Source organism: Nicotiana sylvestris, chromosome 2 (genome assembly GCF_000393655.2).
Source record: "Nicotiana sylvestris chromosome 2, ASM39365v2, whole genome shotgun sequence".
Lineage (NCBI taxonomy): Eukaryota > Viridiplantae > Streptophyta > Magnoliopsida > Solanales > Solanaceae > Nicotiana > Nicotiana sylvestris.
The window spans coordinates 15,078,467-15,149,504 of record NC_091058.1 but is presented as its reverse complement, the minus strand read 5'-3'; the positions used below and the strand labels follow the sequence as shown (position 1 = coordinate 15,149,504).

The 71,038-nt window shown below is 39.3% G+C and overlaps 4 protein-coding genes and 1 non-coding gene across 8 annotated transcripts; 4 read left to right on the top strand and 1 right to left on the bottom strand.

Moving 5' to 3' along the window:
* The first annotated feature begins 1,210 nt into the window (after positions 1-1,210).
* On the top strand, positions 1,211-1,313 carry LOC138886676 (U6 spliceosomal RNA). The gene has a single exon (XR_011405721.1). It is a non-coding gene; the product is annotated as a U6 spliceosomal RNA (small nuclear RNA).
* Positions 1,314-26,028: 24,715 nt separating this feature from the next.
* Positions 26,029-29,247, top strand: LOC104222098 (cyclin-B1-2-like). Its single transcript, XM_009773278.2, has 4 exons — positions 26,029-26,245; positions 26,342-26,442; positions 27,822-27,919; positions 29,031-29,247. The coding sequence occupies exons 1-4, from the start codon at positions 26,120-26,122 to the stop codon at positions 29,129-29,131; spliced, it is 426 nt and encodes a 141-aa protein (XP_009771580.1). The 5' UTR covers positions 26,029-26,119; the 3' UTR covers positions 29,132-29,247.
* Positions 29,248-30,616: 1,369 nt separating this feature from the next.
* On the top strand, positions 30,617-35,440 carry LOC104222097 (uncharacterized). Of its 2 annotated transcripts, XM_009773276.2 has the most exons (7): positions 30,617-31,184; positions 31,285-31,407; positions 33,017-33,381; positions 33,806-34,550; positions 34,699-34,795; positions 34,885-34,939; positions 35,054-35,440. In XM_009773276.2, exons 1-7 carry the CDS (start codon positions 30,710-30,712, stop codon positions 35,114-35,116), a joined length of 1,923 nt encoding a protein of 640 aa, XP_009771578.1. In that variant the 5' UTR covers positions 30,617-30,709; the 3' UTR covers positions 35,117-35,440. The 2 variants fall into 2 exon arrangements, with proteins under 2 accessions (XP_009771578.1, XP_009771579.1); XM_009773277.2 differs by lacking the exon at positions 30,617-31,184 and having other exon boundaries at positions 32,973-33,381.
* A 2,323-nt stretch (positions 35,441-37,763) lies between these two features.
* Positions 37,764-44,793, top strand: LOC104222096 (nuclear matrix constituent protein 1-like). Its single transcript, XM_009773275.2, has 8 exons — positions 37,764-38,225; positions 39,209-39,418; positions 40,197-40,450; positions 40,598-40,868; positions 40,941-41,024; positions 41,413-43,445; positions 43,707-43,875; positions 44,199-44,793. Exons 1-8 carry the CDS (start codon positions 38,046-38,048, stop codon positions 44,436-44,438), a joined length of 3,441 nt encoding a protein of 1,146 aa, XP_009771577.1. The 5' UTR covers positions 37,764-38,045; the 3' UTR covers positions 44,439-44,793.
* Positions 44,794-45,107: 314 nt separating this feature from the next.
* On the bottom strand, positions 45,108-57,739 carry LOC104222095 (probable histone acetyltransferase HAC-like 1). Of its 3 annotated transcripts, none has more exons than XM_070167723.1 (17): positions 57,694-57,739; positions 56,353-56,570; positions 56,131-56,230; positions 55,648-55,885; positions 55,355-55,573; positions 52,981-53,996; positions 51,907-52,194; positions 51,532-51,816; positions 51,235-51,363; positions 50,764-50,964; positions 50,513-50,655; positions 49,066-49,369; positions 47,961-48,100; positions 46,829-46,907; positions 46,328-46,570; positions 45,853-46,076; positions 45,108-45,770 (listed from the first exon to the last, which is right to left on the bottom strand). In XM_070167723.1, the coding sequence occupies exons 1-17, from the start codon at positions 57,697-57,699 to the stop codon at positions 45,701-45,703; spliced, it is 3,903 nt and encodes a 1,300-aa protein (XP_070023824.1). In that variant the 5' UTR covers positions 57,700-57,739; the 3' UTR covers positions 45,108-45,700. The 3 variants fall into 3 exon arrangements, with proteins under 3 accessions (XP_070023824.1, XP_070023825.1, XP_070023826.1); XM_070167724.1 differs by having other exon boundaries at positions 55,648-55,882; XM_070167725.1 differs by lacking the exons at positions 56,353-56,570; positions 57,694-57,739 and having other exon boundaries at positions 55,648-55,889; positions 56,131-56,224.
* Between the last annotated feature and the right edge of the window lie 13,299 nt (positions 57,740-71,038).

The window sequence follows — 71,038 nt, the reverse complement described above, 5'->3', positions numbered from 1 at the left end:
CACCAACAATGCCGAAACCTATTAAATCACCTCCGAATGACCTAAAATTTTGCACACACGTCTGATATGATATTACGGACCTACTCCAATTTTCGGAATTCCATTCCGACTCCTATATCAAGATTTCCACTGCCAACCAGAAACTCCAAATTTCCAACTTCGCCAAATCAAGCCTAATTCTACCACGAATCTCCAAATTACATTCCAAACACGCTCCTAAGCCCAAAATCACCTAACGGAGCTAACCAAATCATAAAATTTAAATCCGAGATCGAATACTAAAAAGTCCAAACTTGGTCAAACCTTTCAAATTTAAAGCTTCAAGCTGAGAATCATTCTTCCATATCTATTCCGATTGACCTAAAACCCAAGACCGACGACTCACATAAGTTACAATACATCATACGGGGCCAGTCATTGCTCAAGAACTGACGAGCGAAGTGCAAATGCTCAAAACGACCGATCGGGTCGTTATAAACAAAAAAATAAATCCGTTGTTTGCATGTCATTTTTCATCTCTTCTCATTGTTTGATGTTTTATGATCTTTGTATGTGTCAATAGACTCAGCACTATGAAATGGCTATTTGAAAGTTACTGCATATAACGACTCGATTGATCATTTTGACAATTCGAAAGCTTTAAGTTGGAAGAGTTGACCTAAGTTTGACTTTTAAGAAGAGTTATGTTAAAGATATGGATTTATGGGTGCATTTTGCGACTAAAGTTGTTAATGTTGAAAAATTTTCATTTGGATTTTTGTCTAGAGATCAACGGATATATGATTTTCCTTAGTTTGCCTATAAGAACGCATCGTTGAGGGATTTGGATTTAAAAGGCTGCAAATTGAACCCTTCTGGCAGTGTTAATTGGAGTAGTCTCGTTTATCTTTCAATTGGGCTCCTAAACTTGGACCACAAGTGTCATGGAAATGTTCATTTGAAGACCATCAAGTTTATTAACTTTGATGGGCCATTATTGTCAGAGTACAGAAATGAGGATGAACAGAGCAAGAGGTTTGAGACACATAATTTCAACTGTTTCATCGCTACATCTGAAGACCATCATGTTCATTAAATTTGATGGGCCACTAACCGGAAATAAATCGGTACTGGAGTTTGTAAAACATTTGCTCAATAATGCAATAGTGTTATTATTATTAATAAAACTAGTCACTAGGCAGCCTGCCTACTGGTAAAAAAAACTAAACATGTCCATTCAAGGACATCCGATAAAATTGGAGCGATACAGAGAATATTAGTATAGCCCCTGTGCAAGGATAACATGCATAAATCGAGAAATGATCCAAATTTAAAATTAATATTATATCTTATACAAAACTAATATATTAATCCTCTCCCCTTCTTACATCGGGATCTCTATGTTCTGTCCTAAACCACCGGGTTTTTGATGTTCTATCTTTGCTTGCTGACAAGATGTCCCAAACATCGAAGTTTGCAACACTATAAAGGTTGTTTCATATATTTGAGACGATGTTCCACACATCCTGATAAAAGTTTAAATATCTTTCACGATGCTCCCGACATCTGCATATAAGTTTAAACTTCTTTAGGATGTTCCAAATCAATGTGCAGGTGATACAATACACAAGGTCACAACAAGCAGTAGCAGGGTTTATCATAGCATGAAGGCTAATGAAAATAGATGAAATATTATAAAACTAATGCTCCGGGTTTACTGGTGGGTCCTCGTAGTTTACTGAAATCATTAAAACAATCTCTCGTATAGATTTAATAATTAGACATCATTTCCAGCATAGAATGGTAAGGTCTTAAATAGCTAAGAAAGAAAAACACAATAATCTACTCTGGTTAGGGGACAAAAAATGTGTAAATGGAGTAGACACTTACATAGTTTACGAAAATACTATGTCTAGGCTTTCCAAATGTAATTGTTCTGATAGCTTAGCATAGGAATACACTAGGATCTGGTTCCATAGTCCAAAATGAACCGGTTGTGTATAAGCACTCGATACTTGGTTGAATAAAATTTTCGATTTGACCAAAAAAAAATTAACATAAACCAAAACATCCTGTGAGATGTCGCAAACATCTTGTACCAAATTCAAGTTTTAACACTACAGAAATGCTGACGAAGTACAAAATAAGGTAAGCTTCAAAAACTGTCATAACTCCCATCCTGCCTCTTCTTCTTCTGAACCCAAAAAACTGTCAAAATTCAAAAGCAGATGGGTCATTGAAAGCTTTTGTATATCAACAAAGGAAGTCCAATTAACATAATTACATAAATAAACATCATGTCATTAGGTAAAAAAGAATACGAAAAAAATAGTGAAGAATTAACTTAACTAGCCTACTACAACGATGGATGACTAGTGTTAATGTGGCCGATGGAATCTAAGAAATTGGCTGTTACAGTTATTGCTATCGATAGAATGACTAGTCACCTTTCACTTTAGATTTAACAAAAAAAATCCAGCTAACTCTTGGTTAACAGTCGCATGAGTTGAGACGAGAAGGGAGTACTTGTTGAAGTTTGGCAAAATGCCAAAGTCCCACATTGGTTGGGAGTTAAGTTTGGAGGGGATTTTTCCCCTATAAAAGAAGGCCTAATGTTTAGGATTGAAACACACCTCTCATTTGCCTTCTCATCTGTTTAAGGCATTTGTATCTTCTCTCTTTAGTATTATTTCACTTGTATTTTTGGAGTGGAATAAAATATTTGGTTGTGTCCGAGGAGTAGGCAAAATTAGCCGAACCTCGTAAATTCTGGTGTTCCCTTTATTGTTGTTTTATTGTCTTATTTATTATTTGGTGGCTGTCATAATTTTTGGTATAGTAGTTGTGACTTATTCACACTATATACATTTGGCTTCCGCAACAATTGGTATCAGAGCCAAGGTACTGTCTAAGTATGCTCTGTGGTTGCAGCATAGTCTGATCTTCCACATCAGAAAAGATTTATCTTGGTAACTGAGTCAAGGTTCTGTCTGAGTATGCTCTGTGGTTGCAGCTTAGTCTGATCTTCCACACCAGAAAGGAAATAATCTTGATTTGTGTCGTCAGCTATTAAATAATATTTGTGTCAAAGATGGGAGACAATAAACAAGAAGAATCTACATCAAGTGTCAACAATACGTCATCATTGGCATCTTCGCTTATGACAAGAATTGTGTCAAATGCGAAATTTGCGGTCGAAATATTTGACGGGTCCGGACATTTTGGGATGTGGCAAGGCGAGGTTCTAGATGTCCTTTTTCAACAAGGGCTAGATCTGGCCATTGAAGAAAAGAAACCAGATGTTATTGGAGAAGAAGATTGGAGAATTATCAACCGTGTTGCTTGCGGTACCATTCGATCCTACCTTGCTAGAGAGCAGAAATATCCATACACAAAGGAAACTTCTGCAAGTAAATTATGGAAAGCACTGGAGGATAAATTTTTGAAGAAAAACAGTCAAAATAAATTGTACATGAAGAAGAGACTGTTTCACTTCACCTATGTTCCTGGTACCACGATGAATGAACATATCACCAGTTTCAATAAGTTGGTTACAGATTTGCAAAATATGGATACAACTTATGATGATGGTGACTTGGCCTTGATGTTGTTGGCGTCACTTCCTGATGAGTACGAGCACCTTGAAACTACTCTACTCCATGGAAATGACGAAGTTTCTCTCAGAGAAGTTTGTTCGGCTTTGTACAGCTATGAACAAAGAAAGCGAGAAAAACAGAAGGGCGGAGAAGGAGAAGCACTATTTGTGAGGGGTCGTCCTCAAAATCAAACGAGGACAAAGAAGGGAAGATCCAAGTCAAGATCCAGACCCAGCAAAGATGAATGTGCCTTTTGTCGAGAAAAAGGGCACTGGAAGAAAGACTGTCCGAAGTTGAAGAATAAGGCCAAACATAACAATGGAAAGGCCATTATGGATTCAAATGTAGCTGATTGTGATGATTCAGACTTCTCATTAGTTACAACAGAGTCATCAACATCATCAGACATATGGTTGATGGACTCGGCTTGTAGCTATCATATGTGTCCCAACAGGGACTGGTTCGTGGAATTTCAAGAAGGAGAATATGGAGTCGTCCACACAGCGGATAACAGCCCTCTTACCTCATATGGCATTGGTTCAATACGATTAAGGAACCATGATGGAATGATCAGAACATTGATAGATGTTCGATATGTACCGGATTTGAAGAAGAATCTCATCTCTGTGGGAGCCCTAGAATCAAAAGGGTTCAAAATCATTGCAGAAAATGGAGTGATGAGAGTATGCTCCGGTGCACTAGTGGTAATGAAGGCTAATCGGAAGAATAATAATATGTACCGCTATCGTGGCAGTACAGTTATTGGGACAGCGACAGTGACATCCAGTGACGACAAAGAGGCAGAAGCAACCAAGCTATGGCACATGCGCTTGGGACATGCTGGAGGAAAATCCTTGAAAACTCTATCAGATCAAGGATTGTTAAAAGGAGTAAAGGCTTGCAACTTGGAGTTTTGTGAGCATTGTGTTAAAGGGAAACAGACAAGGGTTAAATTTGGTACAGCGATCCATAATACTAAAGGCATTTTGGATTATGTACACTCTGATGTTTGGGGTCCTTCCAAAACACCTTCATTGGGTGGGAAGCACTATTTTGTAACCTTTGTTGATGATTTTTCCCGAAGAGTATGGGTGTATACAATGAAGAGCAAAGATGAAGTGTTGGGAATTTTTCTCAAATGGAAGACGATGGTGGAAAATCAGACAGGCAGGAGAATCAAGTGTATTCGCACAGACAATGGAGGTGAATACAAAAATGATCATTTCAATAAGGTCTGTGAAAATGATGGCATCATCCGACACTTCACTGTTAGACATACACCACAACAGAATGGAGTGGCAGAACGTATGAACCGGACCTTGCTGGAGAAGGTACGGTGTATGTTGTCCAATGCTGGCTTGGGCAAAGAATTTTGGGCTGAGGCAATTACATATGCATGCCACCTCATTAATCGTCTACCATCTGCTGCTATTGATGGCAAAACACCATTTGAAAAATGGTACGGAAAACCTGCTGTAGATTATAACTCTTTGCACGTGTTTGGCTCAACTGCATATTATCATGTGACGGAGTCAAAATTGGATCCAAGGGCAAAGAAGGCTATTTTTATGGGAATTACTTCTGGAGTCAAAGGATATCGCTTATGGTGTCCTATGACAAAGAAAGTAATATTCAGCAGAGATGTTACCTTTGATGAATTTGCTATGGTAAATAAGGTAACAGAAGATACCAAACAAAATGAAGGTGCTTCTAAGCAGGTGGAGTTTGAGGGAAAATTTATTTTTCCTACACAAGAAGCAGAGGAGGAAACAAATGAAGATTACCCTCTGGAAGGAGAGCCAGTAGAGGAGATTCCAACTCAGGAATCTCAACAACAACTTGAATCAATAGCAACCAGCAGGCCAAAAAGAACAATAACGAAACCTGTTCGTCTCATAGAGACGGTTGCTTGTGCAACCTCAATTGTAGCTGATGATGTTCCTACTACTTATAAAGACGCTGTTCAAAGTTCAGAAGAAGATAAGTGGAGGATTGCCATGAATGATGAGATACAGTCCCTTCATCAGAATCATACATGGAGATTGGCCAATCTCCCGAAGGGAAAGAAAGCAATTGGGTGCAAATGGGTATTTGCAAAGAAGGAAGGATTTCCTAACCAAGTAGATGTTCGCTACAAAGCAAGATTGGTGGCCAAAGGATATGCTCAAAAGGAGGGAATTGATTACAATGAAGTGTTTTCTCCAGTTGTAAAACATTCCTCCATTAGAATTATGTTGGCTTTGGTAGCACAATTGGATTTGGAACTAGTTCAGATGGATGTAAAAACTGCGTTTTTACATGGAAACTTGGAGGAGGAAATCTACATGACTCAGCCAGAAGGATTCAAAGTTGCTGGAAAAGAAAATATGGTGTGCAAACTTGAAAAATCGTTGTACGGATTGAAACAATCTTCTAGACAATGGTACAAGCGATTTGACGAGTTTATGTTGCGGCAAGGGTACAAGAGAAGCAAATACGATCATTGTGTGTATTTGCACAAGCTTAAAGATGGTTCCTTTGTATATCTTCTCCTATATGTTGATGATATGTTGATAGCTTCCAAGAATTTGGAAGAAATTGATAAGTTGAAGATTCAACTGAAGAAGGAGTTCGAGATGAAGGATTTGGGTGAGGCAAAGAAAATTCTTGGCATGGAGATAATTAGAGATAGACGTTCAAAGAAACTCTGTTTATCTCAAAAGGAATATTTGAAGAGAGTACTTCAACGTTTTGGCATAGATGACAAGACTAAGCCAGTTAGTACTCCACTTGCTTCCCATTTTAAGCTAAGTACTACTATGTCGCCAATGGATGAAGCTGAACGAGAGTATATGTCAAAGGTACCATACGCAAATGTTGTTGGTAGCTTGATGTATGCAATGGTTTGCACAAGGCCTGACATTTCACAAGCTGTTGGAGTTATTAGCAGATATATGCACAATCCAGGGAAGGAGCATTGGCAAGCTGTGAAGTGGATTCTACGGTATATTCATAATACTGTAGATGTCGGGTTAGTTTTTGAGCAGGAAGACAATCAGTCTGTAGTTGGATATTGTGACTCAGATTTTGCGGGTGATATGGACAAACGAAGATCAACTACTGGTTATGTGTTTACTTTTGCAAAGGCACCAGTTAGTTGGAAGTCTACTTTGCAGTCAACAGTTGCTTTGTCTACAACAGAGGCAGAGTACATGGCTATTACAGATGCTGTGAAAGAGGCAATTTGGCTTCAAGGATTGCTAAAGGAGCTTGGTGTTGAACAAAAAGGTATCACAATTTTTTGTGATAGTCAAAGTGCTATTCAATTAGCGAAGAACCAAGTTTATCATGCAAGGACGAAGCACATTGATGTTCGGTATCATTTCGTACGAGAAATCATAGAAGAAGGTGGAGTCACGGTGAAGAAAATTCATACTACAGAGAATCCTGCTGATATGCTGACAAAGGTGGTGACTGCGGTCAAGTTTCAACATTGTTTGGATTTGATCAACATTGTTGAACACTGAAGATTGAAGATGAAGACACAACCAAAATTTGTTATTGAGAGAGAATTGAAAATGTGGAATTTTGCCAAGGTGGAGATTTGTTGAAGTTTGGCAAAATGCCAAAGTCCCACATTGGTTGGGAGTTAAGTTTGGAGGGGATTTTTCCCCTATAAAAGAAGGCCTAATGTTTAGGATTGAAACACACCTCTCATTTGCCTTCTCATCTGTTTAAGGCATTTGTATCTTCTCTCTTTAGTATTATTTCACTTGTATTTTTGGAGTGGAATAAAATATTTGGTTGTGTCCGAGGAGTAGGCAAAATTAGCCGAACCTCGTAAATTCTGGTGTTCCCTTTATTGTTGTTTTATTGTCTTATTTATTATTTGGTGGCTGTCATAATTTTTGGTATAGTAGTTGTGACTTATTCACACTATATACATTTGGCTTCCGCAACAGTACTTACCATTATTTTTTCCTTTTGTTCTTTGTTTTCTTCCCACTCATTTCGTTGTGCCAGTTTTCTTTGGTCTTTACATTTCTCTTTAGTCTATCTGGTTTCTCTTTGGCATACGGTTGCTCATATTCCATACGAATAGTATCAGCATCAACGAGCAGCGTTTGCTCATTTTTCCCCATGGCATGCATTTGCCCATCTTCAATAATTTCAGCATCAGCGAGCTGCGTTTGCTCACTTTCCCCCATGGCATGAATTTGCCCATCTTCCAGAGGGATGCTGAGGAGGGGAGGAAGGGGTACCACCAGTGTGATCATCCAGAGGAGTGAAGCCGGAAGTCGTACCACCATGCATTTGCGCATCTTCGTACGAATAATATCAGCATCAACGAGCTGATCGTCTTTAATAGCATTCGAAATACCATCAAGATGAGAAGCATTGCCTTTTGTGTGATTAAGTGAAGCAGAGGATTCCGCCAAGGTATGCAGCGGAGAGGAGGAAGGGGTACCACCTATGTCATCATCCAGATGCAGAGGAGGGCATCGTCCAGATGCAGATGAGGGGAGGAAGGGGCATCATCCAGATGCAGAGAAGGGGAGGGAAGGGTGCCACCTATGCGATCATCTAAGGAGTGAAGACCGAAGTGACACCACCTATGTCACCATCCAGAGGAGAGGACGAAGGAGTACTACCTGGGTGATCATCCATAGTGTAAGGAGGCTGGATGGTTGAGGAAAGAACCACTGGCCTCTTATTTATCTGCTCAGTCAGTTCACCAATTAGCTTCTTCATATATTCTCGATCCTTCCTGTTGTCACTCACTTCTTTCTCGAGTTTATCTATCAACCCTAATTACTTTTCTTGCGTTTGTTCATATTTGGAGCAAATGCAAGGATAGTGGACACTAGAAGCATCCACAACACTCTTTCTTTTTCAGTAACTTCTTTTTCAATAGAAGTTGTTGCTCTAACAACTCCTCTTTCAATTTCTCTTTTTCTTTTTCCAGTAACTTCTTTTTCAATAGAAGTTATTGATCTAACAACTCCTCTTTCAATTTCTGAGGCTCGCATATCACCTTTATGACCATCTAATTCATCACCAATGTGTCTCAAAACTGCAACTCCTTTCAACTCTACATTTAGACTATCCATCAAAATGTCTTTTTTGTCATCAAAATGACAAATATTTTGCAAGCAAGACGACCGATTCTCTTCTGTTGTAGGGAAAAGTAAGGGGTGAACCACCTAAGTAAAAGAGAATATCAACTACATCAGAAATTATCACACATCTTCCAGATATTTTGTAACATCTATCAGGATATTTGAAACATCAAACAGGACGTTTCTAACATCTTTCAGGAAATATCAAACATCAACCAAGAATTTTCATTAACACGGTAAGACTTACCATATCAACTTTGATTTCAAAAGGATTACCCTTCGCTGGTTTCACAGATAACCACTTCATCATCCTCGGGCTAATTGTCCTCTCTGGTGTAAAGTTATTTGGCCGCAGTGAAGGTATCGCTTCATATGCCCAAGCCTACATGGTGTGATGATTAGTAAGTCAACAAAGTAAATTATAGAAAGGAGACGAAAAATATAAATACTGAAATTATAGTTACTATGAATGCCCAAGGAAAGCCATAGAGGTTATAGGAACCAAGTCGTTGACGTATTTTCATATCAATAGAAAGATACTCCAAAGTCAAACCAAAACAACGTCTTCCCCATGGATATTTGTAGAAATCATCTTTATTGCACGCCAACTTGAGTATGACTTTACCAATACCACAACTTCTATCCCTTGCTAGCAAAATGCAGTGCACAAACCACGCCAATGTGAGAGCAAATTTGTGATCTTTCTGTTTTGTAGATTTTATAAGATTTATCAGCTTTTCCCCAGTCATCCTCTTCCTGTCCGTTGTAATGATCTTCCACAATTGTTTACCAGGGCGAATTAACTTATTTAAAGCTTCTTTTGTTGGAAAATCTTTACAGTTCAGTCCAATCATAATTGCAAATTCATTGAGGCCAAAGCGGACTGACATGTTATAGAAATCGAACCAGAGTTCATTTGTCTTCTCACCATATATTCTACGAAGTAGAAGACCATGCACAACTTTTGTTGAAAATTTTGGGTTGTTAGGCAATTCCAAGAAGTGCCCAAATGGACTATCCTTAAACTCCCTCGTAAGTTTCTCTTTCTCCAGTACGTCTTTGAACCTTTTCATACTTATACCTAATGAGGATTTCACTGTAATCTTGGAGCTGAAACTCTGATTCTCATCCAAGAAAGTCCTAATTAATTGTTTCAAATAGTTCGAGATAACCTTCATGTGTACAAAAGTGGGACAGTCAGCCTCATCATTATCTTACAAATTATTTACAAAATGTTGATTAAAAGAAAAGAGTCACCAGGATAATCAAATTAAAAAACCATTTCAATTTTTCAAGCATCGTATAGGAAATAGTGCAATAACATTATAATAAATGTTCTCTGAAAAAATGATTCTACCTTATTAGAGCTTTCCTTAACAGATTGGGAAGCACCGTCCTTTTCTCTCAACTCTTCTGTGGCTTCCACTACAGTGATTTCTTTATCAGAAATTTGTTCTTCTCACTTGTTCTTCTTTTTGTGTATTGGGTTATGAGAACCCTTTCTCTTTCTCTTTTTGAATTAGCTGCCTCAGGTGTCTTATCCATCTTACCTATATCCGCAAACAAGTAAAAATCATCAGAAAAATGAAAACAATACATATTCAATTTTTATGTAGTCAAACATCCTTTGACATATCTCGAACACCCCATTAGATGTTCGGGACATCTCATGAGATGTTTGTAAATAAGTCCATAAGGTGAAACCAAAGAATTTAGAACATAAGATCAACTTAAAAAATAGCATCTTTCAGTACTAAATTATCATTAGTCCAAGCACAACATAACAAAATAGAGGAAATCCACTTGAGAAAATTACAAATAACAAGGGATCAAACTAATAGGATGATCAAATATTTTCGGCACAAGAATAATTACACAACAAAACCCTCTTTTAGGCACTACATGACATTAATGGATAAATAAAAAAATCGAGTGAAGAGAAAGATATAGTTTAACAATTGGATATTTCAAACATCTATAAGGAAGTCTTAAACTCCTTGATCTAGCTTAGTAGCTAACTTGACCCAACTTTACAGAACACTCTAATTGAAAACATATACTTGCATATGGGAATTTGTGTCTTTTGCTCTAGTAGAATAAATGAAAGAATTACTACGGTTATCCGAGTAGTAGATACCATCAAACAAACTATAACTGATTTAATGAGCCATTCGCAGTTTCACAGTCTGAATTTGTTCATACTTACTGTTACGCAACGCCTTCCTGATGATCTTTGGAAGGGCAACGTAAGGCTAAGCAACCGATGTCAGTGCGGTTGCTGTCCGCCAATGAGGTCCTCGCCGCACGCTAGACTAGATTGTCAGTGCCGTGCGGGAAAACCAATGTCGTAAGCAAATTGCGGAAGCTGAGAGAGAATTGGGTTTTGAATGATGATGATGATTTTATTGCTGAATGAAAATGATGATTACAATGATGTGGTGTCGAGGGGGAGAGACACCAGAAAATGCTGATTGAAATGTTTGATTGTTTGGTCCCCCTTAATAATGCTTAAAAAAAATAAACCAACATTACAAGACTAGTCCTAATAAAGCTGTAGAAGCACACTGAAATGAAAATGATGAAAACTAGTCTATGATTACAATGAAAAGGACTTAGATTATTACAAGGAAAAACTAAGTCCGATGGCAGCATCTTTGTCTTGCGGGTCTGCGCGCGCGTTGCTGTGGGCGCGCGCGACACTTGATGTGCTGGCCTGAGGCTGGGCACTGGTGCTTGGCATCAGGGTCTGTGCGCGAGGCGCTGATGGAATGGGCCTGCAGCTGGGCGCTGGCGAGGCATCAGGATCTGCGCGCGCGGCATTGTCAGGGCGCGCGGCGCTGTTGTCATTGGCCAGCCCTTGGGCGCTGGCGAGAGGCATCGGTGGGGCGACAGAGGCACATGCGCGCTTGTCACTTGGCGCAGCCAAGACCACGGGGCCGACCATGGCGCTAGGCATTGTGAGGCTTGCTAGGCCGCCATGGGGCGCGGCCAAGGGGTCATGGGGCATGTCTGGAAAGCAGCCCATGACATTCTCCCCCACCTGAGTTGGCGCCGTCCTCGGAGCCTTATGATGATGATGATGATGATGATGATTCTGATGGTTGTTGGATGGGAGGTCTGCGCCCCTCTGTTGTTTGAGCTTGCTGTTGTAGCGAAGCAATGATTGCATGCGGCTGACATGGAAGACTGGATGGATCTTCCACCAGGATGGAGTTTTGACCTGGTATGTGGACTTCCCAATGCGTTTTTCAATGGGCAGGGGCCCGATGTATTTTTGTTGCAGCCGAGGGTCATGGGTCCTTTCTGCAAACAAGTACCGCTTTGGGATGCATAGCATTACTTTGTCCCCTGGTTGATGTTGGGCAAAGCAAAGATTTTGTTCGGTGAACCTTTTTGCCCGCTCTTGGGCCCTGATGAGATAGCTTCGCACTATCTCCATGTTGCGCTCCCATTCGCTCGAGAAGTTGGCAGCTCGAGGAGATTTCGGCATGGTTGATGTATTCACCGTCTGCGGGAGAAGCGGTTGCTGTCCGGTAACAATTTCAAAAGGGCTCTTGTTTGTATGATGGCTCTTTTGAGAATTGAAACACAGTTGAGCAGCATCCAGGAGCTTCACCCAATGTTTCTGTGATCCGGTTGCGAAGTTGCGGAGATATTCCTCCAGCATGTCATCGAACCGGTCTGTCTGGCCATCCGATGGTGGATGGATGTCTGAGTTGTGACTCAATGTTGACCCAAAGCACCTGAAGAGATGGGTCCAAAAGTTGCTAGTGAAGCGTGAGTCGCGCCTACTAACAATGTGTTTGGGCAGGCCCCAATGTTTGACAATGTGCGAGAAGAAGAGTCGAGCTGTATCTTCTGCTGAGATGTTTTGCGGGGCTGCTATGAAAGTTGCATAGTCTGAGAACTGATCTATGACAACCATGATGGATGCAAGATTGCCGACTTGGGGCAATCCCGTGATGAATCTGAGGGAAACACTTTCCCATGGTCTCTGAGGGACATGTGATGGCTGCGAGGGTCCCGGCTGTGATGAGTGATCCGACTTGTCCTTGTGGCATGGCTGACAAGTCTTCACACGATGATGAGCGTCACCAGTCTTTTGAGGCCGATGACATGATGGCTGATTGTTGCTGCGAAGGGTAGCCTGACCCTGAGGTTCATGTCTGTTGACTACCTTCTCCAATTGCATGGCCGAGATGTTTTCAGCGGCCATCTTTATGGGGAAGCATGGTATGGTGCAGGGCTTGGCCCCTTTTTCTCCCATCATCAGGAGCATGTTGGCAAATGGTACCGGAATGGTGTTGGTTTGCCTCATGAACTCTAAACCCACTATGATGTCGAAGTCATCTATGATTGCGATGCGCAGGTCGATGCTTCCTTTGTATGGGCCAAGTTTCACTGGGACATTTGTAGTTGTTCCACCCAATGTCTGAGGTGGTGAGTTGATAGCCTTGACGCGGCCTTTGCTCTTTTGTACCACAAGACCTAGGCGCTCTACTTGCGTTGATGACAAGTAGTTATGGGTGGCACCCGTGTCTATCAATGCGTGAAGGGGCTTGCCGTTCACTTTCAATTCGACGAACATTAGGGTCCTCGCTTGCTTAGGAGGTCCTTCGTCCATCTTTTCTTTCCCTTTCCTGGTGATCGGGACTGATGTTTTCTTAGGAGGACATGCACTGGTCCCCGCTAAGGCATGAGGGATAGAGCCAACAATTGCATTGAAGGCGCCTACCTGGTTGTCTTCAGATGTGTCTGATGCATCTGTCTCATCCTCGACAGTCTGATGAGCATTGACCTTGATGTTTGGGCATTCATTGTTCCAATGTGCCCCGCCGCAATGACGGCATTCTGAGGGAGGCTTTCTCCCCTGATTGTTGTTGATGGATGCAGCACTGTTGCTGTTGGAGGGAGGAGTCTTAGTTTTGGATGCACTCCGATCTCCCCCACTTTTGCTTGGGCCACCATTGCTGGGATGGTGCCCGTTGAATCCCCCTCGGACAGACGGCTGGGGCCTGTCGTTCTGAGTTCCCAAATGATAATCGCCAAGGCATTCTGCAGCTTGAATGGCCTTGGGCAGGGTGTCTACCCGTTGTCGCTGTAGTTCCATACGGGCATGAGGTTTCAAACCTTCTATGAATGCGAAGAGTTTGTCTTTGTCCCCCATGTCGCGTATGTTTAGCATGAGTGCGGAGAATTCGCGCACGTACTCCCTCACTGATCTGGTGTGGCGGAGGTCCCGTAGCTTTCTCCTTGCATTGTATTCCACGTTTTCGGGAAAGAATTGCAGGCGTATGGCTACCTTCAATTCGTCCCATGTCTGAAGAGTATCTTCACCGGCCTTGATGGCTTCGTATTTGACCCGCCACCAAAGTTTGGCATCGCCCTGAAGATACATGGCAGCAGTCGCTACCTTTTTGGATTCCTCCAAATGGCCCACGGCATCGAAGTATTGTTCGATGTCGAAGATGAAGTTTTCCACTTCTTTAGCATCCCGGGATCCGTCGTATGGCTTTGGCTCCGGTATCTTAAGCTTTTGTGGAATGGGGGTGAGGTCTGCTGCACCCCTGATGTGATGGTTGCCTTCTCGAAGTAGGCTCTGTAAGGCAGCATTGACAACGTTGAGCTTGTCAGTCAAGTCGTTTATGGTTTGCTGCATGGCAGTTAGTCTGTCTGCCTCATGTTGCTGATGGGCTAAATCGTCGGCACGCTCCTGTTGGAGGTCCTCAAATTTGCCATGAATATTGGCAGTTTCGATGGCTGCCGTTTGTCGGTCCTCGTCGGAGTCACGACTGATGTTTGCAATGTCATTTTCGGCCTGCCGCATTCGGCGGTCCAGGTCGTCCAACCTTTGCACTAGGTTGTTGCTTTGATCAGGCACCGTTTCTACGATGGGTCGTAATCGGTCAACCGTCTCTTCTAGGGATGCTAGACGCTCCCCATGATTCACCATGGTCAGAAATGGTGATGATGGCAAATGTTCCCTCGTCCGATGTCGAGCCTAGGCTCTGATACCAACTGTTACGCAACGCCTTCCTGATGATCTTTGGAAGGGCAACGTAAGGCTAAGCAACCGATGTCAGTGCGGTTGCTGTCCGCCAATGAGGTCCTCGCCGCACGCTAGACTAGATTGTCAGTGCCGTGCGGGAAAACCAATGTCGTAAGCAAATTGCGGAAGCTGAGAGAGAATTGGGTTTTGAATGATGATGATGATTTTATTGCTGAATGAAAATGATGATTACAATGATGTGGTGTCGAGGGGGAGAGACACCAGAAAATGCTGATTGAAATGTTTGATTGTTTGGTCCCCCTTAATAATGCTTAAAAAAAATAAACCAACATTACAAGACTAGTCCTAATAAAGCTGTAGAAGCACACTGAAATGAAAATGATGAAAACTAGTCTATGATTACAATGAAAAGGACTTAGATTATTACAAGGAAAAACTAAGTCCGATGGCAGCATCTTTGTCTTGCGGGTCTGCGCGCGCGTTGCTGTGGGCGCGCGCGACACTTGATGTGCTGGCCTGAGGCTGGGCACTGGTGCTTGGCATCAGGGTCTGTGCGCGAGGCGCTGATGGAATGGGCCTGCAGCTGGGCGCTGGCGAGGCATCAAGGATCTGCGCGCGCGGCATTGTCAGGGCGCGCGGCGCTGTTGTCATTGGCCAGCCCTTGGGCGCTGGCGAGAGGCATCGGTGGGGCGACAGAGGCACATGCGCGCTTGTCACTTGGCGCAGCCAAGACCACGGGGCCGACCATGGCGCTAGGCATTGTGAGGCTTGCTAGGCCGCCATGGGGCGCGGCCAAGGGGTCATGGGGCATGTCTGGAAAGCAGCCCATGACAGTAAGTATGAACAAATTCAGACTGTGAAACTGCGAATGGCTCATTAAATCAGTTATAGTTTGTTTGATGGTATCTACTACTCGGATAACCGTAGTAATTCTAGAGCTAATACGTGCAACAAACCCCGACTTCTGGAAGGGATGCATTTATTAGATAAAAGGTCGACGCGGGCTTTGCCCGTTGCTGCGATGATTCATGATAACTCGACGGATCGCACGGCCATCGTGCCGGCGACGCATCATTCAAATTTCTGCCCTATCAACTTTCGATGGTAGGATAGTGGCCTACTGTTAGGGCCTGACTTTTTGTCATCGGGCGTGGCACGGTTGTGGCAAGGATTTGGGCGTGATGGCCTTGTCATTGGCCTATGTGCGGGCAAAACGATCATGCGGATGAATGACAAGACAGTGTCATTATGGGCTGTCAGGAACAAGTATTGGCCGAGATCTTTGGAACGACAAGATATGCTTGGCAAAGGCTTGAGAAGGCAGCAAGGACTAATTGGGGCGGCATGGCATGGCATGCGCGCCAAAGTCAGTAAAACAAAAATCAGAAAACTGTTAGAAGAATAAAGAAATGTATAAAATAGTAAAGAATCAGAAATATTCCGAGTCCACAATTTTTCTGTGCGTCCTTAAGGAATTTTAACCCCCTCACACGTTGCCAAGGTAATGGATTAAATCCTCCCAGGATAAAACGGAATAAACCTTCCTGCAACAGTGGCAATACAAACTGCAGGATACCAACGAACTCAAAGAACGAAGCAAAATCACACTTACGAATTTGAGAGAGAGAGACTGCGAATTAGGATGCAGTATATTCAGAAAGAAAGAAGTTCTGGAGTGTTTTTCATCTCTAGAAGATGCGGCCTTGCCTCAGAATTTATAGGCAAATATTAGAAGAGGTGTCTGGAAAGGTGCCTTTTTAGAAAATATGCGGTCTGCCGCGGTTCTACCGCGATCGCGGCAGAACCGCGGCCATAGAGGATCTCTGAAACTGACTATCGCTATTCTACCGCAGTCGCGGCAGAACCGCGGCCAGCGAGGCCCTCTGAACTTTCAGCAGGGTTTTGGCGTAGTTTCAGCAGTGATTTGGCATATTAAATAATTAAATAAATTTTGTCCAAAAAATAATCTTATCGATCATTTGACAAATCCAAAGCCGAAGCCGAAGCCGAGCGAGCGACGACGACGGCGCGAGGGTTCATTCTCTTCAACTCCTTTTAAGAGCTTTAAGAAGTGAATCTATATATAAGCACACAAATGTGATTGTCCCTCACCAATGAGGGACAAAGTGCAAGACAAAAGTTCACTTCTTCAAATTTTTATTTTTCCTCCATTTTATTTCCCTCCATTTCCAATTCACACTTCTTCTACTTTAAAGCCCAATGGCTTAAAGTCCAACAATCCCCCACATGAATGGGAATGGCTGTATCAAGAAAGATCATAGATGAAAGCTATGTGATTTTGCAAGTAAGGATTAATTGCATCTGGATAAGTAGGTTTCCCTTTGAACTTTCCGTAGTGAACATATGTCGGATATACTCGGTCAATCGGTAGATTTGATATCTTTGAACCGTCGAACTTTAGTGTATACCTAGACAACCATATGTCACACAACCAACCCTTAACCGTCTTTTGGTTCTCATTGTTGTGTTCGTTTTAGCCATGAACACCGCCTGGTCTCATAAGTGCGTAGAGAATTGGCCTTACAGAATTCTCCTTGAAGCGGCTTACACTTCACACTTACGTAGGTGATTCCTAAACGTGTAATCCTTTAGATTGACACTATTTGATAGATACCTCATCAAACTTTGGTAATCATTAAAGAACGTGTAAAGTTCTATCCTTGTTACTGAACATTGTCTTCATCACGAGAATGGACCAAAGATTTTATTTTGACAATGTTGAACCGGTCAATCACAACTTTGTTTGAGCTCCTTGAACCTAGATCTCGGAACATCCAAAATTCTAGGTAGAGTTACCGCCATGTTGACTTGTCCTCGGCCATAGTCCCATTCCCTTAGATGATTTCTCAACTCCCTCTCTAGTTAAGCCTTTTGTAAGTGGATCCGCAACATTATCCTTTGATCTTACATAATCAATAGTGATAATTCCACTAGAAAGTAGTTGTCTAACGGTATTATGTCTTCGTCGTATATGACGAGACTTTCCGTTATACATAACGCTCCCTGCCCGTCCTATTGCAGCCTCACTATCGCAATGTATGCAAATAGGAGCCAAAGGTTTTGGCCAGAACGGAATGTCTTCTAAAAAATTCCGAAGCCATTCAGCTTCTTCACCGGCTTTATCCAATGCTATAAACTCTGATTCCATTGTAGAGCGAGCGATACATGTCTGTTTGGAAGACTTCCAAGATACTGCTCCTCCACCAACAGTAAACACATATCCACTTGTCGACTTTGTTTCTGATGAGTCGGTTATCCAATTAGCATCATTATATCCTTCAATAACCACAGGATATTTATTGTAGTGCAAAGCGTAGTCTTGGGTATACTCCAAATATCCCAAAACTCGTTTCATAGCCACCCAGTGATGCTTGTTGGGATTACTTGTGAATCGACTAAGTTTACTTATTGCACAAGCTATATCGGGTCGTGTACAGTTCATGATGTACATTAGACTTCCCAACACACGAGCATACTCCAATTGAGACGTACTTTCGCCTTTATTCTTCATAAGATGATGGTTTAAGTCAATTGGAGTCCTTGCACTTCTAAATTCCAAGTGTTTGAATTTTTCAAGTACCATTTTCACGTAATGTGATTGAGACAAAGCTAGACCTTGAGGAGTCCTCTGGATTTTAATTCCTAGAATTACATCGGCAACTCCTAAGTCTTTCATATCAAACTTACTAGCAAGCATACGCTTAGTAGCTTGAATGTCGGCAATGTCTTTGCTCATTATTAGCATATCATCAACATATAAGCAAACAATGACTACATGATTTTGAACGTTCTTAATGTAAACACATTTATCACATTCATTAATCTTAAAACCATTTGACAACATTGTTTGGTCAAATTTCGCATGCCATTGTTTGGGTGCTTGTTTTAGTCCATAAAGAGACTTAACAAGTCTACACACCTTCTTTTCTTTTCCCGGAACCACAAACCCTTCAGGTTGGTTCATGTAAATTTCTTCCTCAAGATCACCATTTAAGAAGGCTGTTTTTACATCCATTTGATGGATTTGAAGACCATACAAGGCGGCTAACGCTATTAGCATCCGAATAGATGTAATTCTTGTTACCGGCGAGTATGTGTCAAAATAGTCAAGACCTTCTCGTTGTCTAAATCCTTTGACAACAAGTCTTGCCTTGTATTTGTCAATAGTACCATCGTCTTTCATTTTCTTCTTGAAAATCCATTTAGAACCCAACGTTTTGTTACCCGGAGGAAGATCAACCAATTCCCAAGTATGGTTGCTCAATATGGATTCTATTTCACTATTGACAGCTTCTTTCCAATATTGCCTTTGAGGAAGACATTGCTTCCTTGAAGGTACGAGGCTCATTTTCTAACAGGAAAGTCAGAAAATCTGGACCGAATGAAGTAGATGTCCTTTGACGTTTACTTCTTCTCGGATTTTCCTCATTAGGCATACCATCTGTTGTTTCCTCCCGAGGTCGTTTTGACTTTTGGCAGGTCACTTCACTTTCCTTTTTATACGGATAAATAGTTTCAAAGAATTCAGCATTATCTGATTCTATTATCGTATTAATGTGAATCTCAGGATTTTCTGATTTATGAACCAGAAAACGATATGCCTTGCTATTGGTTACATATCCAATAAACACACAATCAACCGTTTTTGGACCTATCTTAACCCTTTTAGGTTTAGGAACTTGTACCTTAGCTAAACACCCCCACACTTTGAAGTATTTCAAGCTAGGCTTCCTTCCTTTCCACTTTTCATAAGGAATGGACTGTGTTTTACTATGAGGTACACGATTGATTATCCGGTTAGCTGTAAGTATAGCTTCCCCCCACAAGTTCGGTGGTAAGCCAGAACTTATTAGCAATGCATTCATCATCTCCTTCAACGTTCGATTCTTCCTCTCCGCAATTTCGTTAGATTGTGGAGAGTAAGGGGCAGTTGTTTGGTGAATAATGCCATTTTCCAAACAAATTTCTTTAAAAGGAAATTCATATTCGCTACCCCTATCACTTCTTATCATTTTGATCTTTTTGTTTAGTTGCGTTTCAACTTCACTCTTGTATTCCTTGAAAGCATTAATTACCTCATCTTTACTATTAAGTAAATAAACATAACAGTATCTCGTGCTATCGTCAATAAAAGTAATAAAATACTTTTTCCCATCGCGAGATGGTGTTGACTTCATGTCGCAAATATCTGTGTGAATTAAGTCTAAAGGACTTGAATTCCTTTCAACGGACTTATAAGGATGCTTAACATACTTTGATTCCACACATATTTGACATTTGGAATTAATGCAATCAAATTTTGGCAATACTTCTAGATTTATCATCTTCCGCAATGTTTTGAAGTTTACGTGACCTAAACGCGAATGCCATAAAGTGTTTGACTCAAGTAAGTAAGAAGAAACATTCACTTTATTGATAGGAACTGCTATTACATTTAGCTTAAAAAGGCCCTCATTTAGGTAACCTTTTCCTACATATACATCGTTCTTACTAAGTACAACACTATTAGAAACAAAAATACATTTGAATCCATTCTTGACAAGAAGTGAGGTAGACACAAGATTCTTGCGAATTTCTGGAACATGGAGGACTTGATTTAGAGTCACTATTTTTCCCGACGTCATCTTCAACGCAATCTTGCCAACTCCTTCAATTTTGGCCGTAGATGAATTTCCCATGAAGATTGTCTCGCCGGGACCTGCGGGGGCATAAGAAGAAAATAACTCCTTGTTAGCACACACATGGCGGGTGGCTCCAGAATCTATCCACCATTCTTTCAGATTTCCTACCAAGTTGCATTCAGACAACATGGCACACAAGTCTTCTATTTCATCTTCAACCATGTTGGCTTGATTCTTTTTCTTCTTATCAGTCTTTGGCGCACGACAATCCACTGCCTTATGCCCAATTTTTCCACAATTATGGCAATTACCCTTGAACTTCTTCTTGCTTGGGTAATTCTTTGGTCCAGAAGCCTTCTTCCTTTTCTTATTTTGTGGTGCCTCCTCAACAATGTTTGCCCCCACAATTGTTGAGTTTCCACGTGACTTCTTTTCAGCATTTTTGTTATCTTCTTCTATCTTCAGACGAACAATCAAGTCTTCTAGTGTCATTTCCTTCCGCTTATGTTTAAGATAGTTCTTAAAATCCTTCCACAACGGAGGTAATTTCTCAATGAAAGCAGCGACTTGAAAGGCCTCATTTATGACCATACCTTCAATAACAAACTCATAATTAGTAATAAGATAAATCTTATTAATAAAATTATTGACTCGGGTCATACCTTCAGCCAGGAGGTCATGCACAATGACTTGTAATTCTTGGACTTGAGTTATGACTGACCTAGTGTCAATCATCTTGAAATCCAAAAACCTTGCAGCCACGAACTTCTTAAGTCCGGCATCCTCAGCCTTGTACTTCTTCTCAAGTGCATTCCAAACGCTTTTGAAGTTTCCATGACACTATAGACATTGTACAAGCCATCTTCCAAACAACTCAATATGTAGTTTTTGCACAAGAAATCAGAATGTTTCCATGCTTCAGTTACAACAAGTCGTTCATCATCCGGAGTATTCTCAGCCATGACCGGAGGATCCTCCTTGATGAAACGTTACAAACTCAACGTAGTAAGATAGAAGAGCATCTTCATTTGCCAGCGTTTGAAGTCAATACCGGAAAACTTTTCTGGTTTTTCTGCCGGTGCCATAACATGAGCAGGAGTAGAACGGCTTGACGAGGCAGCAACACTCGTAACAGTAGCATCCGTTCCTGCAACACTTCCATTAGTTTGGTTTTCATTCGTCATATTTCTGTAAAGTTGAAAACAATACAGAACTTGTTAAATCAGTGAAGTTTTGATATCTTCAAACTGAATACCAAACCAAACATAGAACACGTAACAATGGTGAAGTTTTTATATACTTCAAATCCGTACGTTTATTATTCCGGCAAAGTTTTTATGAACTTTAAACCGGACAGAAACTATTATAGGAGTAGAAAGCAACAAGGCTTTAGTCTCCAACAAAGTATATAGAAAACAGTTTAATAATCAACACAGAAACGTTAGTAATATTATAAAATTCCTTAAGCTTGTGAGCGTAACTGTGTTAAAATAAAAATCAGAAAACTGTTAGAAGAATAAAGAAATGTATAAAATAGTAAAGAATCAGAAATATTCCGAGTCCACAATTTTTCTTGTGCGTCCTTAAGGAATTTTAACCCCCTCACACGTTGCCAAGGTAATGGATTAAATCCTCTCAGGATAAAACGGAATAAACCTTCCTGCAACAGTGGCAATACAAACTGCAGGATACCAACGAACTCAAAGAACGGAGCAAAATCACACTTACGAATTTGAGAGAGAGGGACTGCGAATTAGGATGCAGTATATTCAGAAAGAAAGAAGTTCTGGAGTATTTTTCATCTCTAGAAGATGCAGCCCTGCCTCAGAATTTATAGGCAAATATCAGAAGAGGTGTCTGGAAAGGTGCCTTTTCAGAAAATACGCGGCCAGAGAGGCTCTATGAAACTGACTGCCGCGATTCTACCGCGGTCGCGGCAGAACCGCGGCCAGCGAGGCCCTCTGAACTTTCAGCAGGGTTTTGGCGTAGTTTCAGCAGTGATTTGGCATTTAATTAATTATTAAATAATTAAATAAATTTTGTCCAAAAAATAATCTTATCGATCATTTGCCGAAGCCGAAGCCGAAGCGACGACGACAGCGCGAGGGTTCATTCTCTTCAACTCCTTTTAAGAGCTTTAAGAAGTGAATCTATATATAAGCACACAAATGTGATTGTCCCTCACCAATGAGGGACAAAGTGCAAGACAAAAGTTCACTTCTTCAAATTTTTATTTTCCCTCCATTTTATTTCCCTCCATTTCCAATTCACACTTCTTCTACTTTAAAGCCCAATGTCTTAGAGTCCAACAAGAAATACGCAAGAATGGTTGAATACAATGTCTACTCGCACTTTAATTTCTTCTGTAATAAAGGTCGACCCAATAGAAAGAGATGAATGAAAAAACTCGGCCAAATAATTTAAGAAGCATGGTGAGTCGGCAAAGTTGACAGAAAGATGTTTTTGGATACTAATAATAGTTTTGTTTCATTTTACACATTGACAGCAAGAGACACACATTAAATAGGCAAAGTTTCTTTTTTCCTTCAAGACAACGGTTGATTAAGATTTTTCAAAGCCACCGATTAAGATTAATTAAAAAACCTTAGTTGTTAATGAGAATAAACACAATTTTTAGAAAAGTCACTTAAATCATATCAGTTTTTTCCTTTTATTTAAATGTTATTTTTAATATATTAGGGTATTTAACTTAAACATTCTACTAACAAATATAAATATATTAAAAATTCTACTATTTTTCCCTTCTCTTATCATAAGAACCACCACGTCCTTAGAGAAAAAAAATGAACCGTAGCCTTTTTGAAACGTTACCTTCTTAAAAGGTCATTATTTTAACGTTCGAAGAAAGGTTCCTTCTTCAATATTGTTCGTTCATCTACATTTTATTGTTGGTTTTCCTACACTAATTTTCGATTACTGCTAATATAATGTAGAATGTTTAATATAATATAGATAAGAGGGGTATTTTTATAATTTGACTTTTAAGTTATGAGCTTCCCACTTTTAATATAAATAACTAGTCTCAAGGTACGTGCGATGCGCGTGTATTCTATCTCAATGAGTGCTAATTTATTTAAAATTCGTGTTTAAATAATAAAGTAAAAGTATTAAGTTCCTAAATATAATTATATATGTTAAATGTACATAATAACTCAATAAATAAAGAAGCTCTCATAAAAATCCTCAATCATAAGTCAATAATTCAACTTAAAATTTATTTCAGTTTAATAATATTATAACTTTAATTTCACAAGTTATCATGCTTCCTTTTTCAGTTTCAGCAAGAACAAGTCCTTAAAAACCTTATAATTTTAATTTTACAAGCTATCATGCTTCCTTTTCGGTTAGCAAGAACAAGTCCTTAAAAAATTAAATAGTGCTGAAGGATAACTTAAAATATATAATCAGGCAACTAATAATCTACAACTTTCATATGATCACAAAATTAAATTAAATAGCAATAAAAAAAATATATTTAAAAGGATACTAAAGCAAGCTTGTGAGAGAATTTATAATTGAAAGAAGACTTTTCCATGACATATTAACTCCAGAAAATGACTTAGAATTAGAATTAAAAAAAAGGGTAGTCCGGTGAATAAGGCATCCCGCATAATTTAAGTGAATGATCTATATAAAGTAAAATTTTAATATTTTAAAGTTCTAAGTATTAGAAATTTTAGTCCACATAATAAAAAAAATTAATAAATAAAAGTTTTATTAATTTTAAACTTCTAAAAATTATAAAAATAATTAAATGACTTATTAAATGAATTATTTTTTATATAATAATTAACATTAATTTGGAGGGACTTCAGATTTTCTTTTTTGCTTATAAAGATCAAGTTTAAAATGGAAAAAAGCGTTAGTTTTAAATTTTAGTCTTTTATTATAGGTATTTTATTAAATAATCTAGAATTGAAATATAATAAGCACATTATCTCTTATTAATAAAAGAAATGGAAAACAAACGTGATAAAAGTAAGTCCTATAAATTAGAATTCATGCCTATTTTAAACAAGGAAGTATTTAATATACAAAATATGGTTAGTTTTGAAGTCCTAAATTTTAGGCAGATAACTTATTTTAATATTTTATCCAATATATAATATTTTTTAAAGGGTAAAAAAGGCAAACGACATTTCGCTAAGGGCCTTCGTGCTTTTAATATAGTATAGATATAGATATAGATAGATAGATTGATTTGTATATAGTTGGTAAATTGTATATGACCATATAATTAAGTTAAAACTTAATTAGAGAGGGTAGATAAGTTTCTCATATAGTATAGGTAGGTAAAACTCCCTAACATTATTGAAATAAGGCCTTAAAAGTCGTAAAAATTGCACAGGGCGCCCGATTTGGTCGCCTCCATTTAACCTATACTTATATTTTTAAAATTATTTAACCTATGCCCTAATTTTTACAACTTCAGGCCCCTCCTTCTTCCTGCTACCTGTGCGCTCCTTTCTTCCTCCTTTCTTTTCATTGGAAAACTGTAACGTGGAATTATGTATAACGAACATACACATAAAAGAAAAAAGGAAATCTTGCTTTTCTTTCTGTACGATGAGGGCAAAACAGATATGTGAAGGAAGAGATCTTCATCGTCTACTGTATACGAATGGAATAGCATTGGATCTCCTGATTTTAATATCGAGATTGCAATTTTCAGCACAATGTGCCTAAAACCAATGGATCCCATCCCATGACTCGAATATTGTTGGCCTGAGTTTACATAGTAATGTAAACTGCAGTGTTACTTGATGAACATAAATGGTGCAATTTATGAAAATTTTCAAGCTACTGCTACAAACTTGATAAGATCACATCAGGTTTAAGGAAAGCTTCTTTGAGGCAGTAAACCTATAACGAGTTTGTGACTTTAAATATAGTCCATAATCAGCTGAAGTTCAGCAAATATATAACAAAACTTCAGCTAAAACATGCTGAAGTTCAGCAAATAGAGAACAAAACTTTAGCTAGTAGAATGCTTAAGTTCAACAATTACAAACAAAAACTTCATCCAACACTAAGTATACGCGAAAAACTTAAGCTAAAACATGCTGAAGTTCAGCAAATAGAGAACAAAACTTCAACTAGTACACTTCAGCTTATTTTAGTGTTGAAGTTTTTACAATTGAACTAAATAACTTTAGCATCTTCTGCTGAGGTTTTTGAAAAAGCTTTATGACAAAACTAATGAATCCAGGACAAAACTTCAGCTTATTTAGTACTGAAGTTTTTGCAAATGAACTAAATAACTTCAACATCTTCTGCTTAAGTTTTTGAAAAAGCTTTACGACAAAACTATTGAATCCAGGACAAAACTTCAGCTAAAACATGATGAAGTTGAGCAAATAGAAAACAAAACTTCAGCTAGTAGAATGCTTAAGTTCAACAATTACAAACAACTTCAGGCTCGTCTACTAAAATGCTAAATTTGTGTGATTGCCTTTGCTACTTAGGACCATATACCTAAAATTTACGCGAAAAGTGGGTACGCTTGTAATTTTTTTTACAAAGCGATTATAAATTAAAACGTGACCCAAAAAGAGTATAAATGGAAATCCCCTTAAAAGTCCCAAAATCCAGGGGCCCATTTACACTTTGGAGTTCATGTGAGGCCCCATCTACACCATAGGTCCATAACAAGAAGAGGCCCGGCTACAAAATTCATAAACCCAGTTCTGCCCCTTCTTTTCTTGTTCAGAAAGATTTGTTTCCTTTGAAATACTTTTACAGAGCCAGAAGAAGAAAAAGAAGAAGAGAGCAATGGAAGCTTCAAAGACAATAGCACACGAAATCGGGGGAGTGAGAAACGATGCTTTCCGATTCGGTCTTCAGGGTGTTAAGAGCGACATCGCCGGATCTCATCCTCTTGAGTCTGCCTATCACTCTGTATTATTCCTTCTCCACACTATTCGATTCTTTTGCCTTTACATATGTTTCCTCTGTTTGATAGTCTGATTATTTAATTTCCTTTTTTGGGAGCAGACGAAGGTTAGGCAGGAGGAGATGAAGAGGAAGGTACTTGCTAACACTTACGGGTCGGCTTTACCTATGAAGTTAGAGCTCGATCGCCAAATTCTTTCCAGGTTGGTGTTTCTTACTTGTTAAATTTTTTAATGGATTATTAGACTCTAGCTGTAGTATTGATTTATTGTTTTGGTGTAAATCCTCTGGAAAATGTAGGGTTTTGAGTTGCAGAAGCACCTTTCTTTTGTGCTCGCTAGGGTTTTATTCTTGTTTTCAGTTTTAATATTATAGAAGTCGAAATGGACTTGAATAGAGGCTAATTTATTACGGATATGGGTGTAGTTGATTGATTGATTTTCTAATAAAGTTCTCGACTTTTTGTTTAATCAACAACTACTATGCCTCAATCACAATTGGGTAAATTTAATGGGCTTTTCATGCTCATGGCTTGTGACTCATTTTTCCTTTTCTTCTTTAGATTTCAGGTCTTCGTCCAACTAGACTGAAACCCCTTGTTAATTTGATTTAAGTTATACTTAGTTAGGAGCCCTCTCCCTTTGTATAGGTAGGGAAGGCTGTCTGAGTTGAGTGAGACTGAGCTGGGTGTGCTCCTACAAGCGTTAGTTTTCCATTCATACTTCTAGCTGATATCATATTCCTTATGTTCTTGATGCTTATATCAGCTTCAAGCCCTCCCCAAGATGAATATAAGAGGCATGCCTTGTTTATTTTCTCCACATTTTGTAGAGGTGTAGTGCATCCATTATTGTGAATATGCACTAAAGTTTTATCACTTTTATGTGGGTAAAATTAAAATGTCAAGTATCGTACTTAACTATTATCAAGCACCCCCCCCCTCCCCCGCCCCCCGCGGCGGTTACTCTAGTATCCCCACTTTGCGCCCCTGGCCTGCAATCCTCTCCTTCACACAATCATGTCCAGCGTCCTTGTCAATCTTAAGACCTTTCACAACTTTCAAAAAGATATAGGATTGATCTTGATTGAGAATGCGAGAATTTGGTCAAATTGTATTCAGCATTCACACAGTATGAGAGGGAGGTTCGTATTCTCAAATTAAAGGGTATGTCGATTAGTAGCCAAACTGGAAGAGGGTAAGTAGTTCAACCAAAACAAATCCCATTAGTTTTGATTAATGGGAATGTTGACAAGAAGATGGTTAAATCAAGGGCTAAATGTGGGAACATCCGCTGTTAGAATTGCAATTGAAAACTTACATCATTTCGAAGGCTTTGACAAAGGCCTTCAATTTCATCTTGCAAGTACCATTCTGAGAATAAGATTTCTTTTAGATTAGATAAAGAAAGCTCACCAGCAGGTTTTTCTATGTAAAATTCCTATATTTTTTGTTCCAACTGTTCAAACTTACTCTCTTTCTGGGTTTCAGAACATTTATACTCATGCAGAGGGAATCTGTTTGACAGCAGGAGTTTTAGGTCTTTCTTTATTCTGAATCTCTTTTCCCTTCTAAAATTTGCAGATTTCAGAGGCCACCGGGCGCAATACCATCTTCAATGGTGGGGTTAGAAGCCCTAACAGGAGGTTTGGAAGACTTTGCTTTTGAGGACTACCTGAATGGTATCAAAATTTAATGCTACGCTTTCTGGTTATGGTTTTGCTGCTTTTTATTAAATAAAAAAGTAAAATCACTGCTTGTTGACTGTTCTTTTCATTGGGAGATGTCTTTAGTTGATCTGCCATTCATCTGGTTGCCGTTGACCTATAATACTGGAGTCGTTAAAAAATCAAACTCATAAGACACTGGAGCAAAATTGCTTATTGATACAACTCTAAGGTCTAGTAAAAATGTTTCAGCTTATTTGGGCAAGTTTAAGAAACCGGCATTAGATGATGGATATACTCCCTTTGCTTCATTTTATATGACAGTGTTTGAATATATTTTAGTAAAGAAAAACCTTTGGCACGTGAGTAAATACATATAACATTCTGAAATTACCTTCAAATAATGTGGTCTTTAACATGCAGTATCATTTCCATAAGAGTATGTCATTAGGAGAAACATTAGAGTGTTAAGGAGTAAGAAAGGTGTCAATCTTTTCAAATCGGACCAAAAAGGAAAGAGAGTCATGTAAAATTGAATAGATGGAGTAGTAATTCTCTTTGTAATTGTCTTTGGAACATATGTAGAAATTTTTTGTCATTATTCTTGGAATTAATCCAAGGTAAGACTTGCTTCTCTGGTACTTTTCCATCCGAATTTTTGGTGAAGTAGAAACTAGACAATCTGCTCAGCCTGATTAGACCCTGATCTGCTGCTTAAGTCATATTACGTGTTTCAGATTGGATGAAAGTTGATTTCATTGTACATAATGTGTGAACTTGTGTCAAATATTTCATCCCACTTGCTGGAACTTGTTGATGCTAAACGTACAGGAGAAAATTTCCATTGGTTTAACTAAGTTCGTCAGTGCATAAGATAGCCATCTAAGGCCTTAGCTTTAGTTTTGGGTTGTTATTTTCCTTATGTTAATTGAGTACTGGTAGTAAGGTTCTGCTTCTATTTAGCTTTGTGTGGAATTCATGGAGATACTTCGAGATGTTGGTGAGGGAAGACTGCTGTTGGATACCATCAGTTGGTCTCGACTTTGAGTTTGTTTAAGTAAAAGTCTGTATGAATAGATATACTTGAGATATTAACTTAATACGTGTTTCTTGATGCTTCTTACAGATCCCAAGGATTCTGAAAGTTTTCGTCCAGTTGACACGCATCATGGCATGGAAGTGCGCCTTGGGCTTTCTAGGGGACCTGTGTGTCCCAGCTTCATTTGAATCATTCGCAATTAATTGAGAATCTGTAATTGATAATGCTGCTGCTGTGTACTTCTCATCTTCCTTAAAACATTGTGTCATTGGGTATTTTAATATAGTTGGATTTTGGGAACAAACAATTGCTGATTCTTTTTTTCTTTCCCTATCGTTATTCTTCTTTCTTCTTGCTTTATTTCCTTCTCGTTATCTGTTTCAATGCGAACAATTTCACATTCGCACACATGAATTCTCATTTCCTTGTCTTCTACTAACGGGGCAACCGGTACTAGCTTCTCTTTCCTTTGTGATAGGAAAAATGAGGATTGATCCAATCTTCTCCCTGTAATCTAATAGTATTAAACAGTTTAGGGATCAGGGTAGAATAGATCTGTTCTGCCTTCGGACCTTAAGGATCCGTTTGGCCATAGATTTTGCCAAAATAAACTCAGGTTTGGTTTGGCAAACACATGTTTGGCCATAGATTGTTATTTCACATCTAATTCAAAAGTGCACGTATTATATGAGCTTGTGTTTTGTTTTATCTATCACTTTACTTTCTCTTTTTTGATGTGAGGTTTGCCTAATGTATCGTGTATATTCCTTTTATCAGAAATTTCTCATCTTACAAAATTGTCAAGCCTACTCCTTGCCCGTCCTCATTAGCTCTTCCTCAATCTTGGATGTGCATCAACTTGATTCTATTACAGTGGTGATGGAAATTTTCGGGGGCTAAGGTACAATTGGTCTAAGTTGTAGTTTAGGTTCTACTCCATTCGCAACATTCATACCAGAGTACAATGTGTGAATGTGGAAGGTAAATTCTGCATTGTTATAATCAATCGGTTCTTCAATATATAAATGCCTGAGAATCACAACCTATATGAGAAGAAGTATGTCAATCCCTCTAAACCATGACATCATGTCAGAAGGTAAATACTTAGATGCATCTAATGTTTATATCAATCCATCTAACACATTTTAATATACCCATCAACACATATTTTAATATACGTGTTGCTACTAAACATGGCCGACACTAATGTTATCATAGGTAAGGCTTGTGCCTTTGATCCCAAAATTTAGAGGTCCTATTTTTAGAAATAATAGGTTTTATAGCTATTAAACCATAATCAGTTAATGCATATAGAAGCAAGGTTTTTCGAATCAAACCACTGACAAAATAACACGTTTGGGTTGTCATACTTTGTTCAGCAACACGTAATTATTATCCTTATAACAAGTAAATATAATTTCCTTATTACACGAACAAGCAATATGAAGCCTAAGAAGATTATAACATGACATTGAAGTACTCCCAATAGTTTTACAGCAAGTCATGATAATGGCGAGAAGTACAACTATACAAGTACAACGGGGCTAGAAACTAGAAAGAGGGACGTGTGAGTAGATATTGTCTACACAGCATCCACCATTAAAAATAAAAAAGGAAAAAGTTACGAGTCGTAAAACTATAGCCGTTTTTTTAACACTCCCAGCTGAAGCAGCACTGTAAAACTAACGCAGCTCACAAACCCTGCCCACCTGAAATCCCATCTCTGATTCTATCCCCTCAACTAAAACCCTAGATTTCTCCCTCCCATGGACTCTCGCCGAGTTCCTCGAACCGTAAGCGACCCTAAGGTTCGTCAAGTCGGGTTCTTCGCTCCACCCGACCGTTCCCAATCGGGTCCTAACATCCAATTTTCTTCTTCTCCTCCAGTTTCCGATCTATCCCCTTCTGGTAACTCTCTTTCCCCCGTTATGATCCCTCCTCCACGTCATCTCTCCGCCGACTTATCCCTACCCCGTCCCCCTCAGGCACCGTTATCCCCGCTGCGCCGTGATTCTATCCCCGTCGGCAGCTACAATCCCTCTGAATTCTCTTCTCCTACTACCACTGACTTCCCGGCTGATGATTCATCCTCTCCTGGCTGGCATCGCCGGGGTAGTTCTGGAAAATTTGCTACTTCTCTTCCCTCCGCAGGATTTGAAATGCCTGCCGCCAAGCAGAACAGCTTTACGGTCTCTAGATTGACTACTGTCTCCAAGGCTAACGTGCCTTTAGGAGTAACAGGTGTTTCTCTCTCTTCCCTTTTCTATGTCAATATTAGTACCTTTTTGTCGATATTAGTACCCTTTTCATATTGATAAAATTATCTGTATTTTGTATTTAGATAAGGATGGGGAAGTGCAGAAAGAACGAACTGCTAGTTCAAAACCATTGAAAGAGAAAACAACCAAGGCCGAGAGGCGTGCTCTTCAGGAAGCTCAAAGAGCTGCAAAAGCTGCTGCTAAAGGTTTATTTTTTATTTCGTGATTAGGTTTCATGGCATCTTTTTTCTATATGTTTTTTTTTCCTAACGAAATTAGCTATTAGTACAAGTTATGATACTATTATCTAATCAAAAGAAAGGTGGATTATGGTGTCGTTATTTGTCTTAGAACTGAATAAGGAATGGTTATATTTCGTGTGGAGGCTCATTGTTTGAGCTAGGGGATCATAGTCCTTTGTTAATATATTGTTTTTTTTACATGCTAGCACATGTTAAAATTAGAGCTAATTGGTTTAAAGAAATATTGCTGCTTATATCCTTAGAGAGGATGCATTTGATCATCCTTTTGTTAATCAATTTTTTTTCTTTCAATCGTATTTAATATGAGTTATACTTTTGGAACATCTGATGTTTTTGGAAAATCAAGAGCTCTGCTCATTTGGTGGCATTTGGCTGAGAAATATTTAAAGCACATCTATAAGTCTTGCAGATTATAGACAAAGCCCTGCAAATCTTGATTTCTTCCTTATGTTTGTTTATGGGGGTTAAAAGTAAATTCTACAGAGTGGTGGTTAGACCAACTTGCTATATGGGCCGTAGTGTTGGCCAGTTAAAAATTTCCATGTCCAGAAGATGAAAGTAGCGAATGAGAATGCTAAGATGGATGTGTGGGCATACCAAAGAGACATAGCCAGGAATGAAGATATTTAGGCCAAGGTAGAAATGTTATTTGTGGTGGACAAGATGTGGAAAGTTGGGCTAAGATGGTTCGGGCATGGTGGGTTTGAGGAGAGGTAGAGGTAGGCCGAATAAGTATTGGGGAAGGGTGATTAGGCAAGACATAGCTCATCTCCAACTTACCGAGGACATGACCTGTGATAGGAGGGTATGGAGGTCAAGGATTAGGGTAGAAGGTTAGTGGTAGGGTAAGGTCTGTGTACACAGTACCCTCCCCAGACCCCACTTGGGAGATTATACTGGTGTTGTTGTTTGTTTTTTTTTTTGGGGGGGGGGGGGAGTTAAAATGGCTGTAACAACTAAATGTCGTCCTGTTGCGTAGATATTGTCCATTCTTAACTTGCAGTTTAGTGCCAGCAAGCTGGCTTGTTTAGGTATCGTTTGTTGCTGGACGCTTGGAATGCCAGATATGTATACCTTAAAATGAATGTGAAGACAATATCTATTTAGTAGGGCTAAAGGCATTAAAGAAAAGGAAAAATCTAGTATACATGTGGGTCTTCGGTATTTTCTTTCCATGTAAGTAGAGAATCTTTGACTTCATTTTAGTGGTTGAGGGAGATCGTACCCATACCAGTTTGTTGCAGTATGGCATTTCTATGCGCTGCTCTCCACAATTCAGATGTTCTATGACATCCAAACTCTCTTTTGGCATTTCTATGTCCTTTGCTCTGCCACACATCATTGCTTGTTAGGATTAATTTTACAGAATTTCTTATCTTATTTGGACTTGATTCTTATTCAAAAGGCATTCTTTATTTGGAATGTGTTGTGCATAAAAAATATTACTGCAGGGAAAATGCTTTTGCTTTGTTCTTTGATTCAGATTATGTCTTGTATCCTTTCTACAGAATCGTAAAACTTATGTTGGGTTGTCCTGATGATTATATGCCAGCTGACGGAACTAAGACCGCCACTGCTGCTTCTGGAGATCTTAAATCATCAAATTTAAACCCAGTAAAGATTGCCAAGGGCACTTCACAAAAGAAAGAAAGCCCTCCTGTTGCAACTACTGAAAAAAAGGGCAGTGATCGTGCAACAGATAAAGATAGGAAAAAAGATGTTCCTCATCCACGGATGCAATTTGATGATAAGAGTCGTGTGGAAAAGGCGAAGAAGCGCTCAGTAGTAAAGCAAACTGAAGCCAAAAACAGGGTTGAACTTTTTAGGCATTTGCCTCAATATGAACATGGAACAAGACTTCCCGAGCTTGAATCAAGATTCTTCCAACTAGATCCAGTTCATCCTGCTGTTTTTAAGGTATACCCTGATTGTGTTACCTTTCTTTTCCATTTCATTTTATTTTAGTTTTTCTATTTGGGGTTGAGGAAGGACATTTAACCACACTGCCACTGTAATGTTGCTTAAATTTAACCTTTAGAGGTTTCCACCCCCCCCCCACCCACCCCACCCCCACCCCCACCCCCACCCTCACCCAAAAAAAAAAACTCACCACCCCCTTAAAAGAAGGGAATCAGGGTGAATTATGGCCGCTTTGACCATCTTTGTTAAATGTGGGAAATGTAATAAGAACTGTGTGGCATCATGACTCCTGAAGAATCAAGGAAAGCTGCAAATCCTTTTCTTTTTGGCTACGCGGGTATATGATTGACTAGGAGCTAATATCCTGTTAATACTTTAAAACTTCTTGCATTGAAATCTTGGATTTTCTACTTGGTATTAGGTTGGGCTGAGATATTTGGCTGGAGATATATCTGGTGGGAATGCCCGCTGTATTGCTATGCTTCAAGCTTTTCAAGAGTCCATCAAAGACTACTCAACACCCCCAGAGAAAGCTCTTATAAGAGACTTGACTGCAAAAGTTAATTGTTATGTTTCATTTTTGATCGAGTGCAGGCCCCTCTCAATCAGCATGGGGAATGCTATTAGGTTTCTTAAAACTAGGATTGCCAAATTGCCTTTGACTTTGTCAGAATCAGAAGCTAAAGCCATTCTTCTGACAGATATTGATCGCTTCATTAGTGAAAAGATAATACTTGCAGACAAGGTGATAGTCAAGCATGCAGTAACTAAAATAAGGGATGGTGATGTTCTTCTCACATATGGATCATCCTCTGCTGTTGAAATGATTTTGTTACATGCTCATGAGCTTGGCAAGGATTTCCGTGTCGTAGTAGTAGACGCACGTCCAAAGCTTGAAGGGCGATTACTGCTTCGTCGGTTGGTCGGGAAGGGGGTTAAGTGTACATACACTCATATAAATGCCATTTCTTATATCATGCATGAAGTTACTAGAGTACTTTTAGGTGCTTCATCAGTTTTGTCCAATGGAACTGTTTATTCAAGGGTTGGAACTGCAAGCGTTGCTATGGTTGCTAATTCATTCCGGGTACCTGTCTTGATATGTTGTGAAGCGTATAAATTTCATGAAAGGGTTCAACTTGACTCAATTTGCTCTAATGAACTTGGTATGTGTCACCCCTCAACCCCCAGCAGACGGTGCACTAGGGGTTTTAATTGTTTTTATGCTGATTGCTTCCTTCAGGGGGTGGTTATACCTGAAGTAGTATCTGATGGTACCCTGTTTCTTACTAGCTCAGCCTTGTGTCTGTACAGGTGATCCAGAAGCTATAGCTAAGGTTCCCGGGAGAATGGAAATTAACCACTTGGATGGTTGGTCTAACAGTGATAATTTACAACTGCTGAATCTGATGTAAGTATCATTATATCAGATATATGATATTCGGTTTTTATTGGCTAACCAGTCAAGTTTCTGGAACTTCTTATTTTCAACCCTTACAGTTACGATGCAACACCTTCAGACTATGTATCAATGATAATCACAGATTATGGCATGGTAAGTCATCAATACTCGTGTTTATATCATTTCCTCCCTGGAGATTTCCTGAGGTAAATTAGCTGAACAAGCATGATATTGAGTATAACTTCGAGTTCATCTCAACGTATGCAGATCCCTCCTACAAGTGTTCCTGTTATTGTTCGAGAGTATCGCAGAGAATATTTATGGACATGAAAGGAGCACAACTGGGAGCTACAAATCACATAGTTGCCTCGAGAAAAGCAAAGGGAGACCTATGCACCAGTTTTGTGCCCCCCTTGCTAGCCTGCATCTCAAAGATATTGATAGGGACATGGATTTGAGACCTCTACCTTTGCTTTTGAGTTATATGCCTCAGGTTTTGGGTTCTCTATTTTTAGCTGACCCTAAGAAGAGTGCGATTTCTCCGCCTCTCAGGGCAATTTTGGGAATGTATTCTCTCGATAGAAACAGATTTGCAAAATTGTGATCAGATTTTCATATGAATAACAGTTCATGAAGCCAGACACCTTCCTCCCCTCCTGGGCCCAGAATCATGTTTCTTTTTGGTGTATTTTAATTTTTAATTTTCTTGTCAACGAAAAGCATGTCGGTGGTAAGGCGCTCTTACATGGCATGTGGGCACAACTTTTCTATTAGTCTATCAGGATGTTTAATACTCCATTTATTTTTCTGATAGAAAAGGAGGAACTAATTATACTTGTTCATTAATAGCATTTTTATACACCTTCGTTATAGATATATGAACGCTTCTGAGAGCCAGGATTTCCATGAGAAGAAAAGATTGTTGCGCACGGATTGACCCAATTCAATCTTTGTTGAGGTTATGTTTTAGGAAATCAAGGGGCAAGAAACAATATCAGGGAGCGCTAGAAAATTTAGACGTGACCTTCAATACCAAAACTAGACAATTGGTGAAATTAGTCTCAACGACCGATAGACGATAATCAGCTGCATTATAGAAGATGAACATTAGATTCGTTTCTTTGGAAGGTTACACACAAAAAGAACAAAGGAAATATCTATCGAAATTAGTCTCTAGTTAATAGCAACAACAACGATCCAGTAAGATCTCACAAGTGGGGTCTGGGGAGGATAGTGTGTACGCAGACCTTACCTCTACTCCGAGGGAATAGAGAGGCTGTTTCCGATAGACCCTCGACTCAAGAAGACGATGTCTGTAGTAAATAGGTGATCAAAAAAAAAAAAGTAAAGTAAGTAGGAGATCGAGGTATGGAATCAGTGATATTTTGTTCAATAAACATGAAAAAAACAAAAAATATTTCTCGAACGAGCGGTTCATAACTTTATAGGTAAGCCAGTGCAATTTTAGTCACTCTTCTACGATGCAGATGATCTTTTTTCAAATGATCAAGGTGGTCATGAAAGTCCCTAAAATTTCAGACGTTGCAATAATAGTAACATTATAGCCACACAACACCAAATGATTTTCAGCTAAAATTGTATAAAGCGAATTACACAAGTGTGTCGATACTAATAAATCTATAGACAAAAACGAACACTTGTTTCTTTCTCTAATTGTCACAATGCCTCCATTATTTCTTTCCTCATCCCCCAATGAGATTTCATTTACAAAATGTTGATCGTTCATTTTTTAAAGATTTTTCCCTTGATTCGTACGACGTTAAGAATCCAAAGTATTCCGTGAGAGCCTGTATGAATAAGACTACAAGAGTGTAATATCTTATTCACTTGCTCAAGGCTAAGCAAACTAGCATCATCAGGAAATTAATCATCCCAAGGAGACGCATTGAAGAATCTGCCGTAATTACTAAGCAAGATAATTAATTTTATGGTCGACACGGTCTCCTAGGAACAAAATTGTTGGCAGGAATATGCTTTTATATTCTGAGCAGATAAAATTGAATAAGGATGAAGTAAGCACAAATATTGGCAGTTAGCTGCCAAAATATCAGTAATTTTCTTGAGTTTCAATATTCGAGGTTATACCAACAATTAACTTCATTACTTATAACTGTAGTGATTGTTTTTATAAATAATACAAAAAAAAAAAAAAAAAAATCATCCCTTACCACCATTGTTGAATGATTTTCCCCCTACTTTTTGTTATTAAGGGGTCATTTAGTTCACGAACTAGCAGTAATGATTATAAGTTTATACATGGAGTCTTATGCGTGATAATGTGTGGGAATTGGTATAACGTGGACAGTAGAGTTATAATGTACGGAATAAAATAACATATTAATTAATTGTTACACATAAATTGACTACTTTAAAGATATTTTTGTCATTGAATACTCAATACTCTTATCCAGGTATTGGCGATACACCAACTTTTAGTACACATCTACACTCGTAACTCGTAAGATGATACATAAGTTTAGAGTTTAACATTGAAATAACTGAAGCAGGGTTTAGTGTTGACACTAATTATTACTAATGTTAATATATACTAATACTATTAGTTATGAGAATTTTAAGCAAGAATTATGTTTTAATGCAGCTAAGGCCTATGAGCGAAGAAAAAGAGTCAACTATTTGGATTTTGAGTCGTCAACAATTTCCAAAATTTGACCATAAATGGATAATGCCTCGACACCGTGGCATTCCAAAGCAGCATATTCGCCCTTAGACGCCAAATTCTTCTTCAATTGTCAAAAAAACCCTGGATCTCTCTCTATTTACTCCTTCACCCCCTCTAAGCCAACTCCTCACAGTGCTCTTAACTGCCATTTGAGGGTAATACCGTCACTACACAAAACGCAAAACTCATTTTCGAGCCAATAAGGGCTACTAAATTCCAGAAAGCCCCCGTTATTAACCATAATAATACCGGAGCACCAAGGTTAAAATTGTAAACGAAGGTAGCTAAATCGATTTCGGCCCTGGTACAGTACATATATAGATTGAAAAAACAAAATTAGGAGGTAAATTGTGAAAAAGCGAGGGAGCCGGAGGAGCCTGTTGTAAATTGGGAATTCTCCGGCGAGGGTTACAAATTCCTGTATCAAATTCGACGGTTATAATCAATCGTTAAAGCCACTACTCTTTTTCTATCTCATTCTTGTTGTAGCATAAGTTATAAATCTTCGATCTGTAAATTATTGAGTTCTGGGGTGGTCTTTTTTGTGAAATCTTCTAGATGTCTACACCGCCGAGGAAATTTTGGACCGGCTGGTCACTGTCACCATGGAGCGAACCGGCTGACAAGGGCAAAGGCGTTGCCTTTATGGGTACTGCTCAGAAAAGTTTGACGAGCCAAGATTATGGAAACATGGATCAGGAAGCACTAATTGGAGAGGTCTCCAAGCTTGAAAATGAGGTTAGCCAACTTAACCCCTCGTGTATTCCATAGTCTTTTTTAATGAACTGCGAATTTGGAAATTCTGCGACTTTTGTCCTGCTACTGGGATAGTACATTAGTATTAGTAGAGCTGAAAGGTTCACTGTAGAGCATCAGATCATCATATGGGAAGACTATAATCATCCATCATAATTGCATAGTGATGTCTCTCGTTGAATATGAGTGGTTTAGGGACACCATTATTACAAAACTAGCAAGTTTGCAGCTTTAGAGCTGGATGAAGAGGGTATATCTTCTTGGGTTTCAATGCCTGGTGCTATGTAATTGTTTCCCTTGGATAGAGAGGCTGCTTCACTTTGATAACAGAGAGATTGTTTCACTTGTTTGTACACGTTACAAAATGGTACAATATTAATTGCCATGTATGTATGCAGATCAAAACCAACCTAACAATTGTTCCATCTAATGCTTTGTGGCCATCATCTGGTTGAGACTTGAGAATGTTGTTTAAGCGGTCAATTTTACTTTTAGTGGGAAGAGGATAGCAAAACAAATTCCAAAGAATCAGTTTGATAGAAATTATACAACAATATAGAAGCTGTGACAATGTAAACTGTGTTTGCTTTAATCCAAATTCTGAGTGCAGAAACTTTTTGCTTAGGTTTAGTTTAAAAAAATATAGATCAATTTTCTGAACCCGGAAGCATATTTTCTATTGATTGTTACCCTAACTTGCCTGCTCCCCTCAGCCCGCATAACCTCCAAAATGAGAATAAAATTAGAAGCTGTGGTTGGGGCGATAGACAAAACATAAAAAGTGCAAATGCTCACAAAAGTATGCCAAAGCCACTTGTAGGGTAGAAGGAAGACTTATTGCTTCTTCTTTTTTGGATGTTTACGTTAGATTTTCTTAATATATCAGCTGCACAGTATACCTACTGAGAATGTTCAATTACGTCTACAAAGTTGTTTACTACAATACTGCTGCATTTCTTCTGCAGCTTTTTTCCTACCAATACAATATGGGCCTTCTACTGATCGAAAAGAAGGATTGGTCTTCTAAATTTGAAGAAATTAAGCAAGCCTTAGAAGAAGCAAATGATGCTTATAGAAGAGAACAAGCAGCTCATTCAATTGCTATATCTGAAGTGGAGAAACGGGAAGAGAATTTAAGGAAGGCACTGGGAGTCGAGAAGCAATGTGTGCTAGAGGTACAAGTTCTACTTCTTTATTATTACTCAAAAAGGTTCTACTTCTTCATTAAGCATCCATAGGTTTTAACATTCATTGTTCTTTGAAGAAGTTAGCCGCGTAAACTTGGTTCTTACTGTGTTTGTTGCTCTGGGGTATTTCATCAGGTTTGCCTGAAAACCTAAGAACTTAGTACCAGATTGACTCTCAACTTCCAAATTGTAAAAATAAATTTGGGAGGGGAAATGACTTTTTTTTCCCTTTAGGCAAGGAGGTATATTGCTCGTCATGCATTGCATCTCATGTGCTATTTAGTACGTCGCTAGTATTTTCTCTAAAGACAAAGTAATAGTGATTTAGTGGCATAGATATTAAAAAACAATGATCTATAGCATGCATTAAAATTTACGCTTTGGGATCCTTGTCAGAAATAATAATAGTAATGATTGTAATTATGAGCTGACATATCCTGCACTTTGCTTAGAGCTAACAGGTGTTTATATGGGATGTTATCTCGCAAATTCTTACCTGTTTTATCAACTTCGATTTCGACTTCTAGAATGATCATGTGCATTTTAATCCTTGCTGGGACGTTTTTTATGAGTTGGGATAATCCCTGTAAGTAACAAAATATTTAACACTCCAGATTGAATGCGCGTCAATGGCTTGTAATGGTAGTGGCTGATTTTCTGATAACTCATGAACTTGCTTAATTCTCCTATTTGAATATGAAAAACTCTGGACTTCCTTTTAGTAATGTTCTCTGGTGACTAACGTTGTAATTGTTGGTGGGTGCAGCTTGAGAAGGAATTGCGTGAGATGCGCTCGGAGTATGCAGAGACTAAATATACAGCTGATTCAAAATTGGCAGAGGCAAATGCATTGGCTGCTAGTGTTGAAGAGAAATCATTGGAGGTAGAAGCAAAGTTGCGTGTAGCGGATGCTAAGCTTGCTGAGGTTATCCAAAAGAGTTCTGCAGTAGAGAGGAAACTTAATGAAGTTGAGGCTCAAGAAAATGCGCTTCGAAGAGAACGGTCATCTTTCAATGCAGAGTATGCTATTGGCTCCCAGTGATTCTTTCTTATCTCATATTTCTCCTCTAATTTGTTCCCATTTAAATTCACAGGCTGAATTGGTAAGAGTTATGACGATCGCATTTAATTTTTGCTTGATAGTGATGTTTACTCTTGTTGTCTCAGGCGTGAAGCTTTTGGGACTTATCTATCCAGACAAAGAGAAGACTTGCAGGAATGGGAAAGAAAATTACAGGCTGGAGAGGAGAGGTTGGCTGATGGCCGAAGATTGCTTAACCAAAGAGAGCAGCGAGCCAATGACACTGATAGATTTTTGATGCAAAAGCAGAATGACCTTGAAGATGACCAGAGGAAAATTGACGCCGCTAACTCAGTTTTGAGGAAGAAAGAAGATGATATGAGCAGCCGGATAGCAAACCTTACTCATAAGGAGAAGGTAAGTTTTCTTTGAGTTCTTCAATTGCCTAGCTGAGGTTATATTTACCATAAAGTTTTCCACTTGATACAGGAACTCGAGGATGTGAGAAAGAGCCTGGAGATAAAAGAGAGGGAGTTGCTTGATCTACAGGAAAAGTTGAACTTTAAAGAGAGAGTGAGTACCTGTCCTTTTCCCCCCTGGGTTTGTCTAGTGCAGATGATTGAAATTAATGACCTTATTGATGAAAGATGGCCTCTGTTCTCTTGAGTTCATTTTAGTTTGGAAATTATTTATGCCCACGAACCCATTAATCCAAGAAATTTCACCAGTAATTATCTTGTTTTTGTTGAAAATTTTCCATTGTGAACCCATTCCAATTCTTTGAGTTGCCCTTTAAAGCTTCCTTCTGCTTTACGTTTTCTGTGGTTCAGTTTTCTGTTTTCCCTGCCTATTCTACCTTCAGAATCTTTTGAGGAAGAGAGTAACTTGAAAAAGAAAAATTATGTAAGTTACTATCAAGCTATGATATTTATCTTAGGCTTGCTCTTCTAATTGTAAACAGGAGGGAATTCAAAATCTAATGGATGAACATCGAAGTATCCTGCATTCTAAGGAAGAAGAGTTTGAATTGGAACTGAGGCAAAGGCGGGCATCACTTGATGAGGAACTAAAAGGTAAGGTGCTTGAACTGGAAACGAAGGAAGCTGAAGTTGATCACATGGAAGAAAAGATTAAGAAACGAGAACAAGCCGTTGAAAAGAAGCTGGAGAAAGTCAAGGAGAAGGAGAAGGATCATGAGTTGAAGTTAAAATCATTGAAGGATAGGGAGAAGTCTTTGAAAACCGAGGAGAAAATTTTGGAAACTGAAAGGAAGCAGATAGTTTCTGAGAAGGGGAATTTTCTAGCTCTGAAGGCTGAGCTTGAGAATGTAAGAGCTGACATTCAAAAGCAACAGGTAAAGATCAGTGAGGAAACAGAACAACTTAAAGTAACTGAAGCTGAGAGAATGGAACATGTTCACCTACAATCAGAACTGAAGCAGGAGATAGACAAGTGTAGACTCCTCCAAGAAAATCTATTGAAGGAAGCTGAGGATTTGAAGCAGGAAAAAGAAAGATTTGAAAAAGAATGGGAAGAACTGGATGAGAAAAGATCTGAGATCAAGATAGACTTGCAGGAACTTAATGAACAGAGAAAGAATTTCGAAAAACTGAAGCGCACTGAAGAGGAAATGATAAGCAAGGAGAAGCTGGAAACAGAAAATTATGTTCAGAGGGAGTTGGAAGCCCTTAGAGTGGCAAGAGAAACATTTGAAGCTACCATGGATCATGAGAAGTCAATATTAGCAGAGCAAACTCGAAGTGAAAAAAGCCAAATGCTTCATGCCTTTGAACGGCAAAAAAGAGAACTTGAAAGTGATATGCAGAGGAAGCAGGAGGAAAAGGAGTCTGCACTGCATGTACGGGAGAAACTCTTTGAGGAAGAGAGGCAGAGGGAGCTCAGCAATATTGAGTATTTGAAGGAAGTCGCCCATAGAGAAATGGAAGAGATGAAATTAGAAAGAGTCAGTCTGGAGAAAGAAAAACAGGAAATTTCTGCTAACAAGGGGCTTCTTGAAGTACAACAGTTAGAGATGAAAAAGGATATTGATGTGCTTGTTGGCTTAAGCAGGAAGTTGAAGGATCAGAGATTAGCTTTTATTAAGGAAAGGGACAAGTTTATTGCTTTTGTCAAGCAGCAGAAAAACTGCAGCTCATGCGGAGAAGGAATTCGTGTGATTGAGTTTTCTGACCTTCAAGCTCTCGCTGAAGTGGAGAGTTTTGAGGCCCCTCCTCTGCCAGGTGTCGTGCAGGAATATCTAAACGATGGTCAAAGAGGATCATTGGAAAGGACTAGTGATGAGCTGTCCCCTGGTGCTCGTAATACAGGATCAATGGTTTCTGGTGGAACCATGTCCTGGCTTCGAAAGTGCACATCTAAGATTCTCAAATTTTCACCTAGCAAAAAGATTGAAAATGCTTCTTCTCATTGTCTGGTTGATGGATCTTCTGCATCAGAGAAGTGTGCAGACATATCACCAAATAAACTGTCAAACGAAGGAAATCACACGGATCTGGCTGTTTCCATGAATGTTCTTGATGATCAGATGCTTCAACAAGGTGATGGCATTAGAGAGGTGGAAGTTGGCCAAGGAACTGTAGAAGACTCTCATCATGCCAGCGTGAAAGTTGGTCAGCGCAGACCTGTGAAGAAAGGACGTGGTAGAAGCAGTAAATCAGCAAAAGCTACAGATACAAGAACAGTTCTTGAAATAGTTCCTAAAGAGGGTGAGAATATGCACGCCAATGGAAGTTTGGAGACCTCAGTTAATATGAACGAGGAGAGCCAGAGAGAATCAGGTCTTTTGGGTGGGGCACCAAGAAATTCTAGAAAGCGTAGTCACTTGTCACAAGAAATGGCTAGTGAGATCGATGGCAATAATAGTGAAGGACAGTCAGATAGTGTAGCCAGCAGTCGCAGGAAGAGGAGACAACAGGTTGCCCCTGGTGTGCAGGCTCATGCTGAAAGAAGATACAATCTCCGCCGACCTAGAAGGTAAGTTGTTTGAGTGCCTTTTTAATTGCTGAACTGGATAGACTAGTTCTACTGCATAGCTAAAATGAGTTGCAATGTAAATAGGACCTTAAAACATTGTGGAACTTGTCTTAAGAATTACATGAAAATTGTTTTTCCCTCCATTCCCCCTAAAAATATATACGTTATCCAAGGACTAGGAGCCACTACTTTCACATGCTCAAGAGACAATGCTGTTTAGATAATTTGTGGTGGTTGACTTGCGCTTTCTTTTATTCACAGTGCTGCACCAGCAACAGCCAATGGATCTTTGTCAGACCCAATTTCAAAATCTCAGGAAGAGAATTGGAACTCTAACGCTTCCCTGGCAAATCCTCTGGTTGACAACGGTGAAGATGATGGAAAAGATAGAAATTTTGCTGCTGGTCATCCCACGGTAGCCGAGAGCCCTGTTAGTACTCTCCGTGCTCTCTCTCATCTGTGATGCACAATTTCTCACAATTGCGCACACATTCTCAAACTTCTTGGAATATGTTTCAGAAGTTCTTTATAATTACTCAAGTTGCTTTATGTGGTATGCGCACATCATATTCTCTTTTATCCCTTGGCACACCTACTTCCACTGGATTTACTACGATTTTATGTTCGAAATCACTATTGTCCCCAAATGCATAGGTGTAGCTGTTAGTAGACTGGTAGTTTCATCCGTGATATATTTGTGATATATGTTTTTTGTAACCAGCTGCTATTAACATTCATTATATTTTTCTCCAGTTGAATGATACAGTAGACAATCAGGAAGGCAGTGCTAACATAGCAACTGAGCTGGTAGATGATACAGGTTTGAGTGAAGAGGTAAATGAAACCCCAAAACAGCCTTCAGCTTATGATGTGAATAGAGATGAGGATGGGTGTGATGACAGTGACGGTGATGAGGGTGATGAGGGTGAAGAGATTGAACATCCCGGTGAAGTCTCTATAGGGAAGAAGCTTTGGACTTTCATCACGACATAGTGGAAATCTAAATGACTGTAGTTTGGTTGCACTTTTGAGGATAGCTTTCTTGCATCTTGACTAGTATTTTGTTTCTTTTGCCACTTGTAGAGTAGTTTTAACGCTTTCACGGTGATGTGCAGTGTTGTGTATCCTTCTCAAAATGTAGTCAGTAGGAATCAGTTTAGGGTTGGAATTTGATTGTTTAAATGATGGTCCGAGTCGGAGTGCATTCATATTGGTTTAACGATTCTTAGTATCCATATGCATGATGTCCCTAAGTTAACCATTACAGCTGTAACACTAGAGTGCGCTTCCCTGTATCTATACCATTGAAATTCAAATACTAAATAAGTGGATAGTTTTCTTCTGTCTATTTGATTTGCAATCTCTTTGTTGTTTTTTACATTGTAGTACGCAAGTATGTGTTACATTATAGTTCTTAGTTCTCACTTCTTTCCAAATGAGTGGGGGAAGCCTACTTGCAGTGCAAATATGTACGCCGAGTTGCCAACCTGCATCCTTTTTATTTTTTTTAGAGAAATGGCGAACCTGCGTCAATTTCATGCAGTGCATTTATGGGCAAATGATTCTGCATCTAGTGAAGCATCCGAATTACATGTAGAAATGTTCACTGATTTAAGAATATATGTAACTAATGAATTCCTGATGCACGTTGACTAATACATGTAATACCAGCTTTTCTAAACGTGGACCTGATAACTTGCTCTTTCAAGTGGGGATACACGATAGATAAACAATTTTTACCAAAATGGGGGTCAAAAAAGAAGGGAAAAGAAGTCTATTCCTCAATCTACGGTCAACAGAGATACAATCTAATAAGGATCTGAATTATATGTTCAACAGGAAATTGTGCGACCGGAATGACAGCTTGAACAACATCTAGTGACGCACCGATGTAACTACTCTTCAACTAAATTAACTACGCTGTGCTTATCTACAAGGACAACTACACTTTGACTAAATTAACTCTTTGTACTATATTCATCTATACTCTGCAGCTCCCGCATAAGGGGTTATCTAGTGAAGCAACCTAAGTCCTAAACCGTGTTACTCAACTACAATGGCAACTCTATGTATATTTCATGCTAACATATGTACTAGGATCTTGAGAAGGATTTGTGGCAATCTTCACAAAAACTTGGCCACGGCTGATGAGCTAGTGTCACTGTACATCAAGTCAACGTTGTCAATTACTGAAATGACTATACACTTGTGATCTTGTGATGAATATACACTAGGATGATCATGGGAATGTAATTTCATGTAGATGCTAATCCCTTTCCACCTCTCTGAAGCGATGAATTCCTTGCTACGTGCTTTCTAATGTCCCTGCATCGTATTTGAAGAAAGCGGAGTTACATCACTTATGAAGCAAGAAATTTGAGGACCAAAAGTTCAGTACTTAACATACATGCAACGAGGAACTAGGCAACTGAAATCCTGACATGTCTGTGAATGCCAATGCAGTAGCGACCAGGTTTTTAAACAAAGTTCGCAACCCCCTGGAACTCTAAGTTTGCACCGATTTGCATGTTGAAAAAGTTTTCTAATTTTGAGGCATCCAGAGTACGAGCACGGATTACTTGGAGTTGCACGGCATTGTGATGCATGCACCAGTACACCCATTAATTTGACCTGCAGCGCCAAATATCTTGTCAGATGAATTGAGCACAGCTGATCAGATTATTTCCATATTACAGTAAAAACTGTTGCACTTTATCCCAACACTTGAGATTCAGAACATATAATTTAAGTAGACCTCCAAAAATTTTAAGAGTAAGGTAAATAAGCAGACACTAAACACCTAAAATCACTTGATAACATGGTAGAACTATCTTGGCAGTTCTGTTTGTGATCATACAAATAAAAGATATAGCAATGCGCACCTGCAACGGTTTTTGCCCCTCGAATTGATCACTTCCAACGCCAGAGTCAGTTTCGGACGAGTGAATCTTCTTGTGGAGATGATACAATATCATCATTGAGGAATGCTTAGCACGACGGAGTGTGTCAAACTGATAGTGATTTTGCTGGCAGAAGCTCAAAAAAGAATGCCTATTCTTGAAAAGATCATTATCTATAATGGTATCTCGGTCCTCAGTATTAGCAGGTATATCGTCCACCACAACCTAGAAAGAGCAATTTTGGAGAAAGGTTTCATGGTCAGAGTGGTAGTGAGGTCAAAGTTATTCAACATGCCATCCAATAAAATAGAGTGAATGTGAGAAGAAAAGATTTATTGTTCCAAAATTCGTGAATTTATTCTCCTATCCCCAACTCTCATTCTATTAATTTCTCGTGTATTAGTCTTCTCTACTTTTCGAACATTTCTTTCAGATCCATTCCACAAAGTGGGTGAAGAATTTTTAAGGAAAAAGAGAGTTCACCTCGGAAAGTAAATGCTTTTCTCCATTAATGGAAGTGTGTGTTTTCTGCTCACCAAAGTTTTCCTTCAAAGCAAGACACCTACAATATGAAGAACATAAAATTTAAATTACAAAATATATGCAATATTAGTATTATAATTCTCACGAAACAACCACCATTTCTAAAACAAAGATACAAGTTCACCGTTATTACAAGTCTGTTTTACTGAGAGGAAGAAAGGTCAAGAGAGCAAATACGATTAGTTAAAGGTAGTGAATTAGACTACTTCGGATGTCATGAGAACCAAGATCAGAGGGGATTGTACTGCTGACAGGAAAATTCCCTTGGTTTTAAGTAATACAAGGTTCATCTAAATTGTGATATAATTGCGCAACTTTGGAGCTAGTAGATTAGCCCATTGAAAAAAGATAAAACTGGACTGTCATAGAAACTGATAGTACATTACATCTCATGAATGAAGATATAACATATTCCATATTTTCATTTTACAATAAAAACATGCTAAAAACATAGGTACAAAGACCTAATATCTCTTTCCATTTTCTTTTCAATGAAAAAAGATTAAACAACATGTACCAAGTCAATAATCAGTCAATGTTTAGAGGAGAATTTCAATTAGCACATACAAAGAAAAGTTCATTCTACACAAGGGTGACTTGCAAATCTGTAGTTATCACTAAATTTTAAACCCATAGCTCCAAAGGCACTAGGCACACTCAATCAATAGATTTACTGTATGATATACTAATATCATGCAGGATAAATCCACAAGGTAAGATACCCCAAAGAACTCTACTTCCAAAGACACCTATTATTGACTGGAAGGGTGTAAAGAGCTGAAAAGGCTCATGCAACTTGTTTAAAAGGAGGTGTAGGGGGCGACGTGAAAGTGGAGAAATTTTTTTATGACTTAAAATCAGATGTTAACCTCCCTTTGTAAGAAAAGGAAGAAGTTTTATCTTCCTTTCTAGTTGTCCTAAGCAGCATAATATTAGTATTAACATATGCCTTAGGAGATGTAAAATATCAATCAGCCCTCATCTTTCCCCGAATTAAACATAGTTTAAAAGAAACCTCTTCAAGGAATAAAGAGACAGTGATGGGGAGAAAGAAAAGAGGTGGAAATATCACCTTGCACATATATGGAAGTTTCTGCACTGGTAACAAAACCATCGACTTCCTGATAATATTGCTTCATGGCAGTTTGTGCACACAACATGCAAGTTTACAATGATGAAATCTTCTTTAACAGGTAAGATAGTTTGTCCCAGCTGTCAATTCAAACAAATAGAAATATTCAAGTTAATAATACGTTCTGCTATTTGAAAGCACCTGTGTTTTTCAGCTGAATGCCAACACACTCAGAGAGATACAAACACACACACGCTCACACATGTATATCACATTTATCTTAGCATGTCTCATCAATCACCAAGTGTGAAAGTTAAGACATTATGTATACCAGGCATAAGGATGTAAAATATAAGTCTAATCTAAAGATAAATTTTCAATTTGTTGTCTACAAATCCAGACAATGAGATCGATTTTATTAACGCCACCACTCATTCTAGATATTAAAAGTTGTGTTTTCTGTAACTGCAAAATTGTAAGATGTTCATCAGATTCTGCAACCATCCCAGATGAAACTTAAGGTTTTTCCTAATGCTCCGTCCCATTTTATGTGATGGTGTTCGACTAGATACGAAATATAAGATGTCAATTTGACTTGTAGATTAGATTTATAGCATTGGGAAAAAATATTAAAGTAATGATTAAAATGTTAGTTCGATAAAGAAATTAAGTAAACCTGAAAATTGTTAAAGTTATACAGAAAAATATTTTCAGTTGAATGGGTAAGCGGAACCTTTCAAACATTTTGGGATGTCCCAAATGGAAAGAGCACCATGTAAATTGAGAATGGAGAGAGTAGTATATAAGTACTTTTCAGAAAAAAAGATATTCTAAAAAAGAAGAAAGTTCATAAAACCTCCATGTGCTTCCTTCTTTCTTTGCATATTCTTGATTGTTCATCTCTTTTTCTTTTTATACTTACTTTTTTCATCTTCTTCAGCCCGATATTTTGTAGTCTTCAACAGTAATAAGAATTAGGTGATGAATCTCTTACCTACTGCAACCTATTTCTTTCTACTAAACTTACTTCGAACTAGTATCAAAAGAAGGGGAAAGTTCTTTCAGGTGAAGTATACAAACTGAGGACATAACTCAATGAAACTACCTTTTGCATCACTAGAATGTCTTTAGTTGCATCAGCAGAAAGATTGTTATGTCCAATTGCTTTTAGCGCCCTCTTTGTCATTAGCTTTTTCACTTTATTTGGTGAATCACCTCTGCTCTCTTTGTCAATATTCCTAATTAAATCTTCTGCGGCACCTGACCAATAGTCTCCGTCGAAATATGGCAAATGAACCGCACTTATCCTGGCATTATTCCTTGCACTCGGAACGAAAAAGTGGTCATATAAATTAGTATAGTTCACCACGATATCCTCTTCAGATGCTTTCCTTAACATTGACCTATACCTGCAGCCCAAAAGACAGAATCCATTCAATTCCAATAAACATACTATACGACTAAAGAGACTTGACCTGTCCAAGTAGTACCCTTGAAACCTCTTTGGTGAGTATTGAAAGCTTGGAGCTAATATTCTCTTAGTAAGTGGAAAAAGATTGATCAGATTAGAAGGAAATTTAAGCAAAAGATGGAGAAAGTGAACAACTTTTACTCGAATGGGAAAAGGTGACTCCCAGTAGAAGTGGGGCTAGGCGCAAGAGAACGCGACGGTGTCAATAAAGCAGTAAAGCACTATCTTGGAAGGGATTGTGGAGTTGGAAGACAATCATAGTAGACAAACTAGTCGAAAGGAGAGTTGGTTTACTCAACAGGTCACAACTTTCTAAGAAGCCACTTTCTGGAGAGACATCAGGAGGGCATATTTGGTTCTGCATGCTATTGGGACAAACTCGAAGAAAAGAGAGTAAGTGGCAAAGCTTCACAATTAAGCCTTCATGCCCCGATACGGAAAGTTTGGAGCTCGTGAAACAAAAGAGCTTTGAAGGAATGAAGAGAACATGCTTCCCTATTTAGAGAGATTTGTTAGATTTTGTACATTTTTGGAGTTGACAGGACATTCCCACTAATATGGATATGCTATGAGCTTCCGGATTAGAAGGGTATCTTCATAAGTCTTACGACGAAATTGACTGGCAGGTTAAATGGCACGGAGAAGAGAATTCATTAGCTTGTTATTTAGTATGAATCAGTGAAATGACAGAATCCATAAAGATCATTCAACAGGCTTTGGAAGGAATTCCAGGAGGGCCTAATGCAACGTTTACAATTAGAAGTTCATGAATGGAATGATTTTGTATATTGTTTTATTAGTTAGAAAATTTCTCGAACTTCTGAATTGTTGAAGCAAAAACTTTGTGTGCAAGTAGACGAACTTCAAAGCTGGATTTACTTTTTAAAGCCTTGAAAGCAGGTAATCGATATACGTAAGAACTTGTTCCTTTTTGCTATCAAAATTACAAAGAACAATGCCCATATGTTCATGACATATCGAACTAAACCAAAGCATGAGAATGTCGATAAATGCAACAAAATGGGGTCCAGGAATGATGAGAAAAGAGTACTGGAGAGGAGCGACAGAGAGAGACACATACCACCGCCGAAGTTGGTCTGGTTTTGGTATTTTTTGAGATTCTGGATGGCAATACAAGATGTAGTCTTCACTTTTTACAGGTGGGCAAGCCCATATATAGCATGTTGTAAAACCTTGTTTCTTGCAGTAATCCAGGTATCCAATCTGATGTGATAACCAAGAGAAAGCAAATATCTAATTACTCCAGTGATTCAACTGATAAAATTAAGAATCTATATTAACTATAAAAGAAGGGTTCAATTTTGCACTTGCCAGTATTTCATGGTATACAAGCGTACGTAGAGCTTCCCCTTTCACAGTTTCTTTCTCAGGTCTAAAATACTTGATAGAATCAAGATATGATATATAGACACAGCGTTTATTCGGAGGAGCACACTCTGATCCAAACTCCTGGACATACATCCCGAAGAGGCAAACATCTGCTCCTTCGATATTCTGAAACAGTAGAATCACCTATTTGGGCATTATGTCAGATTCAATTCCAAAAAATTATACAGCATTTTCTAAAAGTATGCAGGACAAAAGAAAATGGCGTGGGCCACAAAAAAGTGTCAAGGGGTTTCATACTCCACAAATTCATAAACCAGTAAGTGTTATTGCAAATATCAAGCTAACATAAAACTTTAGTACAATCAGACCAAACAATTTGAATGGTGTTTATAGCTTTGAGAGGGGAACCTTACATTCATATCAAGAAAGAATGCTAAGGTCCACTTTTCTCACCTTTGATTTATACTGGAACTCCATTGGATAATTTTCATTGTGAAAGAGATCCAAAAATTGCTGCTTCACTTTCAACTTTTTGTTAGTGGACAATACCACTCTGACAATTAGATCTGTTGCACCAAGTACCTGACAATAGGTAAATATTAGAAAAGTGCTAGTTTTGTATGTTTTCCACTTCACTTAAGATAGTTAATAATTGAAGTAGCTCGTAAGGATAAAATAACACCTTAATGAATCATTGGACTTGAAAGTTTGTTGGAAACAAACTACATCCAGCCTATTTAAGTGGCTTACCTCATCTGCATCTTGTCCTGACAATTTTGCTCTCTCATCACTCTCTAGCTTGAGGCGCCTGAACAATCTGTGCTCAATGTGATCACTGAGCATAGTCCTTGGAAGATCTTGGGCTCCAAGAGTCGCACGTAAAGGCACACATAAAGGCACACGCTCTCCTGCTTGTATCTCCTCTAAGCAGCAAAATGGACATATGTACTTTGCTTGTCCTTCTAGATCTTTTTTAGCATTGTAAAGAGCACATATTTGATGCTGCCAGCACTCACATTTATCACATTGTACCCACTACAAATGAACCAATGAGATAAAATTAAACAACAATAGAAAATCAAGTACTAACACTTGAAACAGAAAGATATACTAAACTAAACTAACCGATTCTTCATTTTGCTCACTATTTTTTGCCTTTTGAAACTTCTGTTTGCTAATTGATAGTCCTCGGGATGAGACATTATCGCCACGAGACTTCCTAAAGCATCTTGTACAAAAGCAATGTCGTGCGCCAGCTTTGTCCACAGTCCAATAATATACCAAGTTGCGCTTGATACGAGCACAACATGATGAGCAATATATAGGTACAGGGACAAAAACAAACCTATCCGTGCCACATAACTGGCATATATTCTCATTGACAGAATGTAGTATCATATTTCCAGTTGATCCCTACACAAAAATGTAAGAGAAAACCGGTTATCAAGCTAACTACAAGCCAATCTAAGTACATGAAGTGCCTTCACAGAAACACTCGCATATACCTTGATCAAATGCATGAACCAGTAAGTTTCAAAAGCACTAATTATGTTTCTGCAAGCTCCAAAAAGTGTGTAATTTTTTAAATCCCCTTCCCCCAAACTGACCAAATAGTAGCAGTATCCCTATTTCTAAATCTTTTCTATCTTCAAAGATATTTGTCTCGCTAAGGAAGACTTCTCATTAATTTAATAGGATATAATCAAAACCAGAACAAATTTTCATTGTATGGTTTGCATTTAATAAGAAATGCCTTTAGGTTATGCTCCTTTCACTTAGCTAACTCTGCACTATGTGCAAGTGCAAGTTTGGAAAATTACAGTCCGATGAAGTTTGTGAAATCACTTAAGTATAAACGTGAGACCCTGCTATCTAACCTTCTTGATATATCTCTATCATTCTGCTTTACCATTTAACATAAACAATAGTAATAGGTACTCCTAATTCATTACTGATACCTTATAAGTTATAACAGGCACAATAAGAGCAACAGGTATGAAAGAGAACAAGCCATTATACATAAATTGTACCATTAAATATCAACTCAAATTAACAAGCAGAAGAAAATTCTAAAATTTTCTACCCAACAGTCAAGACCAGCTCAAACTATAACCTAGGATTTTATTGCTCAAAGCATTCCTTCATTTGATCTAGAGAAAAAATACTGAACAAATATGGAGGTCAGGTTATATTTCGTACCTGATTATACTGACTGAGGCTGTAGATATGATTCTTCAACTGCTCAACCGTGAAAAAGTCCGTCAATGAAACACTCAGCCTCTTGGAGTCTTCTGTACTTGACCTCATTCCCATCTGGCAATTAACTTTCGGTTCAATCAAATCACTTCGTGTTGCTGAAGTGGTCTGGTTATACTTAGATGTTTGTTGTATCTCCTCTCGTTGATCATTAGAGGGCTCTACAGGAAGAAAAGACGACCCATCTAAGCTCATTTTGGGAGAATTGTCAATCTCACTATTTTCAGTTCCACTAGTGCATGTATGCTCTATCTTCTGCAGTTCAGAATCATTGCTGAGCTCTGTAGAGGAAAAATAATAACCATTGTCAACCCGCAACATGTCGATGCTGGGAAGATTACAAGATCCACCAGCTATATTCAGATCCTTCACACAGCTTGCGATTTTGTTACTGATATTTGTCTTATTCCTTTTGCTGCAAGTAGGACCTTCAGAGTACTGCCCTAACGATAAATGTCCAGCAATAGGCGACTGCTGATTGCCAGAACTAGCATCAGCATTGAAAGGCCCAAAATGAAGCACAGGGAGATTTTCCACCCTCTTTCGCTTTGATGGAGGTAAAGTAGCTTCATTGATATAAGAGCTATAGCCATTACATTCCTCATCAAAGCCAGATCCATTTGAAGAACCATTGTGGAGTTGATGAAAATCTCGTTGCTGAATACTAGGTGATTGCTCTGGGAAAAGCTGGAATACATTGGGTAAACTTGACCTTTGTCTTGATAAATTACTTATAGAAGCATCTTGCTCCACCAAGCACCCATGTGATCTCGGATTAGGCAGCTGATAAGATATTGCAGTTGGCAAAGAGTTGTCTTCAGAAAACGACTTGATGTCCGGTTCTGAAGTCCAACGATTCAGATGAGACAAACTTTGTCCATGTGATGCAGGAACATTCTCATGATAAATATTCTGATTACTTTCCAAATATCCTCCATAGTTTCCGAGATTGCATTCAACTGACCAAATCAAGCAAAAAAGCAAGTGTTAATAAGTGACTATGCAAGAAAGGAAAAGAAATAGTAGAAGTCATAGAGAATTTAAGATTAAATCTATGAACTAGAGCACATCACTGAATTACAAGGCGGATTCGACTCAACATAGCGCGCTCACAAGCGACCTGATCTAACTAACTAGAATTTGATTCAGCTTGGTATTTCCCTGGATCAAACTGAGCTTAAACCATGCTTGAGAAGAGAGTTCAAGCTGCACCCAGCCCCAACAATACTTCAGTTTTTCTTTCAAATTTTTAATATTACAAGTGCTATAACAATTAGTCAACACCTATGTTCTTAGGGGTCGTTTGGTTTGAGTACAGGTTATGCTGGGATTAATTATCCTGGTATTGTTTTTTATCCACTATTTGGTATGTTGTATTAAAAATGACAATTGCATAATTTCTAAGAAGGTATAAGTTATCCCGGCACTAATTATCCCACCCCCTACAAGGTATAAGTTATCCCGGTTCTAATTTAATCCCGGGATAACTTATCCCAGGTTTGCTAACCAAACAAAGTATTAAAGTGGTATTAAATTTTAATCCCAACACTATTTCTACTTATACCTCATACCAAACGACCCCTTAAAGTACTAAATTTCCATTGCAAATGAAAACGTTTGCACCTGTATTTCTCCATTTTCTTGGCTTCTTGAGTATAAAGATTGGTAACGAAGGATAGAAAATTGTCATCTTGCAACCTCAACTTCTACTTGGCTTACAGTTCTAGGTGTCATGGTTTGCAGGTAAAAGATGATAAACACATGCAACTACCTCTAACAACCAATACCGTTCTGGGATTTCTCCCAAAAAATTACTCCCTCCGTCCCATTTTATGTGGCATCATTTGACCTGGCAGAGCTATTAAAGTGAGGGCTGACAATTTATTGGATTATAATTAAAGTAGGTCCAAAGTTGAAGATAAAGTTATAACTGATAAATGATAGAATTTTTTATAAGTAATAGCTGATAAATATTAACTTTCAATGGTATAAAATGGTCTAATCTAAAGAACTTAACCTTTTGACAAAGACGAAGTTTTGATAGTATGAAAAGTGGGTTCTAAATATATCTTTTTCAGTGACGATATATCGAAAGATACTGAAGAGTGTAGAGATTGGAAAGCGGAAAAAAGTAAATGGAAAAGAAGGCAGTAACACTAAGAGAATGAGAAAAGCAACAAAAGGGTATAGACCTTTCAGAAAATGATAAATTCAAGGGGTTACCACCGCAACCATTTATCCATATTAGCAATTTCTAAAAGAAGATTTAGGAATTAATACATTCCAAGAGTTGATCATAAGAAATAGAAAATCTTACCCCCATCAGAATACTGAGGCTTAATTGAACTTTTCGATATTGATTCAGAGATACTCAGCAAACTGCTATCTGAATACATTAGCCCATCTTCATAAGGCTCCTTATTGGCATTCCATTCTACATCAGAGGATACAGTAACAGATGAGAACGGTTCAGGAGAATCAACAATCTCTTCGGGAACATGTGACACACTGACTGGAGACTTATTAGCTGAGGATCCTGTATTAAAAGTAATACTTTAGAATTTAAAGCTGCTTGGAGTTTCAAAACCACAAAAGTTGTCAAAAGCTCACCTGTTTGGAGCATGCTGTAATTCATGCAAGAAGCCGCTGAGAGATCATGCTGTGCAGATTGCAAATTTGAGCTGCAAAGAAGAGGTGGATCACCCAGGTCTATTGTATGGGAAATGGGTGTCAAATTGGACGAAAGAAAATCCTCTGCTTCATCCTGCCATGCTTGTGGATAATAAGCTTCTTGCTGGATTAGGTTTTGATATTCACGTGAAAGTATCTCCTTCCACACATGATCCTGCTGTCTAACTCAAAACAATGAGCTCATGTCTATAAAGCAGTTCTCAGACTAAAAATTAAACATCAGTCAACCAACGAAAGTGAACTCTTAGCTGGCTAATGGAAAATTCATTCAGAAAGCATTGGAATATGAACAGATCCTCATTTAAATTTTTTTATAAAAAAATACCAACTTAAGAATCATGTGACAAGGGAATTTGACATTCTTCTCGGGCTAAAATATAAATAACGACCAAAGAAACAGACCTTACAAACAACATCTACTGAAGGCTGATTTGTCAAGTCAGCTAAATTGTTGGCCATCTGCTTGCCCATGTCCAAATTCTTTTTCCACATAAAACTCTTGCTGCAAAAGAAAATCGTGTTCCAAATGTCAGAAAATTAAGCAAGCATATCATTCAGATAAAATCGTACGTCCAAGTTTTGACAACTCTATCCCTGGAAGACATAAAAATATTTAGAACTTACATTCTATTTCCAATAAATCCATTCACAGGAGCCCTGCTTCGATCGTTGGTCCACGCGACCTGATCATCATCTTGCTTCTCACAGGAATGTTGTCGTGAACCAGTGTTACTAAGCCGCAGGATATCTGATGCTTCCTGGAACAAGTAGGTTCCTCCAGAATTAGATGGTATCCAAACGTTGACTCCGTTCAAATTCATCTCGCTTTCTACACATTCCTCCTGCAATGAAAATTGAAAAGCCAACAAAATTTAGGGGCTTCTACACGTACTAGCTGACACAAATGTGTTTCTAGTTACTTGCAGAAGTGATACGGACGCTCATGCGAGTTAAAAAAATTTGGTTCAGATGCTGTGGCAACAGCAGATTCAAGAAAGAAAGAGATCTCCTCAACAGTTCTTTTTTGTAGAGCATTATTCCATAAAACTATAATATACATATAAATACATATACAGGAGCATATTTACTTGGCAAATTATGATGCACGTGCACCCATGGTCTCTCCGCCAAACTAGGTATGCTATGTACATATTTTTCTAGAATTGATCTAATATTATTTGCTGGTGCCCGTGCTCCAAAGAGGTTGAATGGTGCATTTAGTTGAATGTTAAGTTATTTACCCAAAGTAACAAGGATCAATTCCCACTTAATACTTTTTTTCCTCCTTTCCTTAATGGTGCGCGCGCGCGCGCACAGACACATATATATTCATTCTTCTTTTTCGTTTAGGGTTGGAGAAGGGGAAGGCAAGCTTGTTTTCATTGGCGAACATCCTATATATGGTTTTCATTGGAAGTACCCTCTCTTGTTTAAATAGTCATCCCCTCACCACCCTGAGAAAGGGGGTTGTGGCAATCACTCGAAATTTCTTCGATAACTATGGTGAGATTGCCTAAAACAGTGTCCATCAAATAAAAGATTCATGGACTAACAAAGACTAATTGTTACAAAAAGAGAGTAATTACACGTAGAACTTACCAACTAACTTCAATGTTATTTATCGACACAACTTGAGCAGTGCAAGTAATTAGTAGCATCCATTACATTATACAACAAATTGCCAAGATAAGTTATTCAAGCAAAAGAGAGATTAAAAAGGCAGAAAACCGCCTTTCAAAAAAATCACAAAGTCTGATCAACGTTGCATGCCACTGCATAATCCAACAAAGGTCTTTGTAATTAGTTGACTCTTACTACTCACATGCAAATAATTCTACCATCAAAATTCAAGCTATTAACACATGTGAAGCAAATAAGAACGTAAATTGACATATAAAGTTACCGAAGAAACTATGATATCCAAACACAGCATTAGAATTTAATTCACAAAAATTAGTGCTTTACCATCATAATTGTTACAGGTTGGATAAGGTTTTTGGTATTAATTAGAGAGACGGAAAATATATAGAATGAAAGAGGAACTTACAATTTGATTCCTTTGTAGAAAAAAAGAAGGTTTGTTCGCGGTAGATAAAAGGGAGGGTAATAGCGCGGCAAGGAGTATTGGCAAGAATTTGAGGCCGAAACGGATACGGATTCGAATTTGGGTAGTATTCGGATTTCAGTTATTTAGCTGAGGCCACTATTTATTTCGTACCCTATTTTAGAAGCTTTGCAAATATAACACCTTCGCGTCACAACAGGAAGAATGGAAAAAGAATTAACTCAAATAGCTGTCCACCCAACCACTTTAATTAAAAATAACCGGTGAAGGTATAATATATGCATAATTTATGTATTATATATGTGTAATTGTGTATAATCCATATGTATAGCTAGAAAACGTATGCAATGTATATGGCCGGCTATTTATGTAAAGAACCCAAAGTTTGATCATAATCTTTTTTATAAGGAATTTTTACCTCCTATAGCAAAGCTTAACACCCTATTTAATTAAAATAAATACCATTTAAATAATTTATATTTTATAGATACCTTTTATGATTTATAGCAAAATTTCTAATTTTGGTTATCTCCTACACTTAAGCCACTAAAGATGCTATGTACCCTATTTCTCTCTCCATTCTCAGATTTTTCTCTCATAGTTATTGTTTTTCATACAACTTCTCAATACACGTTCATCCTCTCTCTATTTTGATACAATCTATTTTCTTTCCAATTCCCTGTAAACACGCTCAAAACCAGAGAATCCTTCTCACCCACACCGCCTTCCTCCTTCCCCAATCTCGGCGTAAACCCTAATCTCCTCTAGATTTTACTCATTTGTTTCTATAATTAGTGTGGTAAGTATTTATTTATTTTTGATTTTCTCTATTTTTGCTTATTCTCAACATCTCTACTCACCAAATTTTCTCTAATCAACAGTATCCAAGCGTATTCTCACAATGTCTGAGAATACACCCCGCAAGTTGATTACTAGAGGTATACCCACTAAAATTCTCACTTTCGATGGGCCCTCTTCTCCTTGCAAATCACTCAAAGGGAAGTGGATGCAGGTTTAGCCAAAAATATGGCATTGGAGAAGAGAATAAAATCTCGACATGACAATTTCAAAGAAACCCAAGTCGAGAAATCATTGAAGGAAACAAGACTTCCCATTGTGGAAAAGAGGAAAAAATATATTTCTGAAGCTTCATTTGTCAAGGGGAAGGAGGTTGAAGCAAGTAAAAGCTCGGATACACTAGAAGAAAAAGTAATTTCTGATGTATTCATCTGTATTATTGATGTATTCACCTGTATTTATATGTATAAACCTGTTGAATTCTCTGTTCAAAAAGGATATTCAATGTATTTTTGTACTTATAGAAATCGATGTTACAGATATCTATATGTATTCTGATGTATTCTTGTAGTTATATTTATAAGGATTTTCAAAGTTTCCATCACTGTTTTATTCTAATTGCAATGTCTTTATTTGTTGTATGCGTATGTATTATATTAGTATATATATTTCTATCACTCATATCTTATTCCAGTTTATTTTTTCAGTCTGTATTTAGTTGTATTCATGTCAATTGTACTATGAAATATGTGTTGTATTCAGTTGTATTTATATGTATTTATTCTTGTTAAATGTAGGGAATTAAGTTGTTTGTGAAAAAACAGCCTATATTTGCATCGCATATTAGTGTATATACTAACACTGACATAGTCTCCGAGCTAAACGAAAATCTTACTCCAGAGTAGTACAAACAACTGGGTGATACTTGTTTTGGAAATTTCCTTCAAATGAAACGTTGTGAAGGCCCACAGTAACTCTTCAGATGCTTCATGGCTCTCCAGTTAGAAGGAAGTACTGACAATGTATTTACAATACATGTCAATGGTACTTCATTATCTTTCTCAATAAGGGAGTTTGCGCTTGTGATTGGCCTCAAATGTGTTGGTAACCCTGCTGACTTTGAGTTCAATGAAAAGGTTCCTAACTGGATTATTGAGACTTACTTTGGAGGTGCCAATCTTGTCAAAAAAAAGATTTGATGGAATGCTTTGCTGACAAGAATTGGTGTCATGACAACGATGGGGATGCCTTGAAGATAGTTGTGTTGTATTTCATACACACCTTCATTTTTTCATCCGAGAAAAACAGCACAACCATCCCAAGGCTATATTTTGACTTCTTAGAGAGTGGGCGCTATTCTGAATATCCATGGGGTTTAAAAGCATTTGAAAGCCTGACAAAATTTATTAGCAAGAAGATGGATGCTCAGAACAAGTACTACAGGATAGCTAGGATGCCCCTAGCTATGCAAGTGTGGTTTTATGAGTGCTGTTCAAATGTTGATCCCAAAATTGCACTCCGAGTTGATAACGTGATCCCCATAATACTCAATTAGAGAACCACCAGAAATCAGCCAAACTTTGCTTATCTGATGAACGACATGTTCAATAACAAGGGAAACATGGTAATTTACAATTTGTATCGTGTGTAGTTTACATTTTACTAATCATTAATGCTGCATACATTTGCATACAGTTATTGTTGCATACAGCTGAATACAGTTGATGCTACCTTCATTATTGTAAGCACGTGATTTTTGCTTTACGAGCAATCGCTCCAAAAGAAAATAAAAATAGTGACAAATGATTTCGCTGTACAATTTTTTCGATCTTTCCGTGACATGTGTTGTTAGTCGTTTGTGAGTCTGTCCATTTTGCATCTAGTCCTTATCAAACAAAAATACAAAAAATATATGTGGCGTTAAGAGAAAATTCAAAAAATATAAATATATGTGCATCGTCCGTTTTAGGTTGTGATTTAACTTACTTGGTATGATAATTATGTTGAAATGCCATATTGTTATTTGTTTTAATTTCATTTGTTTTATTAATTATTTTTATTTTTATTTTTATTTTAAATTGGAAAACAAAAGAAAGTTGAAATCAATTTGGGCCCAAAAAATAAGACAAAAACAGGCCCAAACCAACGATCTGACCCGGTCCAAACCCAGCCTGCCCAGGCACGGACTCAAACGACGTCGTATCGGCGTCCCCATTTGAAGCCGTTGATCTGATTCAAAGGAACGGTCCAGATCAGGTTGTCCAACTCACCTCAACGACGCCGTTTCAGGCAAGTTGAATCTGAGCCGTCCAACCTCATTGATCCAACGGTCCCTGGTTCCCTCATGACCCGACCTATTTAGCCGGTTTAACCCAACCCCTCACCTAAACCAAAACGACCCCGTTCCCATACCAAACGACCCCGTCCTGTTACCCACCAATAGATCTAAGCCGTTCAGATCACTTGATCTAACGGCTCCAATCTCTCTTCCCCTTCCATATATAAACTTGACCCTTTACCCCGCACCCCCTATCCGAACCCCCCCTTCAGTCATCTCCTTCCCCAAGCTGAAACCCCAAACCCTAGCAAGCCGCCCTAGCTTCCCCTCCGCCAAAACCCGGCGGCACGAACGCCGGTGACCACCCCCTTCACACCCCTAAAGCATCCAACCACCCTGAACACGAATCCACTAACCACGAACCTCGAATCACCTCCTATCGTCTCGAATCTGGATTTGAAGATTCGAGACAAAACTCGATCTATGCCAAACCACCCCATCTTCATACCAGACACCCCCCTGACCGTCCTCGTGACCAAACCAAGCTTGGTTTGGTCCGAATCTACCCACAACTCCCAAAAATCCAGATCTGAAAATCCAGACTTTAGAACACATGCACATGGGGAATCCGGCCGGTTTGGACATGGGTTTGAGGTCTAATAGACCTTAATCAAAGTGTTCTCATGTGAGAACACCCTGATTAAAGTTTGTTCGGCCTCAAAAGTTCGAAGTTGAATCAGATTTGGGTCTGTTTGATTTAAACATTTTCGGTAAGTTTTCCTTTCTTTTGTTTTATTTCTAAATAAGTTGTCAGCATATTTCTTTGTGTTTGTTTGTTATTTTGTTATTTTTCATTCGGATTTCTTCCATCTCTGTTAAAGGCCTTTTATTTGGCCAATTGTCTTCTGTTTGTGTTCTGAATATACCCTGTGATATACGTGTTCATCAATTAGATTAATCGTCAAGCAAGTTTAATTCATATAAGTTCCCAGTGTTTGAACAAATTTATCTGAGGTCATTCGGGACTCTATACGTGTTGTTTATATGAACGATTGATTGTTATGTGTTACGATTAATATAGTCGAGTCGATATATGTCGTCAATTAGTTTCAATCGTTAATGGTAACAACTTGATTCGTATTTCTGCTGTGATCGTATTTGAGTCTCATTAGGAACTGAATTGTATTGCCTGTTGATTTTGTTCAAATTAAATTAAAAGAACATCTAGGGGAAAGGTTATAATGGCAGATTCAGATTTTGGTTTTTAAACACAATGCCATTTGGTTTGGACCGTGGGCAGCATGTGTATGGTTTGCTTTAAGGAATTAAAATAATCGGACAGCATGTGCTGTCAGATTATATTCCTACTGCCCATACTTTGTTTAAACAAACAAGTGATCAGTACACTTTAACAACCAAAAAGAGAGAGGGCTGTCAGGGATTTCATGGGGGCTTGGTTATTTAAAACAAGTGAGTGGAAAAGCAACAGGGGGGCAATTTTGAGTTGTAAAACAGACTGTAAAGTGTTAAGGTTAGGCTATAAAAGAGGAGACCTTCCATTAGAAAAGGGGGTTGATTTTCGAGTCTTGAGAGAGTCTGTGAGTAAGAAAACTGGAAAAGGAAAAAACAGGAATAAATTTCAGAACATTGTGAATGAGTATTGCCTAGAAGAAACTGTGTAAGAATCCAGTTTGATCAGGTTGTCTTCGTGGCTTTGCTTTTTCTGTCGTTTGCCAAGTTTTCTTGTGGTCATTGGATTTCTGTTGCTGTTACATTCAACATTCTGGGCTGTTATTTCCTTACTCTGTTTACTGGGATTGCCCATTTGTTGTTCGACTCTTTGCTGAGCTTCATCATCGTTGTTGCTGTGTTGTTGCTGTGAATCTGCTGTGCTGTTGTTTGCTGTGTACTATTCAGCTGATCCTTTTCCTTCTTCTTTTGTTCCTCTATACCAGGTACACAACTAATACTGTCCATGTAATTTGAAAGTCGAGCATGAATACAAAAGGGAAGATTTGAAGACATCTATGTCCACATGTAGTTGCTATATAGATGATTATGTAGTGTGTAATGGTTTACAATCTTGTTTGGGTATTGGATTTGGTCCTTTCATATAGTGAATACAAAAAAGGTAGTATGGTTTAATATCATATGTTGGTTAGGTTAACAGACAAAAGGATTGGCAGTATACTAGGCTATGTCTTGAAAAATTAGTTGTGTTTTGCAATTAGCGTTCTCTTTTAATGCATGTCAAAGAATAAAACTATCCGCCTTAGTTAATTTTCATTCTCTTTTGATAAACTGCCTCGTTATAATTATCAAGCCACACCCTTATCACAATTAGCACAAGTCCGCGCCCCTCAACCTTATGAAGGTCGAGCCCAGGTCAAAACGGACCAAACAGACCCGCCTCGGATAAACAGTGGCCCAGGTCTGGCCCATCCCGCATGAGCTGGATTTGGGCCCATAATATTCGATCAGCTGTCCGTATGCATGGTCATGTTTCCTTATTCTGTAAAAACGTTTCGGATCCTGCTGTAAATAATCTGCAAGCATGTAAATAATTAAGAGATTTTCTTTTATTTTAGAGACGAACTTAATAGGAAATATAGTCATTATAGGTTTATCCTTTAAAAATAAAAATGAGACGAGCCTCGACAAACAAAAATGTAGAATCTGCGGGGCCCTCTAAATGTATATATTAAATACTTAGATTCCGGGACGGGCCGTTTAGCAAATTTCACGGCCCTTCCTAAAATAATAACGCGATAGTCTTTTAGGCGCGTGTTTAATAATTTACTTTCTTAAAACTTGGGGTGTGCATTTCATGCGACCCAAATCCAAATCCCAAAACGTCAAATAAGATATGTTCCGGATTGTGGGTGCATTTCATGTGACGCAGTCCAAAGACATGTTTTAAGCGACGTTCACATTCCTAATAATAATAATTAATAAAGTGGTTAAAAGATAAAATTTGCACATGGTTCATAATTGTATTAAACATCAGATAAACAAGCCGAATATAACAGTTGAGCGACCGTGCTAGAACCACGGAACTCGGGAATGCCTAACACCTTCTCCCGGGTTAACAGAATTCCTTATCCGGATTTCTGGTATGCAGACTGTAATATAGAGTCATTATTTTCCTCGATTCGGGATTAAAATTGGTGACTTGGGACACCCTAAATCTCCCAAGTGGCGACTCTGAAATAAATAAACAAATCCCGTTTCGATTGTCCTTTAATTGGAAAAAACTCCCTCGCGCCCCTGCGGGCGCGGAAAAAGGAGGTGTGACAGCTCTGGCGATTCCACTGGGGATCAACCCAGAACCACTGGTTCAGGGTTAGAAATTCGAGCTTAGATAAATTGTTATATTTGGCTTTATCTGATTTTTTTACATGTTTTAAGCCTAATGTGCTAAATGTTGCTTTTACCGCTTTGATACTATGTGAACTGTATATAAATTGTGCCGAAATCCATCTTCTCTCTGAGTCTTCTAAATCATGAAGAAGGGCGTACTTCGTATGACTTCTTTTCTGTATAGTGTCAAATCCCAATTTAGAACGAGGTTCGGATAAGTTGCTAAGCCGGTGAAGCTTCTGTATTCCCGGTACGCTGCCCCCCTCGGCTCGAGCTGTCCGCTCGGGTAAGCCAGGTCTAGAACAAACACCCAGGTTCTGAACCTAGTATAACAAAGCCACATGCCGGATCCCTAGTAGGAGCGTTTATTTGCATCACGTGCATTTGACTTAGGGGACTCAACACAGGGGTTGGGTCCGTCTAGGAATAGCAACCTGAAATAGAAAAGGGCCATCCTGATGCATCCTACTCACTGCTTGTGCATTTATTTGCTTCAAACATGCATGATGACCGGTTTTGAATGTTGGGAAATTTTTACAAAAAAAAATTATATAAAAAAAATAAAAAAAAATAGAAATAAACAGACCAGTTAGTTTATCACCCGAACTACGTCGGTTTGATTCTCACCGGATGTGAGATACGTAGGCAACCCTCATCGGGTCCAACTCTTTTTCCATTTTTACCAAAAATGATATACCATAAAGCATATATGTATATATGTATACACATGTATATAAATAATTTTTTTTTGTTTTTGTCCAAAGATTTTGGTTAGAGTCAAAATAAAGGTTTTTGTTTTCACCTAAAAGGTCACCCTAATAAATGTGCAGGATGAACACAGAGCAAAATGAACCATTCTCAGCCCTCAGCGAGGTCCCTCTACAACTCCACATGTGGTGGAATGACTTGGAAGCCGATAGCAAAGGGGTAATAGGAAGAATATTGGGAGGTTTTGTAAATTTGTTGGGTGTTGAGCCGAGGACAGATATTCTTGAAGCTCTAATACCATTTTGGGACCCCACCTGCAATGTATTCCGTTTTGCTGATTTCGAACTTTCACCGACACTTGAGGAAGTTGCCGGATATGCGGGACTGAATGAGAAGTTAAGAGGGCAATATTTGCTTTCGCCAAGGCCGGTGTCCCCGCATGCGTTTCTGGATCTACTAAGCATTAGTCGGAAGGTACAACATGACGATTTATCGAGAGGGTGTTGTGATCTCCATTTCTTGTATCAGCGGTACGGAACCCCGCAGGGTTTCGAGGAACCGAACCTTGGGCTAACTCACGGCAGGAACAGAAACAAATGGGAAGCAAGACGTACTTTGGCTTTTATCACAGCATTCTTGGGAGTCATGGTCTGCCCAAGGAAGGACAAAAAGATAGAGATAGGTCTGGTAGGGATGGCCGACGTAGCAATCAAAAGAACCAATAGTACTGTGGTTCCTTTGATTTTGTCCGAAATCTACCGGGCTCTAACTATATGCCGAGAAGGAGGTACGTTCTTCCAAGGTTGCAACCTGTTACTTCAGCTATGGATGCAGGAACACCTCCATCACCGAGTAGGATACATGAGCCACGGGTTGACCGAGAGGAATTGTATCAGCGGATTCAAGAAGCGCATGACAGGCGCCAGATTTCCTGAAGGTGTCGAAGAATGGGTTACACGGTTAAGGTCAACAACATCTGACCAAATTGAATGGGCATTTGGTTGGTTGACTGATACTGAGGTTATCTACATGTCGGCTGAAGAATGTCATGTTCTCTTAATGGGGCTTCGCAGCATCCAGCCATATGCCCCTCATCGGGTATTACGACAACTGGGCAGGTTTCAAGTAGTCCCTAATGATGAAAAATCTGAGCAAGCATGCCTTGGAATTGAGCCCGGGAGTCATATTCCCCGAGGGGAAGATTAGAAAACTGTGGCATGAATGTAGATTCTTGGAGCCCAAAACCATGGTACGAGAGCTAGCTAAAGGTGAGGTAGACCCAAAGTACGGTGCTTGGTTCGAAAGAAGGTTTCAGACTCGGCGAAGACCTGCTAAAAGGGCCCACGTCCAACACTTCACCAATGATTCACAAGAGCAATGGGGATGGTTAAAAGGGAGAAAGGTTACCGGGTCGAAATCGGGAAGCTAAAGCAACAAGTTGAAAGGCTTGTATTTGAGAACAATGTACAAGTCGCCTCGGAGCAGGCTGAAAGAAACAAGTTAGCCCAAGAAAACCAAACCTTGAAGGCCCGCCTTCGCCAAGCCAGTAAGAGTAACGTTGACCGACAGAAGCGTCGCTCTGATGAAAGATTGATAGCAAGTTTGAGAAATCAGGTCATCCAAGGCCAAGAAGAATTAGAACAATCAAGAGCTTGCATAACAAGGATGAAGGTCAGAGGGGCAAAGTACGCAATGGCCCGGAAGCAGCATTTGCAACAGGTCATAAGGGATTATGAAATGAGCGTCAGAATATTAAGGGAGACGAGCTCCACTCTACATGATCGGATCGTCAAACAAGCACGAGACGCCCAGGCCGACAGAAGACAGTGCTACGATGCAATGGACTGCATGGAAAGACAAATGGAGTTGTTTCAGGATCAACTTGCTGACAATGCTCAGGCACTGGGGTTAAAAAACCAACAAATCAGGCAGTTGCTCAGTGAAAGAGATGACATCCGAGCAAGGATTGATGAAATAGGGCATTACATCTACATGAAATGCTTGGCATGTGAGCAAACACCTCGGAAGACCCTCCTTGTTTCCATCATGGGCTGCGTCCGCCGGATTATGAACGAGTTGAAGAACCTGCAAAGAGACCTTACACCTAGAGCCGCGGAAAGGCCGAATGATGCCTCGCGGGCCCTTAAATGGGAGAATTAGTTTTGGTCAAGTCCTGTTTATTTGGCTTTGGTTGTTTTTTCCATATGTTGTTTTCTTTTCATCAAACCAAGTTTAAAACCGTGGAGTCTGTACTTCTGCTATTTTTATTTTAAGTACTGTGTAATAGCAAATTTTGATAATGAAATTAAGTGACTCCAGAAGAATTACTGTGTGTCTTTGCTTTGAGGCAGAACTACGCCTGGTCTGATTCACGCGGGGACGTGATATGTAGGCAATCCCCATAAGATTCGACCGCTTTTAATAAATAAATAAAAGAAAATGTAAAAAAAATAAAATGCAGAGTTTCGCAAAATACTTTAAAGAGACGAATGAACGAGCCGGAATGACGCATGTGGTTTGAAGCAAAGCATGTAGAAACGGTTAACTGCCTAGGTGCATTGCATCCTCTATGTGTTATGATCAAATCTGTTAAGCTCTAACACTAACAAAGTTTGTTGTTGTCTGATACCAGACAGTTAGTTGTTAAAGAATTCTGGCAACACATTCATACCAAACCAGATCCAAAGGACCGGTAGCAACAAGCATGACTACTTCTGAGAATAGTAATGAGGAAGAAAGGCCGATGAGCCAGTTGCTAAAAGAGGCAATGGAAAAGATTGAAAGGATGGGACTAGAGATGCATGCAATGCAGCTAGCCCTGGCCAAAACGCAAAAGAGCCCTGAGACACTGGGACACGTGCCGGAGTACCCTCACTCTGGCCCTTCCACAAGCCGCCCAAATCCCCTCTATCATCAAGAAAGAAGCCCTCATGATTCCCAAGCTCCACCACCCCATCAACCTCTCCCAACACCCAATATTCCCATTTTTGTGGGACCTGCATCAGCCCCTTTGCAGCGAACGACCAGTGAGCCATTGTTTCAGGCTCACGATACACAATACTATCCCCCTGAGCCTACATTCCACGCACCGGAACCACAGGCTTACAATCCCCATTTGGAAATACCGGCAGAGGTTGAGAAGCCGGTTAAGGCCCCTGAACAGGATGAAGTGTTAAGAAAGTTCAAAAGCCTGGAGCAATCCTTCAGGAACTTGCACGGGCTGGGCAATCAAGTCAGCGTGGCATACAAAGATCTGTGCCCTTTCCCAGATGTCCAACTCCCGGCTGGGTTCAAGATGCCCAAGTTTGATTTATATGAAGGGCACGGTGATCCCATGGCACATTTGCGGGGATTCTGTAGCAAAATGAGAGGGGCAGGAGGCAAGGATGAGCTTTTGATAGCTTATTTCGGCCAAAGTCTGAGCGGATCTGCACTGGAATGGTATACCAGGCAGGATTTCAGCAGGTGGTACACGTGGGATGACCTGGCGCAGGCTTTTGCAGGTCATTTCCAGTACAATCTGGAGATAGTCCCTGACCGTCTCACGTTATTGAGAACTGGGAAGAAACCCGGAGAAAGTTTTCGCGAGTTCGGGTTCCGCTGGAGAGAACAAGCAGCTAGAGTCGATCCTCCCATGAGAGAGGGAGAGATGGTAGACTACTTTTTGCAGACATTGGATCCAACCTACTTTGGTCACTTGGTGACAACGGTTGGAAAATCTTTCAACGAGGTGGTCAAAATAGGGGTCATGATAGAAGAAGGTTTGAGGTCGGACAAGATCTTAAACTATTCGGCACTTAAGGCCACAACCCAGGCTATTCAAAGCGGCACGGGAGGTGCGCTAAGAAGAAAGAAAGAAGAGGTTGCCACGATCGAGGCAGGCAGTTGGTCCAGGGCTGGCAGGCCGCACTACAACCAACCCAGGCCTCACAGGTCAAACTACCCATACAACCCACCACAAAATTTCTATCCACCTCGAGAACCACATTGTTCCGTACACCAAGCCCAGGTATACACTCAGCCTCCGGTTCGCCCACAATGGCGCGCACCGGCTCCCCAGAACATATATGCACCACCACAAAACACCTACCCTCCACCAAGGGCATATAGAAACCCTTCAGGGGCAGGTTTCCGGGGAAATCCAGATGCCAGGAATGACAGGTTGCGGAAGCAAAGAACCTTCACCGAACTGGGAGAAACCTACACCGCTGTGTTCCACAAGCTGCGGCAATTGGGTTTGGTTAGTCCTGTCCATACTCGGGAACCAAATCCCCCGCCTCAGAATTTGGATCGTTCAATCAGTTGTGAATACTGTTCAGGGATGCTCGGGCACGATACCGAGAAGTGCTGGAAGTTAAGGCATGCCATACAGGATCTTATTGACACCAATAAGATCGAGGTCCAGACACCGGAGGCTCCTAACATCAACCAAAACCCACTGCCAGCGCACCACGAAACTCACATGATTGAGTTGGTGTGTGAGGGAGGAGAATTAAGAAAACCCTCACAAACAGTGATGATGATCCAAGCTGCCCCAAAAGAAGTCTTAACCAGTGGAGGAACAAATGTACAGTCGCAGGGAGAAGGCGTCAAGCCGGTAGTAATATGGGGGAAGAGCCCGTCCGTCATAGCAAGCAAACCCGAGCCAAGCAAGTTGGTAATACCAGGGATCCTGCCCACACCGGCAGTCATGTTGAAAGGGGTATGTGGAGAACGGGTGACCATAAAGCCGGTGGTCCAACTGCCAATGCTTGACAGCAGGGCTGTGCCCTGGAAATATGAAAAAGCAGTGGTGACGTACCAAGGAAAACAGGTGGAAGAAGTCAGTTGTGAAGCGCAAGGGCTGACTCGATCAGGTCGATGTTTTGCTCCGGTGGAGTTAAGAAAAACCAACCCAGTGGCAACCAAGAAGCCAGTGTCAGAAGAAGAGGCTGAAGACTTCCTGAGGAAGATGAAAGTACAAGACTATTCTGTGGTTGAGCAGCTGAGAAAAACGCCTGCCCAGATCTCACTATTGTCATTACTCCTCCATTCCGAGGAACATCGCAGGGCCCTGTTAAAGATACTGAACGAGGCCCATGTACCCAGTGAGATTTCCGTAAACCACCTGGAAACCATTGCCAGCAAGATTTTCGAGGTGAACAGGGTAACATTCTCAGATGATGACCTGCCGGTGGAAGGTACGGAGCATAACAAAGCTCTATACCTAGCTGTCAAATGTGAAGACTCGGTGGTAACTCGAGTATTGGTGGATAACGGCTCAAGCGCCAATATTTGTCCATTATCCACCCTGGACCAGTTAAAGATTGACCGTGGAAGAATCCGGGAAAATAGCATCTGTGTCCGGGGGTTTGACGGAAACGGAACCGCCACTGTGGGGGATGTTGTACTTGAACTGACCATTGGTCCGGTCCTGTTTACCATGGAATTCCAGGTATTGGACGCCACGGTATCTTACAACTTGCTGTTAGGACGACCCTGGATTCATGCAGCTAAAGCGGTGCCTTCCACCCTACATCAGACAGTGAAGTTCGAGTGGGAAAGACAAGAGGTCGTGTTGCACGGCGAGGATACAACATGCACCATGGGCGGAACCATTGTGCCTTTCATAGAGACCACTGATGACAAGGGTCCCTGGGTCTACCAGATTCTCGATACAGGGTCGGCCAACAAAATTTCTGAAGGAGAAATCATCCCGCACCCTAGGGTAGCTGCCGCAACAGTCATGATGGTATCAGAAATGCTGGGTAATGGATTTGTGCCGGGAAAAGGCCTGGGAGTTGAACTTCAAGGGATAGTCCAACCTGTTTCCCTTCCTAAGAATCTGGAAACCTTCGGGTTGGGGTTCAAACCAACCGCAGCAGACAGGAAGGAGGCGCGAAGAATGAAGAAGAGGGTCTGGTTTCTGCCTAAACCAGTGCCACGCCTCTCAAGGTCTTTTGTTAAAGCAAGTGCCAAGGGGTCAGTGATCCCAAAGATTCGAGGACCTTTGATCGGTATAAATGAAAACCTGAATCAGAGTTTTGAGAGGTTGTTCGCGGATGTCAGTATGGTGGAAGCTGGAGAAGGTTCCAGCAGAGCAGAGATAAAATTTGTGGGGC

Excerpts from the sequence above, each read along its gene's own strand:
- LOC104222098 (XM_009773278.2), top strand. The coding sequence starts at position 26,120 with ATGGAAGCTTCAAAGACAATAGCACACGAAATCGGGGGAGTGAGAAAC. Across the intron at positions 26,443-27,821 it reads GATCGCCAAATTCTTTCCAG|ATTTCAGAGGCCACCGGGCG; the intron begins GTTGGTGTTTCT and ends TAAAATTTGCAG. Across the intron at positions 27,920-29,030 it reads TTTTGAGGACTACCTGAATG|ATCCCAAGGATTCTGAAAGT; the intron begins GTATCAAAATTT and ends TGCTTCTTACAG.
- LOC104222097 (XM_009773276.2), top strand. The coding sequence starts at position 30,710 with ATGGACTCTCGCCGAGTTCCTCGAACCGTAAGCGACCCTAAGGTTCGT. Across the intron at positions 33,382-33,805 it reads TTCATCCTGCTGTTTTTAAG|GTTGGGCTGAGATATTTGGC; the intron begins GTATACCCTGAT and ends ACTTGGTATTAG. Across the intron at positions 34,551-34,698 it reads AATTTGCTCTAATGAACTTG|GTGATCCAGAAGCTATAGCT; the intron begins GTATGTGTCACC and ends GTGTCTGTACAG.
- LOC104222096 (XM_009773275.2), top strand. The coding sequence starts at position 38,046 with ATGTCTACACCGCCGAGGAAATTTTGGACCGGCTGGTCACTGTCACCA. Across the intron at positions 39,419-40,196 it reads AGAAGCAATGTGTGCTAGAG|CTTGAGAAGGAATTGCGTGA; the intron begins GTACAAGTTCTA and ends TGGTGGGTGCAG. Across the intron at positions 43,876-44,198 it reads CCACGGTAGCCGAGAGCCCT|TTGAATGATACAGTAGACAA; the intron begins GTTAGTACTCTC and ends ATTTTTCTCCAG.
- LOC104222095 (XM_070167723.1), bottom strand. Across the intron at positions 53,997-55,354 it reads GCCTCAGTATTCTGATGGGG|TTGAATGCAATCTCGGAAAC; the intron begins GTAAGATTTTCT and ends TGATTTGGTCAG. Across the intron at positions 50,656-50,763 it reads TTGTATACCATGAAATACTG|ATTGGATACCTGGATTACTG; the intron begins GCAAGTGCAAAA and ends TTATCACATCAG.